Source organism: Malus domestica, chromosome 15 (assembly GCF_042453785.1).
Source record: "Malus domestica chromosome 15, GDT2T_hap1".
NCBI lineage: Eukaryota > Viridiplantae > Streptophyta > Magnoliopsida > Rosales > Rosaceae > Malus > Malus domestica.
The window spans coordinates 49,464,082-49,536,170 of record NC_091675.1 but is presented as its reverse complement, the minus strand read 5'-3'; the positions used below and the strand labels follow the sequence as shown (position 1 = coordinate 49,536,170).

Below are 72,089 nucleotides of genomic sequence, written 5' to 3'. Positions count from 1 at the left end.
AACCTTAATAACTTCTTCCTTCTAATTCCGTTTCACGAACGGTTTGCGCCTACGCGTTCGTGAGGTCAAGCTCTATTCAAAAATATAAATTTTGACCTCTAAAGGTCTACATATTTTAAATAATTAAGGTCCAAACTTTAAACCTTGTAACTAGTTTAATTTAAAACTAAACTTGCACAATTTATTTTAAATTCTTGAAAAACCATATAAAAGCTCAATAATACAAATACGTTGATTATTATAATTTCTGGAAACAAAACTTTAAAATTTCTCGATTAAATTCTTCATAATCATAAATCGATTTATTTTCGATTTTCTCCACATATTCATAATTATGAATATATAATTCATATATTTAAATTTTCAGGGTATTACAAGTTGATTGCCCAATGACATACAATGTCATCTTCGGATGCACATGCATCAATGATGTCAAGGCCATGGTATCCATACATATGTTGTTGATGAAATTTCCAACCCCTTATGGCAATGGTCACATCAGAGGAGATCAACTTAGTGCACGATCATGTTACAACACTTCAGTCAAGCAACAACACCTGCCTGTGCCCAAGAAAACCTTTTCTATACATGACCAAGTCATAAAGACCAGCCCAGACGAAGTTAACTTGGATCTTCATGGTGGCAACAGTCAACCCGACGATCCTCAAGACGACTCTTTCACCCAGCAAGCACAACCTGCTAAAGAGTTGGAGAAGGTTTCTATCTCAAAAGATTATCTAGATTGCATGGTAAAGATTGACACCACCTTGTCACCACCCATTCAGTTGGCATTAATCTCTTTTTTGCAAGAGAACATTGAGGTCTTCGCCTGGTCTTACGAAGACATGCCAGACATCTCTCTCGATATCATATGTCATCGCTTGAGTATTGACCCCAAGACCAAGTTGGTGAGATAGAAACAAAGATCTTATGACGCTGAATGATACGAAGCAATGAAGGCAGAAGTTGAAAAACTCAAAGGCATAGGCTTCGTCTACAAAGTCAATTACCCAACATGGGTAGCAAATGTGGTCCTTGTTAAGAAAAATTCGACCAAAGAAAGTCTCATGCTCTAAAAGGTCTTGTGGAGAATGTGTGTCGACTACATCGACCTAAACAAAGGATGCTCGAAGGATAACTTTCCTTTTCCTCTCATTGACAGACTTATAAACTTTACGGCAGGGTGTGAACTCCTGAGCTTTATGGATGCTTACTCAGGATACAACCAAATCTTCATGAACCCTCCGAACCAAGAACACACAACCTTCATTACTGACAGGGGACTATATTGCTATAAAGTCATTCATTTCGGCCTAAAGAATGCAGGAATGACTTATCAGAAACTAGTCAATTCAATTTTGCTGAACAGATTAGGAAGAGCATGGAAGTTTACGTTGATGATATGTTAGTCAAGAGCAAACATGCTGACTAACACATCACCAACCTATCTGAAACTTTCACAATTCTGAAAAGGTATCGAATGAGGTTGAACCCAAACAAATGTGTCTTCGACGTAGGCTTTGGAAAATTCTTAGGCTTCATGATAAGCCAACGAGGCATTAAGGCTAATCCTGAAAAGATCAAAGAAATCCTCGACATGAAGGAACCGGTAACTTCAAAAGACATTAAGAGCCTTACTGGCAAGGTGGCAGCCTTAACTAGGTTTATCTTTAAGGTCATAGACAAATGTGCTCATTTCTTCAAAGCACTTAAGGGAAGTAAGAAGTACATTACATGGACTGATGAATGTGCCGAGGCATTTAAGAACCTCAAGGACTACATGAGTAAAGCCCCTCTGCTCTCCAAACCTGAGGTTGGTGACACTATCATTATCTATCTATCGGTATCAACTTCAGCAGTAAATTCCGTTCTTATTCGATATGATGGTAATGTCGAACGACCTATCTACTACGCTAGCAATGCCTTACAAGATGCATAGACAAGATACTCAAACATTGAGAAATTGGCTCTAGAATTGGTCATGTCTGCTCGAAAACTTCACCCTTACTTCCAAGCACACTCCATCATCGTGCTTACCAATCATCCTCTTCGAAAGATACTCCAAAGTCCTGACACTTCTTGGAGAATGATTAAATGGGCGATAACATTGGGTGAGTTTGACATCTCCTACCAACCAAAGCTAGTTGAGAAGGGCCAAGCTGTGGCAGACTTCATCGCCGACTTCACATATCCTGTTGACATTGTTTCTACGCCTAAAGAAGTGGTTTCATTACCCTCGGAAGCTCAGAAAATAGAACCAACAGCCCCAGCATGAAGTCTATATGTTGATGGTTTGTCCAACTAATAGGGTTGTGGAGCAGGACTAGTCCTTATAACCCTTGACAAAGTGGCAATGGAGTATGCTCTTCGTTTCAAATTCAAGGATAGCTCCATGGCAGCATATTTGGCATAAACACAATTGTTGCTCAAGCACTTTCACTACCAGATCACCCAAATTCCTCGAGCGGCAAACAGTCATGCAGACGCTTGGGCTCACCTCGCCTCAGCAGTGGAAGATAAAATTGGGAGAAAAATTCAGGTCGAATTATTGGCAACACCAAGCATCATGGCCACAAAAGTGTGCAACTTACAACAAAGGGATAGTTGGATTACCCCGATTTATAAATTCCTTGCGCATGGTACCCTCCCAACTGATAAAGTCCAAGCTAAGCATATTAGATACAAAGCTACCCGTTACTTGATCATTAATGACCAACTCTACAAACGGGGTTTTAACCTACCATACTTAAGATGCCTTACGCCCACAGAGGCGGAAACTGTCCTTCGAAAAAAACATGAAAGAGTCTGCGGAGATCATGCTGGATCTCGATCCTTAGCACACAAGGCTTTTCGCCAAGGCTTTTACTGGCTAACATTCCACCAAGATGCCATCAGAATATCCCGCTCATGTGATAAGTGTCAACGCTACGTAACTATTCCTCACTCCCTTTCCGAGTCACTCACTCTTATGATCAGCCCTTGGCCCTTGGCCCAATGGGGACTTGATTTGATCGGCCCAATGCCTGCAGGGAAGGGCAAGGTCCGCTATGCAATCTTGCAGTTGACTACTTCACAAAGTGGGTTGTAGTATAACCCTTGGCAACCATTAATGAGGTAAAAATAGAAGACTTCGTTTGGAAGAACATCCTTTGTAGATTCGGCATTCCCAATACGATAGTCACTGACAATGGGCGACAGTTCGACTACAATAAGTTCATGATGTTCTGCTCTAAGTTCAACATCAACTTATGTTTTACCTCCCCAGCTCATCCCCAGTCTAATAGACAAGTTAAAGCTATCAACAAAATAATCAAACGAACTTTGAAAACCAGCTTAGACAAGGCTAAAGGTTGTTAGCCAGAATTGGTACCCTAATTTTTTTGGTCATACTGCACTTCGTATCGGACATTAACAGGAGAAACCTCATTCTTACTTGCCTTTGGTACAGAGACAGTTGTCCCAGTTAAGCTTGAGCAAGCAATGTTTCGAGTCCAGAACTATATGTAAAGTGAAAATGACAAACAACTTACCCTCAACTTAGATCAAGTCGAGGATTACAGAAACCAGGCTCACTTAAGGAATGTCGCCTACAAGTAGCGCATCTCCAACTACTATGACTCAAGGGTCAAACCTCGTTCTTTCAAAGTGGGGGACTGGGTATTGAAGAAAATATTACTTTGCGATAGAGTCCCGAGTGAAGGAACACTTAGTCCAAACTGGGATGGACCGTTGGAAGTTGTTGGCATCAGTAGCCCTAGCTCCTACAAGCTTAGAAGCTCCGATGGAAAAACCCTTGGCCATCCATGGAACGCTGATCACTTGAAGTACTATTATAAGTAAACTCACATTGTACAAGTGTTAAGCTTCAACCGTTCAATTCCTATGTAACGAAGACTATTTGGCATGAATTCAATAAAGAGGTGATTTAGACAACTCGGTCCTAATCCTCTTACATTCCTAGCAATGAAACACTTGGGTTCAAAGCTTTAACATGAATGCTTCCAACATGAAACAAAGTCTAAGTATATGTCAATAAGACTATACAAATAAACGAACAGCTTCACAATATATTCGTTCAATCATACATTCTAACACATTCATACATAAGTAAACTGTGCTTCGAAAGGGTTCAATATACTTTGTGTCATTCAACACTTGCTACAATGTGCCTGGACACCTTGCCCTTATTCTCACCAACCAAGTGATGAAATGCACAACCCGTACTCTCCTTCATGCCACCAACTAGGTGATGAAATGTACAAACCATACTCTAATATCATTTGGCAACTTGCCACTCATGCCACCAACCAGGTGATGAAATGTACAACCCATACTCTCCTTTATGCCACCAACCAAGAGATGAAATGTACAACCCGTACTCTATTATCATTTGGCAACTTGCCATTCATGCCACTAACCAAGTGAATAAGGAACTCATCTTCGTGCCACCAACCTGGTGATGAAATGTGATGAAAGGTGATGAAGGAACTCACCTTCGTACCACCAACCAAGTGATGAAAGCAACTCACCATTCATTCCACCTACCAGAAGACAAGTGGCACAACTTGTACATGTGAACTCCTAGCATTCACAAATAATCAAAAACCCTCAAGCTTGACAACTTAACTAGGGGAGCACTTATGCCCAACAAGAGTTATAATCACCAACAAAGTCTTATTGCAAGCTAACAACAACGTCAGTGCATGGCATACGAAGATCAAGTTATTCAGCCCTTTTGCATCTGCTTCAGACATTTCTCCTTTGTAACAATGCAAACACTACAACTTGTAGAAAGCTTCACACACTCTTAATCAAGACAGTGTGAAGCAAACCCAATTTATGGTGCCAATAAGAGCTTCATCAAAGGAGTTCAACCATAATTCTCAAAAGCTTCACACACTTTTGATCAATACAGTGTGAAGCAAAACCAATTTATGGTGCCAACAAGAGCTTCATCAATGGAGGGCAACCATAATTCTCAAAAGCTTCACACACTCTTGATCAAGACAGTGTGAAGCAAAGCTAATTTATGGTGCCAACTAGAGCTTCATCAAAGGAGTTCAACCACAATTCTCAAAAGCTTCACATTCTTGATCAAGACAGTGTGAAGCAAAACCAATTTATGGTGCCAACAAAAGCTTCATCAATGGAGGGCAACCACAATTCTCAAAAGCTTCACACACTCTTGATCAAGACAGTGTGAAGCAAAATCAATTTATGGTGCTAACAAGAGCTTCATCAAAGGAGTTTAACCACAATTCTCAAAAGCTTCACACACTCTTGATCAAGACAGTGTGAAGCAAAACCAATTTATGGTGCCAACAAAAGTTTCATCAATGAAGGGCAACTACAACTCGTGGAAAGCTTCACAGACTTTTGATCAAGACTGTTCGAAGCAAATTCAATTTATATGGTTCATCCAAACCTTCAACTACTACAAGGTGTGGCTTGCATCACAATCTCTTGCTCAACAGTGTGGAAGCAAAATTTGTATATGTTGTCTCTCCCACATTTCAAATTTCTAGTTTCCCAAAAAAAAAAAAAAAAAACAAAGGAAATTGGGAAATTCAACAAAGCTTCATCAATGGAAGACAATTACAAATTCTCAAAAGCTTCACACTATCTTGATCAAGATAGTGTGAAGCAAAATCAATTCATAATACCCGACAAAGCTTCACCTACAAAGCTTCACCACAAAAGCTTGACCAACAAAAGTTTTAACAAATGGAAGGCAACTACAAATTCTCAAAAGCGTCACACTATCTTGATCAAGATAGTGTGAAGCAAAATCAATTCATGTTACCCAACAAAAGCTTCAACTCTAAAGCTTCACCTACAAAAGAAGCTTCAACTCCAAAGCTTTACCTACAAAGCTTCAACTCAAAAGCTTCACCACAAAAGCCTCACCAACAAAAGCTTTAACAAATGGAGGGCAACTACAAATTCTCAAAAGCTTCACACTATCTTGATCAAGATAGTGTGAAGCAAAATCAATTCATGGTACCCAACAAAAGCTTCAACTCTGAAGCTTCACCTACAAAAGCTTCAACTCCAAAGCTTCACACACAAAAGCTTCACCCACAAAAGCTTTACCTACAAAGCTTCAACACAAAAGCTTCACCTACAAAAGCTCACACACTCTTGATCAAGATAGTGTGAAGCAAAATCAATTCATGGTACCTAACAAAGCTTCAACCTCAAAGCTTCAATTACAAAGCTTCAACACCAAAGCTTCACCTACAAAGTTTATAATATATATATATATATATTTTCGAAAATTCCAAAGTTCCAAAATGCGGAAATTCGAAAATTCCAGAATGTGGAAATTCGAAAATTCAGAAATTCAAAAATTCAAAAATTCAAAAAAAAAAAATCGAAAAAAAAAAATTTACCTAGGCCTCCTCTTCTTTGAGCCTAACAACTTTCATAACAAGTATATATGAAGGAGGAGTTTTGGGCTACCACTTAGAAAGGAAATGCCTTCTTTGTCAACTCCCTCGACCGGAGACTTAGGGGGCTCTTACCATATGCTATTGCACCGTGATACTCGGAAGTCTCATGACCACTCAGTGACTTGGATTTTTCAAGTCTCCAATCGAAAAGTTTTCCTCACTCGGGAAATTAAGGGAGCACTACCTCAACATACATGCTTCACTCACAAAGCTTCAACATACAAGCTTCAATAAAATAAAAAATTCAAAGAACTTAGTGAAGAAGGCTTTGGTGTATTTAACACAATACGTTGAAATGAAACAAAGCTTATTTATTGATATCTCCGATAGGTTACAAATATGTGCATATACATGAGTTAAAATAAACAAACAAAAGGCAGCCTTCACAAAGGTTGCTCTGGAGAAGTCTCAGCAGTCGGCAGAGCCCCAGAAAGAGAAGGCACCGGAGAGTGATCATTCAGAGCCTCAGTACTGGACAGAACCCCAGAAGGATGAGGCAACAGAGGTTGATCATTTGGAGCTTCATTACGTGGTACATCCCTAGAAGACGAAGGCAATAAATGCCTTTGGAACAAACCCACAAACCTCTGATAATCAGTAAAATCTGACCATCAGATTCTTGCATTTGGTCAAGCTTCCTCTTTATGTTTGTAATATAGTCATGTGTGAGCCTGTGCAACTGTTTATTCTCATGCTTGAGCCCTATAATCTCCTGTTTGAGACTTATCACTTCAGCCGCCAATGATTCAAGTTGGTGGGTTCGAGCAAATAGGTGTTGGGCTATATTAGACACAGAACCTGCACACTGAACACTAAGAGCCAAATAATCCTTAACAGCCAACTCATCAGACCGTTTGGAAAGCAGTCTGTTATCTTTGGGAGTGAGAATGTTCCTGGCCACCATCGCAGCGGTCATATCATTCTTCATCATAGAGTCCCCAATAGTAAGGAGACCAGTAGGGGATAAGAAGGATAGACGCCATATGTTGTCTTGAGAAGGCATGGCTGCCTCTTCACCAAAGTTCAAGTCAAAACGACGATTAAATGGGCTAGACATTTTCAGAAATGATGAAGAGAAATAAGGTCCAATAAATCTCTGAAGTACGAAAATAAGGGGAAAATTCCTACAAGCAATAACTCTCTAAATGTACTTCTTGCACACAATGGGTGCCCCTATAAAAGAAAGGACAATAGGGCCGTTTGTTCAAAAATCGAAGAGGCACCACTCTCTGGATTTCAAGAAGCAGATTTTCTTGAGTAAAATATGTCAACAATCCTCACACACAACATTAGCTCATCGGGTACCACAGATAACTTTTCCACTCTGATAAAAGTTAGACACATAAATTTTGAAGGTCCAGCTAGTATACTATTACCCACAAGGGTAAAGGAACAGCACCACTATTTGATAACTGGAAAGTTCCTATATGTGTCAACCTTCGTGCTCCGTGGCTAGGCAGACTGGCAAAATGCCCAACCTTCGTACTCACATTCGAGAAAACACTCTCAACAAGATTACTTGCTCAAAAATCAAAGATGCACCGCCCTCCGAATCTCGAGAGCCAGACTCCCAATAGGATTACTTTCTTAAAAATCGAAGAGGCGATGCTCTCCGAATCTCAAGAGCTAGACTCCCAACATGATTGCTTTCTCAAAAATCGAAGAGACACCGTTCTCCGAATCTCGAGACCTAGATCATTTACATGATTGCTTATTCGAAAATTGAAGAAGCACCGCTTTCTGAACTTCGAGAGCAAGATTTCCTTGGATAAAGCTTGCCTGTAATCTTTACATGCAACATCAGCTTTCCAGATACCACAGACCACTTTTTCAAAGTGCTCTGACAAAGTTAAAACACGTGAATCTTACAGCTCTCACTACATTGCTATGACCGAGAAGGGTAAAGGAACAATGTTACCACTCGCTGTTAGGACAATTCCGATATATGTCGACCATCATCCTCCACAACTAGGCAGACCTGTAAATAATAAAAAAATGCTCAACTTTTCTTCACATCCGAGAGGGCACTCTCAGTAGAGTCTCTCGAAATACTCAGCTTATTTTCCCCCCTCTGCAAACAAGCCACACTAGAACAAGAGTATCTCATATCATCAGGGTTAAAAGCAAGAGTATCCCATATCATGCTTTTTCCCTGTCTTTTCTTTTAGCCTTGTTATTACCTGCAAGACAAGGAGAAAGAGAGCAATCAGTCAGCACTTGGAATCAAGCTTCCAGTCAGGAACTGACTACCTGGAACTCTTTACCTGATTACTTACCTGGCATTACTCTCGAGTACTCATCTTCAACATCTTATGCTTCCAAAAAAGATATCACATCTGCCTGAGGAACAGATAAGGCAAGTGAGAAGGATACAAGGAAGCATGTGGAGACAAGCGCAATAGAACACGTGCCGATTCATCTATTACTTTGTCAACAACAAAAGTATCCCATATCATTAAGGTCGAACGCACTCTTGATTTGATGGACTTGTTTTAACCCTCAAATTCTTGAGTCAACCTTGTACTCTGGAGGAAACCAGAAAACCCTCCAGCCCAGTTCAAGAATAAGCATGTGGAAAGTTACTTCTTCAAAAGGAAAAGTATCTTATATCATCTCTTCTCCTTTTTCTTCTCTTTATCCTTCCTGCTGCTTGCAAGATAGGGAGAATGAGAACAATCAGCCGGAACTTGAAATCAAACTTCTGATTTGGGACTGATTGCTGGGAGCTCTGATGGCTTACCTTGTCTGTCACCCCTTTCGACATATCCCCTAGCTCGGCGACTTGGGGGACTCCTACTACATGGTTTGTATCTCGCTTGACCAAGCCTGAAACTACAAGTAAGCTTCAAGTGAAATTGATACATTACCTTGTGCATCTCTACCGGTTAAAGATAACACCCTTGGATGGAGGAAAAATACTTCCGGAGAAAATGCCACATCTACCTATGAGACAGATAAGACAAGTGAAAACGATACCACACTTTGGTACTTAGAAGTTTCGTGATTAGTCAACGTTATACCGTCAAGGACCCAAAAGAGTTTCCCTCAAACTAGGAGGCCAATCACAGCGTGACACGTGTCGACATTAGAAGCCAATCATAGCGCAACATGTGTCAACATCAGAAGCTAATCACAACACGATACTTGTCAATGTCAGAACAAAGCTAGAAACTCTCTTTTATAAAATGAAATCATTCTCCCACAATATTTCCGAATGTCATTTGTACTAAATCATTCACTAGTACTCACTAAAGGAGAGCTTGACCCTATGTACTTGTGTAAACAATTCACAATTAATGAGAACTCCTCTACTCCGTGGACGTAGCCAATCTGGGTGAACCACGTACATCTTGTGTTGCTTCCCTGTCCCTATCCATTTACATACTTATCCACACTAGTGACCATAACAATCTAGCGAAGGTCACAAACTTAACACTTTCTGTTGTACCAAAGTTCACACTGATTTTGTGCATCAACAGGTCTTTGTTGGAAAATATTAGTATTTTGGTTTATTTGAATGTTTGGTTTTATGGACTTAACCCGTTAGAATTTGGTTTTGTTAGAGATTAGGGTTAGTTTATTATAAATAGGGTGCTTTGTTGTTTATTAGAAAATAAGTTAGCCACAATGTAGTCTCTTAGGGTTTTGTAGCTGTTTCGGCATTCTCAGTTTGTTTAATAATATTCTTATTATTTATTAGTTTTGTTCGTTGCGCACTCTGATATTCAACTCTTTTATGGTGGAACCTTAACTTTCTCCATAGTATTAGAGCATGTTGTCCTATGTGTGAAGCTCAACAGCCACATGTGCTACACGTCACCCGATTTGTATTGTTCACGTATTAAGCTTGAAAATTCGCCACAAGTGAGAAAGGGTGTTGCGAGTATCAATCTCACATCAGAAAAAAATGAGATCATGCATGTGCTTATTAGTAGTTGAATACTACCCATATTATCTATTAGTTTTATGGTAAAACTTCAACTTTCTTCAAATATGCTAATGTGGACATGACAAATTTTTAATGAATCGCTTGACATGCTCAACCACATAATGCCCCTGCCCAAGTTTCTTTCACTGGGTGGAAATAAGGCATCTGTGTAATTAGCAATGTTATTGATCACACTGTGGACACAATAGTGGGGGAGTGAACAAGAAATCGTGAACCATGCTTCTCTTACGTGCGAGTAATGTTGAAACACAAGCATGGTTTTGTATAACAAGTAATGGCAATAATGCAAATTTAGGATAACATCTTTTCATACATTTGCTGCAATGTGATGGGTTCTAAATTTCTAATCGAGAAATGATAACCATATTTTTTTCCCTCCTTATGCACTCTAGTTTTTATTTTTATTTATTTATTGAATATATCAAATAAAATAAGTATAATTTAACAAGAGTGTATGAGAGGAGAAAAAATGTGTGTAGTTACTGTTTTCCTTTAACAATAATAGGTCAAACTTTTATGATTAAAGAAGATTCAAGACGTCCCCATTTAAGAAATTAACAATGCGAACATGATTATATTTTCAGTTTTAGGTCTAATGACAATTTTTTTTTTTTTAAATTCCTATCATTTCTATAGATCATCAACTAACAACGGAAAAAAATTGTTTGGCTATTTTATTAGCACCGTTATCATTTCAATTTTATTACCATCGTTATCATTTCAATTTTCTTAGATGGGCGACGTTTACCTACACTGTCACATTCCGTTCTAGGCCCCATCACATCTCGGCCTCGACTCCAGTGTAGCACGATATTATCCGCTTTGGGCCCCGACCACTACCTCACGGTTTTGTTTCTGGAAACTCACACGAGAACTTCCTAGTGGGTCACCTATCATGAGATTGCTCTCGTACGAACTCGCTTAACTTTGGAGTTCCGACGAAACCCGAAGTCAGTGAGCTCCCAAAAGACCTTGTGCTAGATAAAGATGGGAATATACATATAAGGCTTATAGGATCCACTCCCCTAGGCGATGTGGGATGTTACAATCCACCCCCCTTAGGGGCCTGACGTCCTCGTCGCCACACTTCCGGTCAGGGATTGGCTCTAATACTAAATTGTCGCATTCCGGCCCAGGGCCCCACCACATCCTGGGCTCGACTCCACCGAAGCACAATATTGTCCGCTTTGGGCCCTGACCACGCCTTTACGGTTTTGTTTCTAGGACCTCACACAAGAATTTCCCAGTGGGTCACCCATCATGGGATTGCTCTTGTGCGAATTCGCTTAACTTCGGAGTTCAGACAAAACCCGAAGCCAGTGAGCTCCTAAAAGGCCTCGTGCTAGGTAGAGATGGGAATATACATATAAGGCTTATATGATCCACTCCCCTGGGCGATGTGGGATGTTACATACACAGTTTATGTACATAGTATTTATTTTGACTGATTCTCAGAAGCATTGCAGATGTAAACTACATTTTAGATTAGATGAGAAGAGGAAATTTATTTTTTCGGTTGAAATTCTTTTCACTAGTAGAAAAATAGCTTGCGCGACGATATTTTGCATGAGAACAATATTTCATCATAGAAGACGTAGTTGTGCAACGGAAAAAATATTTCGTAGTGCAAAATAGACAGGATAGGGAAAAAAAATTGTGCGACGAGAATGTTCGTCACACAAGTATACTTAGCACGACAAATAATTGTTGTCGTTGCGCAAAGTCAACAAAAAAACGTAAGGTAACTTTTTTTGGTGCAAAAAACTTGCGTGATGAAAAGGGGACATTTGCGCAACCAAGGATTTGTCGTGCAAGTTCCTGTCAGTTTTCATTATTTACTATAGGTGAACCAGAGGAATCAATACCGCATTTAATACAGATGTTTGCGCGACAAAGCCTTCGTCACGCAAAAGCCCTAACCTTTTTATAAATATGCGCTTCTGCTATCCTTATTCTTTACAATTATGTTCGTGTTGGGATGGCGGATAAAAACAAGGATGAAAGTGTGCACGACGCTAACCCGCATGATTTGAGGCAACATTTTGAGTTCGTGCATGCGATTGTTATAGCCATGGGGAATAATTGTCCCACTGCTGAGTGGCGTTCTTGGAAAGATGTGCCCGGGAATGTGAAGAAGGTTGTGATGGATGAACTATTAGTAAGTATATTGTTGATGGATCAATAATTAAGTTTGTGAAATTTTTAGTTATATGTTGGAATTAATTATTTTCATATATGTGTAACAGTGTAAGTATACTCTTGATGATGATACAAACAAACAATTGATGAAGTTGATGGATGATACGTTGGAGGGAGGTTACAATTGGTGTCGTTATGAAGTCTTGCGAAATAGACCAGAATCATTGAAATAATAGTTTTAAATTTATGTTTTGTATGACAATATTTAAATTTAAGGTTTTTTTTATAACTTATGTATTTTCACTTAATTAGGTTTTAATTCCTGTTGGGTTTTTTTTATTGAGGCCTAATGTAAGCACCCTATTCTCGGTTTATATGTGTTTTCAATCTTCAATGAATATCGTACTTATGCTCAAAATAATTGTATGGATTAAGGCATTAATTATTTATAGAATAAATATTTAAGGTATTAATTATTTATAGAAAAATATTTTAGGTATTAATTATTTATGGAATAAATAGGCTTTTTATATTAGCACCCCACAAAATGTTGAATGCACCCTACATTAAAATTTAATATTAAATAACTTATTTATCCTACTATGCAATGACAATTTTGACCTTGTTAGGTTAAAAAAAATAAAAAATTCTATATACCCCCAAAATCACTTTTAACGTATTATTTATCTTCTATAACTATCAAAACCCCTCCGACCCTCCATTGTTGAACAAAACCCTAACCAATGAAACTACAAGCATGTTGATTGAGAAAAATTATTTTTGACGAATGAAACACGAAATTGATGTTTCGGAAGCTTCACATTTAGTAGACTTCATATTATTTATTGTTTTAGTGATTTTGACAACATTGATAATTATTTAATCTTGCTTTTGATGCGTTATTCAAGCTTCTATGTTCATATTCATCTTTTAGGGATCACTGGAATTACATGAAGAATTAAACACCTAAAATTACCACCAAATATTAAAAACAGATGACATGGGTTTTAATGGTGGAATTGAAAACAACCCATGTATGCTTTAAATCCCAGACAACATCTTTTGTCAAACTTTTAGTCGGCCTTATTTGTCCAAATTAAAAGCTTTATAAGATTTGAGAAATGTGGAGTGTATAGAAAATATGAGGTGCATATAGAAAATGTAAGGTATATATTAAGAATGTGGGGTGTGAGGGTATTATGGGGAAGTATGTGGCAGTGTATTAAGATAATTTTTAATTAAAATAAATAAATGTGGGATGTATTAAGTATGTGTGGTTTATTCAACAATTTGTGGGGTGTTAATATAATAAGCCAATAAATATTTAAAATATTAATTATTTTTAGAATAAATATTTAAGGTATTAAATATTTTCTGAATATTTGTTTGCAATTATAAAGTTTACGTAAACATATATCTATGTTTACGTAAACTTTATAATTACAATCATTCCATTCGTTGCTAAATATATTGCGCGACACTAGGTTCGTCGCGTAAGATCACTTTGCGCGACGAACATTAGATGTTTGTTGTGCAAAGAACAGTTAGATTGCGTTCAAACCTTCCAATTTATTGTGCATTTATGATGCGTTTTGTGCGGCTAACATGGAGATTTGTGTGACGAATGGTTTCGTCACGCAAAGGTATCCTAGTGCTATATAAACACAGTTTCAGAACCCTAGTTTTCAAAAAAAAAATTGTTTAAAAAAGAATGGCCGATTTTGGAGAAGGTTCTGGCAAAAAGAAACTTGTAGTGCGAATAGAGAGGTGTCGACGGAAGCAAGTCCCGTACTTTGAAGGCAAAAATATGGCTGAGGCGTACGCAGAATTTAGTTGTGACATTGGAAATTTGGTGCAGAGGGATTGTTCTACCAAGTTTGAGTCTTGGAAAAAGGTCCCTAAAGAGTTGAAGAGTCCATGTTGAAGGAGTTATCTGTAAGTTTGTAGTAAATAATGAACAATTATTTTTGTTAAAACGTAATATTTTTTAAATTACTAATTTATTGTTATTGGCATTAATGTAGGTTCATTGGGATGTTGATGAAAGCGATGAGAAGCAACGAATTTATGTGGATGGGCTTTTCAAGCAGATTTTCCGGCAGTGGAAGTTTGATGTGTTGCGGGAGAAGGACGATTGAAGTTGAGGAGGGTTATTCGTTTAAAAAAAAAAAAGATTTTGTGGAATTTATATTTAATTTAATTAATAAATTTATGTTATGTAGATGAGTATTAATATTTACATTAATTATAATTTCTATTTAGGATAGTAAATTAGTTTTGTTAATTAATTTAATGTTTAAATAGGTTTGAGTTTTTGATTTATAATAAAATAAAAATTTGCCATACATACAAATAAAACAGAAAAACATAAAAATAAAATAAAATAAAAAATATGCATTGTGTGACGATACATGTTTTCGTCCCACAATTTGTTGAAAAGAATAAATTATAAAATAAAATAAATAAAATAAAGAAAGGTAAACTTGCGCGATGAATGACTATTTTTTGTCGTGCAAATTGTATTTGCGCGACGAAGACTATGTTAGTCGCGCAAATTGCATTTGTGTGACGAAGTCATTGTTCGTCTCGCAAAATCATTCTTCCAAAAGTGAGCTTTTTATTCTGGATTCAGTCATGTACAGAGGCAAACTGCAAAAAAAATTGTAGATTGTGCCTCTGCACTCATCCCTTCGATTTTGCTCAATCCAGCATCCGTCATTTCCATTTTCTCTCAATTTCATCATCTAATACTCCCTCCATCTTCTTCTCGGTGTGTTTGGTAAGCGTTTTTTTTGTTAGGGTAAAAGTATTAATGTAAATTCATACAAACGCCATTAATTTCGTTGTCTATAGGGATATTGTGTGTGATTAGCGATTGGTGGAGAACGATTGAGAAGGTATTTTCTTCGATTTATTTTTTTTAAAATATCAAATTAATTAAATTATGTTGAACATAGTTTGTTATGTTTATATTGTGTTGTGAAATTATATTTATATTATGTTGTTAAATTTGTACATGACGTACAAATATATGTTGTGATGTACGGAGTTAATTGAAATTAACTTTGTACTTGTTTTCTATTTTTAGTAAAACTTAGTTTCCCGTTCGAGGATTAGTTGGATTTCGCGCATGGATGCGAAAGCATGACTGCGGTCCAATTAATTCTTGAATTGTACCATTATTTGGACAGTTTGGGAATGCAAAGTTATGGCACGTAGTTTATGGTTGAAGGATTAGATTTCGATGTCATCTCTGTACGTTCTTTGGGTGGCACTTAGGTATTTTATATCTACGTCGTACACATGAATAACTGTACAGAGATGCTGCCGAAATTCATCCACGTCGAAATCTAATCTGATGTAGCCGTAAATTACGTGACATGACTATGCATTCCAAATGGGATAGGGCCCTTATCGGAGGCATAAGGTGACACTATTGATAGGAGCATATTTATGCGACTAAGTTAGTTTGTTCTCATGCATTTATGTTGTTATTCCTTAGTTGTTTTAGTGTTTAAAGTCATTTTCGTACAATTTCAAGTTCTAAGGACAAAGTATGCAATAAGGTGCATTTTGGAGTAGTTTTGGGCTTGGAATGGATAGCACATGCATGGAGCAAAGTGGTTGGACGAAATAAAAGATCTAAAGAAGCTAGGAATGTGCCAAGGAGAGGAAGAAAATAAATAGAGGACCAAGGAAGACAAGGAAACCATCAAGAAAAAGGAAATACTAGTTAAACTTCCCTTATCTTGTCTTTACCTTAATCTAAATTACCAAAGATTCAGTCACACGAAGGGTTTCTAAATACTTTGGGACATTTCATTACATATTCTACAAGTCCTAAACCTACCTTAAAAGTCCAAGCCATATCATCCTTCACCATTTCTCTTCCTTGTCGTGCAAGGGAGCCATCCATTTCTTATTTTCTGCCATAAATCACTCCAATTTCCACCCATGCTGTGCATCATCACCCTTGTCCCCTTCACTATTTCAGATTTCATACATCATTACATTGAATCAATGCACTCAATTGCTACACCATTCCTTGTTCCCTTGTTCCCTCCATCATTTTAGATTTCATGCATCATTACATTGAATTATTGCACTCAATTGCTACACCACTCCATGTTCCCCTCCATTGCCATGCACTTCCTTTATAAAAGGAAGTGTGGGTAACATAAATTGAGTTCATACTTGGTGAGATCATTCGCTCCCATTTCAACACAACCTTCATCCAAACACATCCATTCATCTTCACATCCATTCCTCCATACAAATAAACCTTCAAACACTCACCAAGACCTTGTGCCGTACCAAAGGAAGGGAAGGAAAGTGCTTGGACGAGCTTGTTGTCCAACTTGGATCGTTGGAGTGTTTAGGTGTTTTCTTTCTTTTGTTTCTAATGTTTAAATTCATTTCCTTTCGTTTTGTTGTAAATATGAGTGGCTAAACCCCTCTTGGCTAGGGGTGATTTCAAAGCCATGATTATGTGTGCAATATAATTCGATAAATTCTAGTTATGAACTCTTGAATCGTGAATGCAATTGGCTTAACTATTTGATTGATAACTTATTTGTATTTGTTAATTAAGGGTCGACACTTGATTGGCATGCATAAATCCATTGCTAGAATATAAGGAAGTTTCACATAATCGTTACAAACTTATATTCACATGTAGTGAAGGTCGCTTATAAACGATTGTGTTAAGTTCAATTCCTAGCATGAGTGACATGATGTCATAGTTGCAACTGATTTGTCAATGCTTATGATTTTCATTAAATGTAATGATCTTTGATTGTATCTCTATTATGATGTCATGTAGGGAACTTTAGAAGAATGTTTTGGGTTGTCGAATGATGTCATCCAATCTAATAAAACAAGGAAAATCTGACAGTTAACTAGTGATGTCATGGTTAAGTTGGAGCATTGTCGTTCATAATTCAATGAAGTAGTAACTCGAAATCAAGTTGTTTGCATACATATCATATGTGGAGAAAAAGCCTTTAGCTATCCCATCCATCATCTTATTTCTCAAATTTGTTTTACAATCTGTCTAGCTTTTCATACTTGTTTGTTTGTTTCAACTTCGTCCAAAACTTAATCCCCCTTTACTTTGGTGTGTCTAATTAGTTAGAATCTGTTTTAATTTGTGTTTTTAAATGTTTTGATTCAAGTAAAAGTCAATTTTTGTCCAAAGTCATTCCTAGTGTCTAGTTTAAGTTTATTTAGTTGTTTTAAGTTGTTTTGAGTATTTTAAGTTTGCTTTGAGTCTTGTGAGTCTTGTTAAGTATTTTAAAGTTTATATTTATACTACAGTTGTCAAAAGAGGGTTAAATTTGTGTGTTAAGTTAATTTTCGCATTAACTATCATTTGTATGAAGTTGTAGTGATTGTTGTATTGTTATTGTGGTTCTAGGAATTATGGACAGGACGTGGATACATAACCCGAATAGATGCACGGACGAATACTTGGATGGAATCGAGGATTTTATTGACTTTGCACGTACACACAACCTATGAGCAACTAGAATCCGGTGTCCTTGTAGGAGGTGTAACAACACGTTAAGGAAGACAATTGAAAATATTTGATTTCATTTCGTAAGGAATGGAATGTTTGAGACATATAATACTTGGAACCATCATGGGGAACAATTAGACAATGCTTCATCTTCAAATGTCACTAGAGTGGACAATGTTGAACCTATTGTGAATCCTAATGAACAAGTCATGGATATTATAAATTATGCTTTTCCATTTGCATCAACAAACACCAATCAGGAAGGGGAAGATGATATGCCTACACAAATGGACAGTGCAGAGTTTGAACAATATGAAAAACTATTAAAAAATGCGCAAAAGGTGTTGAATGGTCTTGGATTGGGTTATGAAAAAATTCACACTTGCAAAAACAATTGTGTTTTATTCTACAAAGAGATTAAAGCATTGGATAAATGCCCTGTATGCAATGAGTCGTGGTTCAAAATGACATCTCAGAATAGAACGACTAAGATCCCACAAAATGTCAAGCATTATCTGCCCTTGAAACCTAGGTTGCAGCGATTGTATATGTCGACGTATACTACCACAGACATGAGATGGCATAAGGAAAAACAGGTAAGCAATGATGCGATGAGGCATTTTGCAGATAGGGAGGTATGGAAAGAGTTCGATCGAACTTTCCCCGAGTTTGTTGCTGATCCCCAGAATGTTAGATTGTGACTTACCACTGACATATTCAATCCGTTCAGGGTTCTAAACCAACACCATAACGCTTGGCTGATTTTCGTATTCCTATATAATTTGCCGTCTTGGAAATGCATGAAAAAAAAACATGATAATGACTCTTTTGATAACTGAGGATCTTGGGAGGTCAATCGATGTTTACTTAAGGCTTTGGTTGATGAGCTAAAGGATTTATGGACAAACGGTGTGCGCACGTACGGTAAGTCCACTAGAAAGATGTTCACTTTGTGGGCAGCAATTATGTGGACTGTGAACGATTTTCATGCATATGCAATGGTTTCTAGGTGGAGCACTAAGGGTTATATGGCATGCCCTGTATGCAAGGATAATGTAACATATGGTTGGCATGCTAGAGAAGTTTGTTACCTTGGTCATCGTAGATGGTTGCTATGGGATCACGAGTGGCGGGAAAATGATAAAGAATTCGACGAGAACACAGAGCATCGCCTCAGACCTACATAATAGTTCGGTGATTAGATTTTGGAACAACTTAACCGTTTGGATTTTGCTTCGTTCAGAAAAATAGGGAGTCGGACCAAACCTTCTACACATATGAACTAGACACACAAGCCTATGTTTTTTGAGCTCCCGTATTGGTCAAAACTAAAATTGAGTAAAATGTCTTTGACACATTGGTCACGATCAAAGCTCGTCTTGATTTGGAAAAAATGGGCATAGGGAGCGGTTTATAGATGAATAGGGACAATGATAAAGCCAGAAGGGATCTTGCATTTTTTCCATGAAACCGAATGACAGAAAAGAGTTTTTAAAGTTTGTATCATCTGTAAAGTTTCCCATGCTTTTAATATCGCACGTTGCGTGAATGTTGACGGGGTAAATTTGCTGGACTAAAGAGCCATGACTGCCATGTGTTTATGTAACGCCTACTTCTTGTGGGTATTCAACACCTATTGCCGAAAAATGTAGTGAAGCCAATCATGTTGTTGTCCAGATTGTTTTGCCAACTGACGATAAGAACATTGCGAAAGACAGACGTTATTCAGTTGCGACATGACATTGTCCCAGTCCTATGCAAGTTTGAGATGATATTCCCTCCAACTTTCTTCACAAGTATGATCCATGTGATGGTTCACTTGCTCGAATAGGCATTGCTTATTGGTTCTGTCAACTATCGATGGATGTATCCAATAGAAAGGTATATAATCCTTATCATTTTTTTATGCATCATTAGCCCATGCTTACTAATTTGTATCATATCATTTTATTTTGGCAGGCTTCTTGGGGAGCTGAAAAAAAATGTACGTAACAGCGTAAAGCCCGAATGATCAATTATAGAGGCTTGGGTTCATTATGAGTCGCTTTCTTTATGTGGAATGTATTTAAAAGATGTGGAGATGAATTTCAATCATCCTCAGCACAATAATGACAGGGGTGTGAGAAAGGAGAAATTTTCTATTTTTTCCCAAAGTGCACGACCCTATGGAGATCTTGTACGAGGTGAGTTGTTTTCCAAAAATGACATGGAGGTAGCGCATTGGTTTGTACTGAACAATTGTGACAAGATAATGACATACTTAGATGAGCATGAAGAGATGATGAAGCGAGAACATCCATCACATTTGTAAGCCAAGAAACACCGAGAATTGTTTCCATAGTGGTTTCTCGAATATGTAAGTTATAAGTGTTTTGTATTTGACATATATATTATAGTATTTGATTTTCTCAAACTAACTTGTATATGTTTTTGCATAATATTAGGTGAATAAATTGCAAGCATCGAATTCCCCCACTTACAGTGATGAGTTATATAACTTGGTGTTTGGCCCGATTCGCGTTGAATTGTTCCCGGGTTGCCATGTTAACGGCATCAAGTTTTTGGGGACTACACGAGATAACAAGCTGTGTACCTAAAACAGCGGTGTCCATGTCCCTAGTGGAGGCGAAAGTCGTTAACCAACGTTTAGAATCTTCAATGGAAAATGATACGGAAACACTTTGAGATACAAATCTTATCCAATAACCGTTTCAGATACAAGGAATGTCTTCAATCGAAATACCAATCTAGTCAATTACAATTGACCTCGATCATCTTCCGCAATATGATGTTGCAGTGGGCCAGAACTACGACGGTAACATAGTAATCGAGGAGGAGGATTGGGAGACCGAAAATGATGATAGCGACGGTAGCAAAGTTATTATAGTTCGGATGATGAATAATGCAATTTATTTGCGACTTGCCATGTAAAACATAGTAGATGAATGTTTTTGTAATTTAATTATCTTATGTTATAAATAAATTGGTTTTATTTGAATAGATATAAATTTTAAAAAATTTACCCAGGTAAATTAAATTTTCAGCTCATTATGTGACGAACAAAATATTATTCGTCGCGTGGCATTTGCGCGACAATTAATTATTCTTCATCTCGCAATGAGCTGAAAATTGGGAGCGCACGAAAATAATTTCGGGATTAAACTAAAATCACAATCACTTTCCCACTTTCTCTTCACCTCTCCTCTCTATAAACTCTCCCTCCAACGGCCATCTCTCGTTTTAAATTCTTGGGTCGACTCGCTAGGCGTTATGGGCTGCATGTGCCGATTCACCACCCTTGAATCAAATCCTTAAAGATCAAGTCACCAACTGGAAGAAGAGCTCATCAATCTTGAAGATTATACCGTTGACCAAACTGCTCAGGTGTGAATTAGAAAGATTGAACAAAGCAACATGTCATCACCTTCACCTCGTGCCTGCTTGCCATGTGTTCGAGTCAACTTTCAAGAATCAAGCCTCAACGGCCCTTTAAGAAGCTTCCAACCAAATTCAAGATCAAGCCTCGATGGTCCTTGAGGAAATCACAAGTCCGATTCAAGATCAAGCGTCCACCACCCTTGAATCAAATCCAGTTCAAGAATAAGCTGAGGAAAGTCAACAATTGGAGGAATCCAGAAAATCCTCTAACCCAATTCAAGATCAAAGCTGTGGAAAGTTAACAAGCGCAAAAAAACAAATACGTGCCAAATCATCCACTACCAAAGCCAAAGATCATCTACCACATGAAGCTTCTTGTAGTCCAATTTCATCCTTCAAGATCAAGCCTTGACGACATTTGAAGAAATTTTCAACCCAATTTAAGATCAAGCCTCAACGACCCTTGAAGAAATCTCAAGCCCAATTCAAGATCAAGCCTCAACGGCCCTTGAAGAAATCTCCAGCCCAATTCAAGATCAAGCCTCGATGGCCCTTGGATCGACATCTACACTAAGGGACTTCAAAACGCATCTCCTCCACATGATAAGCACATGTATACGATGCGCCTTGAAGTGGGGGCATTTGTAGACATCGAAATTTCGGTGAAATAAATGATGACCAATAGTTACAATTTCAACGCTCACGTGTCACATAAATTTTACACGTAGCATGTGACTAAACGAAAAGTCAAAATAAATCGAAAAAGTCATCAAATAGGACACATGTCAACACCTGGCAGAAACGATTTATTTCATCTACATATTATATTCAAAATTAGGCCTTGGAAAATTCTATAAATAGAAGCCATTTCGTTCATTTTGGGAAGGAAGAAAAGAACCAATTCATTACCAATTCACCTCACACCAAAACCTTGAAACTTTGAAACTCTAAAGCTCCCAAGCAAATCCCGAAGGATCAAGAAAGCTCTCTTCGTTCTTCGTCAACCCAACCTTCAAGATCAAGCCCCAACGGCCCTTTGAAGAACTTCCACCAATTCAAGATCAAGCCCCGACGGCCCTTGAAGAAAGTGTTCATCGTTTATTATCCGTTCATCCTAAGATCAAGCCCCAACCGCCCTTTGGATCAACAACTTCGACAAATCCACACATCCAACCGTCCTTCAAGATCAAAACCCAAAAACCCTTGAAGGTCTGTTCATCACTGTTATTCAAGATCAAGCCCAAAAGCCCTTGAAGATCCGTTCATCACCGTTATTCAAGATCAAGCCTCAACGGCCCTTGAAGAAATGCTTATCCTCAAGATCAAGCCCTAACGGCTACTTGAAGATCCGCTCAAATCCACCTTCAAGATCAAGCCCACAGCCCTTGAAGAACGTTCATCCTTAGATCAAGCCCAATGACCCTTTGGATCAATCGCACATCCACAAATCAACACCTTATGGAGATTGAATCAGAGGATTAAATTTGAGAGAGATTGTAACCCAAAATCATCAAATACAAATATTATTTTGTGCACGTTGTTCTTGTCTCTTTCGTTTCAGGAATTTTTCGTGTTTACAAGAAGAAGGCGAAAGCCAACAAGAGCAATCAAGAGAAGAAGACTCTTTTTCATCATTCTGGTTCGAGGCCCTTCTCATATAGGATGGAGGCTCGACAGCAGGTAATAATAAATTTTTTCATATTCAATTTTTAATATGTCAATAATAATATTAATTATTTTTTTTCGTACTAACAATTTTCGTATCTTGTTCGGGGGTTCAAAATTCCCGAAGATCGATGTCTTCAGCGACGTTTATGTTCAACGCATGGATGAGTTGGCTGAGTCACTTCATGTAAGTATTCTTCAATTGTAATTACTATCTTACACATTCAAGTATCATGGTTATTATTTGAATGTTATTATTAATATTTTCATGTTATATTACACTAGCGACGATGATGGAAATGAGGCAGTTGTCAGGAGTCCGCCTCCCAGCTTCCTCTTGAGACTCCACTTAAGTATGTGGATCCCCCCAGAGGATGTGGGGTTTCAGATCCTTACAGAGACCTTGGATCAGACTGTCGGGTGAAGGCCAAGAAGGTATTGTAAGAGGATGGGGAATGCCTGGCGGCAAGAACCTAGAGCCTCTTCATCATTGCAATCAAAGAAAAAGGTGACAGCTTTGACAGCAGAGGAGGCCGACCTTAGGACTGAGTTGGCCTCGTATAAGAGCCAGATGTCATAGATTGTTCAGGCCCTCAGTCAGTTCGACATTCGTCTCCCGAATTTCATTCGCCGTCGACATCTGAGCCCCTCCAACTCGAGCATGCCCACAACTTTGCCCCTTCGACCTCTAAGTCTGTCCCCAACCTTGAGACCTTCCAGCTGCCTCCGAATGATGACCCCGTTGATTATGCCGCATTATTTTCTTAGTTTTGTACTCCTTTACTTTTTAAACATTTTCCTTGTACACACATTTAAATAAATTATTTTTCTCTTCATTACATTTTTTAATTGCAATTTAATTTTATTACAAAATTAAAAAAACAAAACAAAAAATTAAATTAAAAAGAATATATTTTTATTTTTGTGCGACGAATACCTTCGTCTCGCAATATTATAGTGACTTTCGAGAGACGAATACTAGTCGTCTCACGTTTTTATCTTGATATTTTGTGCGACAAACACATTCGTTCTTATAAATTTTGTGCAATTAAGGCTAAACCGTCGCACTGTGTTTTTACGACCAATACTATTGTTCGTTGTGCAAATTCTTTCTTCACAATCTTTGCTCGACGGATTTTGCGCGACGAAGTTTCCGTTGCGCATACATTTGTGAGACGGAATGACACTTTGCACAACCAACTTTTGTTCATCGCGCAAATAGTTAAACATAGTAGTGTTCATACCCACATGAGTGCGTGAGTAGATCCATCGACACAAAGTAGAAGTAGCTATCATGCTAATGAGCACTAAAATTGAGCCATATGTGCATTGTGATAATATCGTTTTGATAGGGTTGTGTAAAATACAACCCCTTTAATTAGCCGCCACGCCACGACCACAGCTTGAAAAATTACCACCAGCGCAATGGGAATTATCCAGAGGGTCAGGTGGGTCTACCATCATAAGGGTTTGATTGGAATTGTAAAAAGAAGAATCATTATGTTGAAGAATTTCGAGACGAAGATTTTACTTTGAGGAATTGAGCTTAGAGTTTCTTTTCAGGCTTTTATTGGTCAAATGTGAGAATCCAGTAATCATGATCAATACCACAGAGTATGTTCAAAACTAACTCCTTGTCAAAGATATATGGTTGATTGAGCGGTGCTGATCATCGATGTACCGGATATGTTGGAGATACGCATGAACAAAGAGACTGCCACAAATTCTCTGTGACGAACTAAAATTCGTCATGTAAAAATAGAGTGCGAGGATTTTTGTAAGTTCGTCAAAATTATGTGCTCTTTGTCTATATGATTCTCTAACATTTGCTTGAAGAGTCATTCATTTTCATTTTTTATGTGATGACTAACTCGTCACATAAATATTTTCTTTTTAGTCTAAGTCACATAAATCTTTTTAGAAAACTTATAAGACCCAAAGCAGAAAATATTGACACGTTACTAAAATCTAAATGTGACAACATTGTTGGAAGAATAAAGGAAAGTATTTTAGAAATTTGATTTAATTAGGGATTTAATTCGATTGGTCTAGGTTTCTTTGTTTTGTGGACAAATGTTTGATTTAATTTATTTCCTATTATTGCTTCTTTGTAATCTTATAAAAAACCTCCTTATGAAGAAAAATAAAGTCAGTATTTGAGTATTGTGAGATTATTAGAAATTTTAAAATTTACAACATACTCTTAATTTCAACTTGGTAACAAAGAAGATTTCCATCCTAGGTGAGCTTTGTTGTGAGTGCTTTTCTCTGTTTGTGCACCCACTGACTATGATTGTCTACAATTGTTAGAAGAAAAAGCATTGCCTCTGTGTTTTCCGCTGCTGTGAAATAAGTAAAGAAAAATTGGATGAGAAACAGAATTTTTTTTTTTAAAAAAAAAGGTTTTTATTTATGGATCTTTGACAAAGATTGCATCGTTTCTTGTCGAAATTGGATGAGAAACAGAATTTTTTTTTTTTTAAAAAAGGTTTTTATTTAGGGAACTTTAACGAAAAGCACCTAGTACTGTTCACTTTAACAAAAAACCACATTTTTACACTAAAAAGTCAATCCTGGTACTATTCACTTTACCCTTTATTTTGTCATTTTCATTAAAACTCAAAGTTTTCAAGCCATTTTCATTAGTTTTCCTTTTTATTTATGGATCTTTGACAAAGATTGCATCGTTTCTTGTCGGGTTTTGGTTCTACACTCAGTTTGTGTACGTCCTCTTGGTGTTATTCCCTCCCTACTATGTGGCCCCGATTGATAAAAGTATTGCAAACCTAGCGATAGCAGAAGATAAGTCTTGGTAGGCGTGTTTTCTCCATCATGAAGTTTTATAATTCTATCTTAGTTTTCAATCTATTTTTATACTTTTTATCATGTTTTTTGGAATAAGAAAGGCAAATAAAAAAACAAAGAAAGAGAAAGCAAAAAGGGATTTGGTTGCTGCACTTTCGAAAAAGTTGGCGATAGTTGTAGCATGACAAAAAAAGATTTGATTGCTGGGCTTTCAGAAAGGTTAGTGTTAGTGCCAACATAACAAGAGTTTATTGATGGGGTTTTCAAAAAGGTTTGCCTTAGTCTCACCATGCTAAGAGATTTTGTTGGGGTATCGAAAAGCGTCGTTCGCTCTTGTTAGAAGATTGGCGTTAGTTCTAATTCAATGTTCGAAAAGAGACTTTAGTTCCAGCATATTATAATTTGTTGTTCTTTCAAAAATATTGACGTTAGTTTTAACATTTTGACAAAGGATTTCCTACATGAATGGCTCTCTAAAATGCGTGATCCCACTTGAGGGGTGGTTGAACTTACATAGATTTGATTTCCTTCAACTCATGATTCCAAATCAAGAGTTGGGAGTGTTGGAATATATAAAGAAGGAATTTGATTTGATTTGATCTAAGTTTTTGGTCGGATGGACAAAAGTTTGACTTGATTTATTATTGCTGCTTCATTGTAATTTCATAAAAACCATATTATGGAAAATAATAAAGTATTTGAGATTGTGATTTATTAGATAATTCTGAAGTTTACTAGAAACCTTTTTATTTTCAATTGAAATTTCACTCGTTGTCACATATAATATCTCAGGGTGACGAATCAAGTTGTCACTTTGGGCCAATATACAAACATAACTCAAATGAAATTCTGTATTCTTCTCTCAGCTTAGCACCCATTCACGGATTCACAGATTCTTAATCTCTTACTCTCGTCGCTAACTCTCGCAGTGCTCTCCATCTCTTAGACCTATTCCAATCATTGGAGTAAAACTCAAATTTGAGGTTCTAAACTTCTCCAAAGTTGCTCCAACCCTTGGGGTAAATATAAGTTAAAACTCAAAACTCATTTCTAGGGCAAATTTAGCCCAGATTCTCCCTTGGCTAGTGGGGCTGCTCCACCATATATGTGTAATTTTTTTTTAGTTTTATATTTGTAAATTCATTGAAACCAACAGCTAAGATCTAATATGATCAAATCCAAGGGTAAAAAAAAGATCTAACAGTCCAAATTTAAATCCAACGGCTAAAGCAATTAAAAAATTATTTTATGTGTTTCATTTTCTTTCATAGTATTCCACGAGTTTCATGGTGTTGATTTTGTGATTTTTAATACTTAGCCGAATCTAAATATTTTTAGGTTAAAATGTTCATAAAATTAAATTATGATAGACTACATAAATTTTTTGTTTTAAAAAAAAGTTACTTTAAGAAAAAAAATTATCCTAAATTCATTCTTTAATAATCTTGAGCTAAAAATTTAACCCAAAATGGTTGAAGGAGAAAAACTATTTTTATGTTAAAACCTAAATTTTTTAATTTTAAGTTTTAACCCAAAGTTGGAGGCGGTCTTAACAAACCTAGTGACTCAGTCAGGGCCCATCTCTCTCCCTCTCTGATTCCAAACATCCGAGGTGGTATCATACCCAATAGAAAGAGTAAGAAGGGGCTTAGAGATAACACTGGTGATATAAATAATAACCAATAGGTTTTGTTGAATCCAATGAAAATAGTCAGGATTGGGAATTTGGCGAAGAGGTTCGTTTTCTTTGGCTTATGTTTAGGGTCGGCAATTTGAGATGGTGGGAGACGTGAGAGCCATCCACAAATTTTCAGAGATGATGGCCGATAAGAAAGGGCTTCATACGAAGCCATGAGAGGTAATTGATTCAGTGAGTTTGAAAAAATGGGTGGCGTTGGAGCTTAAAAAGGGATAAGGAAGCCAAGAGAAGAGACAAGATACCCTAGAGAGCAAAGGGAGAGGGATGGTTTGAGGGTGGACAAAAAATTTCGAAAAGCCCTAGGACCTAAATAGGATGATACCATATAAATTATAAAAACGATCCTTATTGTGAAATCTTACACTAATTACAATTATTAATTACAAATGGCAACTACGAAAAAGATTTTGAAGTTCAGAAATATATTCCAACAATTAAAAGCTAGAGTAAAATATATATATATATATGTTATTAATACTTCTTCGTTCATTTTCTTATAGCTGGCTAGTTAGATAGCCATCAATTTCTATGATCTATTGTATCCATCTGTGAGTGCTTTCCTACTTAAGTTTATCTTGTATGCTTCATCAATCATCTAGACGATCTAGCCAGCAAACAAATGATTGATTTGGATTAAGTACTTCCCTTTGGTTACGCAATATCAATCATAAAGATAATATAAAAGATCATTTAATCATTTATATATATATATATATATAGATATATAGGGTGTGTGTGTGTATATATATATATATTTCTTTTAAAAGTGTAATGGTCATATCCCATCTTATATGTTGTTGCGGCCCATATTAATAAAGGAAACCTAATGAAAATGTCTTGAAAACTCTGAATTTTAATGATAAGGACAAAATAAAGGGTAAAGTGAATAGTATCGGGTTTGACTTTTTAGTGTAAAAATGTGATTTTTCATTAAAGTGAACAGTACTGTGGATTTTTCGTTAAAACTCCCTATTAATAAAGATGGTGTGATCTTTAAGGGAACCGCCCCCCTCAAGTTTAGAAGTCCTAATTATAATTGTATTTTTGTAGTGTATGCTATTATTTCTTGTATGACAAATACTACACGTATATATAAACGCACCTTGTGCTATCAATAATATTCATTTAGTTATACAATACTCTATATAATAGTCAACAACCTTTGATTATCCATGGATCACATCAATTCACCATAGGTATTATGTGACAATTAAATCAAAAGAATTTTAATGAAAAGTTTATGGTAATGTTCACTTTAATGAAAATTTATATCATTAAAATTTAAAGTTTTCAAGTTCTTTTTTTAAGTTTTTCTTTAAATCAATTGCATGTATGTCTATTCTTTCTACCCATCGTCACATAATGATAAACAAACTAACTGTGGACTTTAAACCACTAATCGAAAATACATATCTGTAATCTGTTGGTCATCCAATAACAACTTTGCAACAGTCTATCCAGTAAGACCCATGGTTTCTTCCCTAAAGAAACTTTTTCCTTTTACTTTTTTTAATCAATGATATTGCATGCTTTTTCAATTCAAAAACCGAAATTGCGTCCTTTTCCGTACTGTAACATATAAGCGTACGAGCACTACTGCCACTACCACATATATTATAGTTTTATACTGAAACCCAACCAACCCACAGACACACGCCCCCACAGACACGCATCTAATCTAATCTCATCTCATCCCCAAGCAGCACTGCAGCGCCACTTACGCATACATTGCACGTAAATGATTAGGCTTCGGTTTGACAAGTATTTTTGTAGAACTCATTTTGCAATGCAATTTAAAAATGTGACTGTTTATATTTTGTCTTTCTTCAAAGATTATATTTTTTAAAAATCACACACATTCAAAACCCTATAAGTGTTGGATTAAATTTAGTGTTTTCTTGTAAAATCATATTTGTTAATATTTTTACTACAAATAAATGTCTTAATAATTTTAGATTTATCTAAATTTTTGCAAAGATAATTTATGAATGATGTTTAAAAATGTCAACAATTTGAAGTTGAAATACATTTGAGCTACACAAAATTAAGGTTCTAAAAAACGCTAGGCGCTAGTTGGACGGCGAGATAGGGCCTAACGCCTAGGAGGCTAGGCGAGGGCCTAGGCTGACTACGCGGATTTAAGTAAATCTATTATATTTCGTGTAAATAAGTGTCTGTTTATACTTAAAATATATATAACTTCATTATAAATTACAAAATAGAATGACATATATATTAAAAAGTATTGGAACATAATGAAAACATTGTGAACATGCATATAATGTGTATTAATTTAAGTATTCAACAAGTCTCTCACAATTTATTGAAAAAAATAAAATGCAAAATGAAAGTTATCTATTTTTTGTCTAAGTGAGTTACAACCTGGGTGGGTTTGGGCAGACTAAGCGGACGCATTAGCAAGTCAAGGTGTCTTTTCTTAATTTTCAAGCTCCTAAGCATTAATCGGACAGTGGCCAATCCTCTAGCCCTAGGTGGGGATTTTTTAAACGGTGCACAAAATATGTGTCAAATGTAAAAGTACGTGTTTCCGGATCTAACCATATCTATATAAAGCAAACCCACTTCATCAATCTTTAATGTTTTCTAGGTCATAAAAAACAGGTGAGAAAGTAAGCAGAAGGCAGCAAGTATGGAGCAAAACGATGAAGTTTCAACTCGGCCATCGCTAGCTTTTCCTGTTAGCTTGGCGCTGCTTGTGTTGCTGTTATTGAGCACCAGCATCTTCTTCTTGTGTTGCCTCCATTTGGACAGGCTTCGGTCTCTATTTCTGTCCTCTGTGGAAGAAGGCAACCCTGACGATCATATCCTACCAGATTTAGATCAGAAATCTACTCGTCCAAACATGGTACGTACGCAAATAAGTAAATCTGTTTCTATTTTTTTTTTATAAAAATTAAAATTAAGTGTTGTGTTTTGATTGGTTTTAATTGTTCATGTGATAGATGGAAAAGCAAAATCAGCAGAAGAGCCTGACAGTGCTGATGCCAGGAGATCAGGTGCCAAAGTTTATAGCAATTGCTTGTCCATGTCAGGCTCCAGTAATGGAGAAGCTCACTGTGATTGTGCAGAAGCCTACCCTTTTTCTGTAATGATGCTACTGTATATAGCTAGTAACTGACTAGTTTCAAATGCTTTATTCAAGTTGAATTTTCTTTATTCTTAACTTTTTGGTGTATCCAAAAGTTGAAAATTGAAAAGGAAGTATATATTCTTGTACAATATTATTTGTAATGAAGAAAATATGGTCCGTTGTTGTTAGATTTGGAGCTCATTCAACACAAACCATAATAATGCAAATCAGTTACATATATATTGATCCTAATCCTTAACTCCCCTTTTTGTTCTTAATTCTGTTTTTTTCAGATTTTTTTTCCTTGAATACATGACAACCACCCAGTAACCTTTCGTAAGATGTTAAAGATTTTAATTTAATTTGTAGAAGTATCACTCGAGTGCTAATTAGTTAGGAAGTTAATACACCACTAATTAATAACTACTTCTCACCTCATAATTGAATCTTATGGTCTGAAAGGTTCATTTATAAAAAAAATCAATTAAATCAGAAATCTTTTCACTATTTACTCGTTACCCGTTCTTCATCTATCGACATTATCACCGACGCGATTGTGTCCCTCTACTTTTTTATTTGTCATAGTCATAGATTTTTCAAATTGAGTGAGTTTATATATGAATGATTTTTCATTGACGATCTGAAACAAGGTATATTTGAACAAATGATATTATCTACACTATGAGGGTAGACGAGTGCGCTAAGTCTCACAATGGACTAGCAATAATGTAGTTTAAATTCGTCTTTGACAAGAATCGAGCCTAAGAACTCTCACTTACAAATGAAGAGCAATAACACTAGACCGTAGTATATTACTATATTTAGATCAAGAAAAATATCATGTAGTGGTTTAGCCACCAATCAACTTACAAACTTATTGCCACTTACTACTACACTTTAGTGGTATTCCTTTTCACTTGTAAGCATGGTCTAAAATATTCATAATATCCCGATATTTCCATCGAAATTTTCTTGTTTTTGGACTATCGATATTTCCGATATCATCGATATTTTAGACCTTGCTAAGTCACTTATGTATCTTACCATGCAATGTATAAAGTTTAAAATATTGTACTAATTCATTATATATAAATGATTATGGTGTGTTTAAGCTTCTTTCATTAATTACTACATATTTTCTACACTCACAATGTCTGCCAGCTTGCTATATAATCAACTTAAATCAGTTATATCTATCATGCAATGCGTTTCCTTCCAATTTTTTGTGATAAACTAATAAATAATTGACTAAATAAACATCCTGCAAAGTTTTTCAATAAAAATTTCCAAAGTTTTTTTTACAATTTCCGTGGTTTTTATTCAATTTTTATCGATATCGATAATATCCTGATATTTCCATTGAAATTTCCTTGTTTTTTGACTACCGATATTTTCGATATCATCGATATTTTATACCTTGCTTGTAAGTAAGGTATTATGTTCGATTCTCACTAAAGAAAAAGTTGAACCACATTTTTGCGGGTTTTCATCATAAATAACCAAAATTTAACCCCTAATTTCATATAGGTCAGTTTTTGCAATTTCTTTCAGATATAGCCGAATTATCATTTAAATAGACCTAATTACCCTTAAAATTAAAGCTCAATTACGTATAATAAGCCTCATCAAGATGACTCCCGATTTTATTTCTTCCTTCTTTTATTATCACCACAAGACAAACAAACAAGCTCAAAAGATCCCAAGGCCATAAAGATATCAGATTGTTTTTTCCTTCTTGTAAAAATCAAAATCTCATTATTTTATTTTGGGAGAACTAATAAGGGTTTAGCTAAAGTTTATGTCTTTACTCAAATAATGTGTGAATGCCTTCAGCCAAATTTTGGAATTAGAACCCTTTGAGAGAAAAGCAGCATGGTCTCAACAATGTATATTAGTCTCTTGCTGGTTGTTCTATCGCAACTGGATACGAATACAGTTTCTTTTTATTTTTAATTACAGTTTCTTTTTATTTTTAATTTGAGATAATAGCAAAAATTGTATTAATTCAGTTTAAAAGGAAAATGAAAAGAGCAGTCTAAGTCAACAAGTCTTCTCCAACACGCAGTTACAAAGAAGTTCGAACCAAATTAGTTAAGGGATCGAAAATAAAAATTGTTTCTTTGAGTTTTAGAGAGAAGAAATAAAAGCGAGTGGGTGAGAGAAAAAAGAAAAAGGATGAATTCCTCATGGCCATAGGCTGAAAACGAGTTGGGTTTTGAATTTATAATTTTAAGCCTTAGGGTTTGTCATCTTCATATTGCTTATTGGTTTGTGGTTTCATTCACTTTCAGTTTTTTAATTTAAGGGCAATTGAGTCTGTTTAAGTGTGTTTGTAGCTAAATACGAAAGTTGTTATAAGAGTTAATATTTTTGAAATTAGGGTATAAATTTTGACTATATTTGATTAAAAAAAATACATTATTGTTAGTCCATTATAAGTCTAAATACATCCCCTCCCCCTTAGTGTAGATAATATAGTTGGTTAAAAATAAAAATAAAAAATAAAAAACTTACAAACTTGTTTGTGCGTCTAAGCACCTTTGAATTTGTAACCAGATCATCAATAGTTTTCTACGCTGAGGATTCGAAATTGGCGTACCAGATTGTTGGAACCCAAATCATAAGCGAATCAACATAGTGTAGAATTTTTGAGGATGTCAATGTTCACATAAAGCTTCTTTTTTTTTTCTTTTTTTTTTCCGTCAAAATGTTCACATAAAGCTTATAATCTTGTATGGTTGTATTTAGTTGTTAATTTTCCTCATGTAACAGTTCTAAGCTACCATTGCTAAGTCTGAAATAAGATTTGTGAGTACTCTATAAGTTTGTCTTTAGGGGTGATTCTAAATTTGGTCTTCAATCTTTTATAACATTACAAAGAACTACCTAACGTTTTGAAAATTAAACATATGTTGTTGAGTTGCTAGCGAGAAGTGTTGACGTGGATAAATGTTGAAGGAGTTCTTGACTCTCATGTCATCAATGAAATTTTGAATATGCAAATTGAACCCTTATAGCAACGCAAAATTAGGGTTTAGTTTGGCTAAAAGGGGCGATTTGAGAATTTAGAGTTCCGAAGACAACGATTAGTGAAAGCCAGTTTTAATATTTGTGCACGTCATCACTTAACGCTATTAATTTCATTATTTAATGTTGGTAAAGTCACCACTTAAGGTTGGTGACTGAACGCTATCAACTTCATCATTTATTACGTGGAGCTTCGCTAAGCAAAAATGTCTTAGCCAAGTCAATTAAGTGTAGTCCGATAAAAAACGCTCAGGTTCAATATATATATGGTCTAAACAAATGATTCTCCTTAACTAATTTTTGTTAAAGATTCCCTAGGGACAAACATGCAATTCGGACTGAGAAAGAAACCCCTTCTTGGCGACCTGTTGTGACTATTAAAATCCTCAGACACAAAATGGGGCAAGGTGAAAGAACAAATGAAATCTGTTGATGCACAAAACCAGAGGTCTTGGAACAACGTAAATCCGACCGTGAATCTTCATGAAATGTAAATAACATAAGATGTATTATGGTTCACCCCAATGTTTGGGCTACGTCCACACTGATTGTATTTCTCTGGGAGTATTTGTGAGGGAGAGAATGTGAGAGCTTTGCTCTAAATAGGAGAGACTTAGGGTTTGTGAGGGTGAGAAGGCCCTTTTATAGAATAAGGGCTCCTCCCCTTTTTACATATTTATCCCTTCCTTTATTACATAATTACATTTGAGTCCCCCAAGTGTTTATATGAGGTCTAAATACGGAGGCCCTAAATATGGTATAAAAAAAATCAGAATCAACTATTCCTACTCAACGAACAAGGCATCTCAAACATGTCGAACATACATTAAGATCTGGAGACCATTCCGGACGCAATTGGTCATTTTCTCATCCTTAATCTGATCAAGGCATTAGAACAAGTTCCAAGCACAAGTTTTTTCATGGGTCTTAGACCCAGTGTCAAAGTAGGGTGATACTTCAACTATCATAGTGGAAATCTTTATAAACGTTGAGTTTGAGAGAAGACATTCCAGACTTCAATGTTTTCGAGGGGGCCTAGAGCTCTGTTGTGGGTCTACAAGCTTATTTGCGTTTGACTCTCTTACTTATTACCCCTAAGTTAGTTAAATTAGGAAAGATTGTAGTTTACTTAGGAAAAATTGTCGAATTAAGCTATATCCTGCGATAAGGAAGTAAAGGATGAAAGTTTCAAGTGTTTTACTCTAATAGGCTTAATGACTTGAGTAAAATGAACTTAAGAAAATATTTTCTAAGTCATCTAAGTCCTTCCAGGAATACATAGGTGCATTCCGCATTACATCCAACTTTTCAGCTATGCATTGGAACTCCGACCAGGGGTCAATAATATGATTTGAAACTCCGAAGGATCAAATATTTAATAGATAAGCAAGAAGGACTAGCTGAACTTGGCTAGCTCTAAATCAAACAAGTTAAGCACACTCTTAGAAGCATAGTTAGGGGAAATTGTGGGACCAACATGTGGAACCTTGGGTGGCAAGAATGATCAGAACGCTATAGCCCATGAAATTCAGACGATTGGACTAGTTAGACAACCATTCCACAACTTGTATTACTTGTCTCCCAAGTAAGGAACCCCTAATTCATGTCAAATTAGGATATCTTAGGAATTAGGCAACGTAATCACAATCCTGGGAGGATTGGATATCTTATCCTAGATTCCTTTCTGATTTAATTAGGATTACTTTCCCCACAAGGACTCTCAAGATCTCTATAAATACCCTAACTTGGACACTTATCTCTCTAATCAACCACAACTAAAGATACATATCTCTTAGGCTTGATATATTTTACAAGACGATTCATCATCTTCTCTACATGACTACCATACAAGATGATTCGTCATCTTCTCTACATGACTACCATACACATATTATTTCATATACGTGATCGTCTATGCGTAGACATGTCCATAGAGAATTCATCTTCTTAAAGCCCCGTCATAGGCTATTTGTCAACGACGGTTCACAATGCACTGCACATCGCATTAGTTCTTCTTTAGAACTGTACGCGTAATTTGATTCTCCATCCCTGAAGATATGTAGGTAGTAAGATCTAATTTAATCACACCCCTCCAATCAACCCTATTCTCCCCTTGCGGATATCATTGGCAATTCCAACTGGATTTTGCCTCCATTTGTAGATATGCACAAATTTGGTTTCAACTCAATTCTTAGTAAGAATGCAAGTTAATCCTGGAAAAGCAATTGAAGTGCTTTTGCAACCCAAATTTTTTTTCACTAAAGGCGTGTTCAGTTATTTAAATGTACTCTTCAACTGAGCCCTAAAGTGCATTAATTTAAAGTTGGAAACCTATAAATGTTCAAATAAATGAAGAATTTGAGCACATTGACCCTCTCCAAAAGAGATGTCAAAAGTGCCAAATAGTATAAAAACAGCAGTTTCTTCCGTTTCTTCCAACAAATGAGTTTTATCTGAAGTGGAATTGAGGCCTAATATCCCAGGCTTTTTCCACAACATAGTCCAATAATGTCAAATCCATTAATTTGATTTATTTAATAAATGTCTCGAACTATCCATAGATCACATACCGTACCCCAACCAATTTACACAACTTTTTATTTTTTGTACCACTAGTATATAATAAAATGTTAGAAATAAAGTATGGAATATGAGAGAATAGAGAGACGAGATAGAAAATGGAGGATGAAACAAAGTCCATTTCTTTCTTATTACATTGCATATTTATAGGCTTCAGATTTACATAGAAAATGTCTCAACTATTTACATATTAGATATTGACCCAGAATGTGAACATTCACATAATAAATGTTATTTATAAAACTTCCCCTTAGATATTCACCAATCAATGGTACTTGCCTCAATAAAACCTTACTTGAAAAATCAGTGGGAAAAAACCTAAGCAAAGGAAAATAATTGGGCACCACGGTTATGAAATATTGATGTTGCCTTCGACTTGCATAATGTTGCCTCACTGAAATCTTGACAGGAAAAATCCAGTGGGATAAAAACTTGGTCGAAGAGAAAATGGCACAACATGCTTATATGTTCATTATAGCATATTGTCAAAGACTCCCTTTGATGAATAACTCTGCTAAATAAGTGACTCGATTTGATGATAGTGACCCTTGATTTAACTGGTCATCACCGTCAAGTTTTAAGTAATGTGACTTTTGTCTTCAAGAAATTAAGCCTGCGTAAATCTTGACATGGGGAAGCGTGGAAGTTTATCAAGAATTGATAACGGCTATTTGTGTTCCTGCAAAGGACAAATAAAAATATAGAATATAAAATAAACTGAAAATATGACTTTAGCCCCTAAAATTTAATTTTCTCCACATAAAACCCGTCATAAGTTTTTTCCCCAAATAAAACCCATTAACTAGATTCCACATCAGCAAATTCATTAATTATATTTGACTTTACATATTTAAAAAATTTCAATGCCCAAAACACCCATATTTGAATGTTTGATGTACACCAATTAGTTCCATATAGATTGTAAGGGAGAATTAATGATTTTACGAAAATAATAAATAATAAATTTATTGCCTAATATATAATAACAACAAAACATGCCTAATACATGTAATAATACATGCTTAGTTAAGTGAACTAATTATATTTTACATATAAATGTAGGTAAATTATTTCACACACATATATATAACAAAAATAAAAAATAAAAAAAAATGCCTGGTATACGTAAAAATTCATGCAAAATAATTTACCTACAAAAAAATGTTATTTGATTCAGTGCACCTACTATTCGAATTTTAAAATGTTAGATTGCTTAAAAAAAGCAAAATAATTTCCCCACTGGATATAAAATACATGCACAATAATTTACCTACATAATAAAGCAAACCCAATGTATGCAAAATAATGTACCTACATAAAAAAATATTATTATTTTATACAATACTATTTTACCTATTATTTTGTACATATAATAATAAAATGTGCCCAATATATATGATGATACATACAAAATAATATACCTACAAAATATATGTTATTTGCTCATCATAAATTTACATATAGATAGATTAATTAGTATAATATGTTTGATCATATATGTAGTAATGTGCATACATAAGTACGTACATACATATATATATATATATATATATATATATATATTGAGCTTGTGGTAGTTCTATATACATTTGTACGTATATATGTGTGTGTGTGTGTGTGTGTGTGTGTGTTAGGGGTAATAATATGCAATAAATTATTTGTTCATTGTAATTAAGGTGAGTAATAATATTTATTGATTTATTTTGAATGTTGTGGTACAAGTTGTAAATATTTTATATTAATAGGTCAATTACTTTCCTACATGGCATTCACTTTTAAATTTGGGTTTTATTTGAATGTTTATAATTATGTGGGTTTTTATATAGGAAATAAAAGTTACAAGGGTCTATATCTAAAGAACCCTAAAATAAACTATGAGTTGTATAAAACTTCATGGTAAATATAAACCATATATGCAAATAGCCTTGTGGGCTCTTCAAGAGTTTGATCATAGACTTGAATTTTTTAAGCTAAGTTGCAACAAAATAATTCAGTTCAAACTAACAAAAGTACTCGTTGAGGCAATTTATATCAATTTTATCTAGAAAAGGAAAGTAGAAGTGGACAAGAGATCTTAAAGAAATGCATTATCTACTAGCTTCATGGAGAGCGATTATCTCTGCATAGTTGAATGAAGTAACTACCATATATTGTTTGGTAGGTTTCCATGAGATTGTCGTATTACAAAAGTAAATACATACTCAGTCCGGTAGCGTCATTGGTGTGGATCAGATAGGTATCTAGAGAGTCTGCATATCCCACAGATTTGGTCCATGTGCAGAGGCGGTTGAGTAGAATAGAGAAAACGTCTACATATTACATATTAACCCAGTATGGGAACAGTCACATAGTAGATATTATTTATAACATAAAAAAATAATTTGACTCATCCTTTGAAAAAGATAAAAAAAAAAAAAAAAAGAAATTTAACGTTTAACTTCAAATTGCCTTATCAACCATCCAATGAAATTTGACAATCAAAATTTAACATCTCCATTGAAGATGCTTTTAAATTTAATTTTTATTGCCACTTAGTACTACAATCTAGTAGTATTCTTTTTTACTTGTACATGAGAGTTTTTAGGTTCGGTTCGGTTCTGCCAAAGGCGAATTCTAACCAAATTAATAGGGTTAGCTCATTGTGAGGTTTAGCTCAATTCCTCAACAGATACATATAATATCAAAAGTATTTGCATAAAATTCATGGTGCCATGGCAATTGCAGCTATGCTGGATCCAAGGTTCAAGATGAAATTGATCGAGTATTATTTTTCTCTTATTTATAAAGAGAATGCTCCATAGGAAATTTAGAAAGTCTTTGACTTAACTGTTAAGTTGGTCAAAGAGTATGAATCGAAGCATAGACTTGGGCTTCGGTCTTCTAAATCTTCTTCTTCGACTGAATTTCCATCACAATCATGTGATTTCAGAGTTGGTGATCCTTTAACATCTTATGGCCAATTTGTTATGGATTCTACCATCAGTAATGAACAATCTGACTTAGACCAATATTTGGGGGAGAAAGTCTTGCCTAGGACTCAAGATTTTGATATATTGTCGTGGTGGAAGACAAATGGGATTAATTATCCTATTTTGCATCAGATAGCTCAAGATATTTTGGCTATTCCTATATCTACAGTAGCTTCAAAGTCTTCAATTAGTACTGGTGATAGGATTATCAGTCCACACCGTAGCCGACTTCATTCAAGCACAATGGAAGCACTCGTGTTTTCGAGACTGGTTGTGGAGTCAGATGCGAGGTACTTCCTGTAAAATTTCATATAAATTATGTAGATGTTAAAAAATGTACTATTTTAGCCTAATTTTAATTTTTACTATTGAACAAGATTCAAACTCTACTCCTCGTGTTGAAGATTCCTCATTCGGTGATGATACTAATGTGAATGTGGTAAAACTAATCTTTATTTTGATTTTTACTTTGGAGTTATTGGTGATACTAATTCAATTTATGCATATGGGTGTGTGAAAAACCATGGAATATAAACCTTCTGTTTATGCATATTGATGAATGGTGATACTAACTCAATTGATTTATTACTTTGCTTTTGTTTTTTGTTTTTCTCTGAAAACTAAGTGTACAATGTAAACCTTATGTGATCACTTACCTCTATTGGATTCATGCTAATTGGTGTCGGTGTTCCTAAATGGGATACTAATTCAATTTATACATTTCTTTTGTAGGCCTCTTTTGGTGACAACAAGTCTATGAGACTTTGTGATTGAACGTGCTAAAGCATTAGTGTTCGAAAGTGTTTAGTGTCGGAATATTTTGGAGCTTTGAATCATCTAGTATTCAGGATAATGACTACTTTTTGTTTTTAGAAGCTTTACTCTGTAATCACATGGATTATAATTAAAGACTTGCTTGGGTGTAGTAGAAAAATGTCGTTCGTAAACTATTATTTCAATTATTGGAATTGTATGAGGACTTAAATGATTAAAATAGGGAAATGCATGCTAAAATGTACCTATAACGGTGTTTAATTATGACAAAATTTTCTTTTGTAATTTTCAAGTTATTAAAATAAATAAAAAAACATGTAGACGGGTGAAAAAGGGTAAATGGGTAAAAAAAATGACAAACGGGTAAATGGTTATGGTTCAATGGGTAAATGGTTATGGTTCAATGGGTAAATGGTTATGGTTCAATGGTTACACGGTTATGGATATGGTTAACCTTTTATAAACGGTTATGGGTATGAGTATAACCGTTTATGCAATTACCCAACGGGGTAAACGGTTATGCAGGTATGAATAAAAACAGTTATGGGTAAATAACCACAGTTACCCGCCCGCCATAATCGTTGTCCATCCTTAGTTGGGCCTCTGGTTGTAGATTAGGCTTGTGTAACTATACCTAATGTTAATTAATATTAATTAATCAACACAAGTGGGCATTGGAATTTTAAATTAATTAGGGTTAATTAATTTTTAATTTTGGATTAATTTTTTTAATTAATATTAAGAACGTTTTGATTAAGAGACAAAACTGGGTTGAAAGAGTTGGTTACTTTCAGATACATTCAAGGGGTATTTGAAAGGGTATGAAACAATTTATATATTTATAGTTTCATTTTCAACATTGAATCATCTTCTTTTTTTTTTCTTTTTTTTCTCCTCCGTACAAAACATTTCAGAGAGTAAACACACAAAACAAATTCACCAGAATTCTATAATTCAGTGTAGATTGTAGGATTAAATAGTTGTATCTTGGTAGAGCAAAGGTTATCAAAGCACAAGCACAAGTGTGGGACAGAAATAATGTTCGAAGGACATAGCTTCTATATGTCAATCAAGTTGGTATCATTTTATTTTCTGTAATTATTTTTGTTATTGCTTCATTCTGTATTGCAAGTATATTTCATTAATAAAGAATCATTATTTCAAATTATGTTATTATTATAATTTCTTAATTGTTCTCCAACAATTATCTCCACCGTTGTTGCCACCAGGACTAGCACCCCCACCACCACAACCACAACATTGCCACATCCATTGTTGTCGCCGTAGCTGTGGAGCCAAAAATATTCACAAGGCGACACGTGGATTTTTGGATAAAAGAAGACAAAAATATCCTTGAGGCATACCGGGATTCCTATGCACGAGCAACGGGCAATCATCCGTTAACCAAGTCAAAAATACCCAAAGAAGGTAACAAATAAAAGTTATTTCATCCATATACTCCACAAGGTAACCATTCCAAACATTCCATTTAAATTAGATTAATTGGTGAGTTAATGGATTTATTTCCTAATTAATCCACTAAATCACCAATTAAATGACCCATTATGCCAATTAATCCCCCATTACATAACCCATTACCCAAAAAATCCCAAATGGCCGGCCACCCTAGTTGATCTCATCATATTCACCTATTTTATCACATTAGTTAGCTAGTTAATTTGGCAATAATTTTATTTGCTAAATTAATTAGTCAATTATTCCCATAACTCCTAAATTTAACCTAAATCAAGAACCCTATCCCTATAAATAGGCTCTCATTCTCACCAAAAACCTAATTCCAACACTTTGGCAAAAATCCCAAAATTCTCTAAACACTCTTTCTCTCTAAATTCTAACTTTGGCATCGGAGGTTCTTCGGCCAAAGCCCCCCCCCCCATTCATCGTGGGCGCGTGAGGCTCTTGACCTTAACCTAAGGTGTTAATTGTTTTGTAAGTGCAAAATTGTCCAAGATCAAGGAGGAAGAAATTTGCATCCACAGCAGCCACCACCACCACCACCACCATCATAACCACAACCACAATCACCATCACCACAACCATAGCCACCACCTTTACCAACATCATTACCTCTGCACCCCAACCACTGTGGATGCAAATTTCTTCCTCCTTGATCTTGGACAAAATTGCACCTACAAAACAATTAACACCTTAGGGTCAAGGCCAGGAGCCTCACGCGCCCACGATGAATGGGGGGGGGCTTTGGCCGAAGAACCTCCGATGCGAAAGTTAGAATTTAGAGAGATAAGTGTTTGGAGAGTATTGAGAATTTTGCAAGTGTCTTGGAATTGCTTTTTGGTGGAAATGGGAGCCTATACATAGGGATAGGAGGTGGCCGGCCTAGCTAGGGTTTTTGGGTTGAATTTAGGTTTAATTAGGGTAATTAAAAAGGGAAAATATGGTAGAAAAGGTAGAAAACATGGAGGATGGCCGGCCATGTGGTGGTTTATGGGTCAAAGGGATCACTTAATTGACAATTTAAGGGATTAAATAGGCAATCAACCCCTTAATTGGCCATTTATCATGATTTTTAGAAGGAAGGTTTTAGAAGTTATGGAAAGAATAAAATAAATAGCTAATTGATTAGCTAAAAGAGGTAAGAAATATATGGAATGAAATAGGGCTGGGCAAACGGGTACAGGAACCGCGGGTCGGGGCGGGTAATGATGTTTCGGGAAGGGTACGGGTCGGTTCCTACTTTTAAAAAAGAGAAACGGGGCGGGCCATGGCGGGCCTTTGTGATTTTCGGTTCGGGCCGGTTCCTGGAGTATAGGAACTGCGGGTACCTGGACCGGCCCGTTTGTAATTAAAATGAATAGACCAGATTGATGAATAATCTACCATATCTAATTTGAACCGTTGTTTTAGTTTTACCCTAAGTTTTGTAGTCTATCTCTCTGTCTCTTCTCTATCACTCTATCTTTCTCATCCCGATTCCCCGACTCTAACTCTCACTCTCAAACTCTCAGACCTCAATCCCTCGACAGTTTCTCCCTTCCCTCGACTCCAATCGTCCTTCCCTCGACTCCAATCCCCTCACCAACCGTCGATTCTCCTCGGCGAATACAAGTTTACAACGGCACCACCCATCATCCTCATCGACAACATCCCAGAGAACCCAGACCATCACCCTTGCCGTCAATTCTCTCCTCTTCAACAGCAACCCTCGCCGTCGTGACCGCCATCACCCCATCACCGTCGTCGAGGACACTGGTACCAGCCATCATTCCTCTAAAATTTAGGTAATTTTGAATTAGGGTTTTGTTATTAATTTGAATTTTGGGTGTAGGGATTTTAGGGTTTTTAAATTGGAATTTGGGATTAGAGATATGCGTATTAGAGAGGTAGTGAATGGTTGGTTAGACGTTGGATTATTTGAAGTTAGAGGGTTTGTGAATGTACTGGTACATGCACAACTTTTTGGGTGTTGAATAGTCGGTTCATCATACGGTTTTTGGCAGTTAGTTTGGTTTTGGCAGTGTTCATCATACGGTTTTTTATTAATCATTCTTCTATTCTTTTATGTATGAAGATGATCTGTTTATTGTATGTTCACTTGCTGCCGCATTAAATTCTTTAAATTCTTAATTTTAATGTTTTGTAATTAGTAAGAGAAAACGGGCTGCTTGAATCTATTAAGGTGGCCAGTAGAGAAATGGATGTCTGTAATTATATGCTATTAAACTAAATTTTGTCACAGTAAGGCTTAATTCATTACTGTTTACTGCTTTTTTGTGTTTTAAGAAATATCTAGATTAGTCGTTTTGTATGACAAGTTAGCGCAAAGTTTACTGGTAAATGATGTAAGGAAATCCGAGTGAGACTATTTGGATATCCAAGTGAGTCTATTTGGATGATATAGTGCCATTATCAGTTGAGAAATCCCATTCCTACATTGTCAATAGAAATTAAAACATGAGCACTCCTATCGCGGAAGGTTTTCCTCATTGTGCTACCCTTTTTTTTACAGGCATGATAAACACATGCATATTGTGTATTGAGTTTACCCATAATTCAGAATTTATGTTCTTTTTGGCGGAAGTTTTATTAAAACTAATCCAAATATATAGTACAAGATGTCCTCTCTTAACTGATTTTGTTTTTCCTTTTTTGTCTTGTAGGCACTCCATGGACTGAAGAGGAACATACTAACTACATAGCTTGGTAAAGGTGATTGGCTGACGTTTTCTCGAAGGTTAAATATTACTCCTACCTTCTTGCTTCAGAGTTCTTATACATTTGTAGTGTTCATTCCCTCTGCAGTTAGGGATTGGAAAAGTGTAAGCTTTAAGCATAACCTCTGCACTCTGCAGTGCAAAAATATGGAAAAAAATTAGACCCTAAATGCTCACAGATTGAGGTAAAAAGTTATTAAGTTATAGTAAATAATGATTGTTGAAAGCTCAACATTAACTTGTTGACCAATAAAAACGGTTTGGTACTAGAGTGAGACATAGAGAAAGAAGTGAATGCCAAAAATGGGAGGAAGTTAATTAGTTAGGGATCAGGGTTTGTCTTCTTTTTTCGTTTTAGATACTCAAAATCGAATAGTTTCCAAAATTACTTGTGCAATCTTTCATATGTAATCGAAAATGGATTAAAATATCTTGTACTCAATAAATGTTGTTCAATGTGTATGAAATTAAAGAGCTAGAACGGATTTATTTCACCCAAAAAAATATAATCTAAGTTCAATCCTAAGTTTAGAACACATCTTAAGCAAGCTCTATATATTCTTCTCTCAAAAATAAAAAAGAAAATTTTCTTATATTATCTCTTTAATTATCTTCCAGGCACTAGTTTCATTAGGACTAAAGACGGGTGGTACTGTTCAACAGCGTGCAGAGAGGCTTTTCCTTACAAAGGTGATTGTTCTGTAACTTTTTCTTTTTGAGAAAAGTGGCATATTTGATATGTGCTTGTACATTCTTTGTTCTCTAGTTTCTTAATCAGTATTGTAGGGAGTATTTTCAATTGGAGCTACTTGAAATGTCCTAAAATTGCTTTCTTGTTTTGATGTGTATAACGCTAAGTCATATTACATAATATGTATAACGCTAAGTCTAAACAAGTGGTTTTTAATATGATTTAAACCTCATTTGCTTGTAATTATTTGTGGAATATGTTTTTTATTTGTACATTTTTGAGCAAATATTTGATAATGCGTTGGTTTGTTCTTCAATTTGAAGTTTTAATCTTTTGAATTAGTCAAGGTTTTGGATTATTGCATTTTACATGAGTATACATTGCAGATGAACGTAAAATAATTAGATTTCTTGTACCTTGATTAGTAGTAGTTGAAGTTAGAAACTTGATAATTTGCTATTTTATTTACATGGAGATTATGCTTTTTTGGGTTTAAATTATGTATAATGTGTAGAGATTATGCTTACATGGAGATTGTGCTATTTTATTTGATTAATGAATATAGTTCCATTATTTAATTTTTACAGATTTTTACATAATGTCTCAATCTCAAAGTCAAAGTACCCCTAGTAGTACTAATGTAGCATCATCTACGGCTACATCACCATGTCCTCCACAACCAACACAAGCACAACCCACACAGTCAAAACCATCAATGCCCCCCCCAAACCCCTCATCCTCCAGAAAAAGAAAAGCACCACTTATTCCAAAGACAAAACAACCAACTATAATAGCTTCACTAGAGAGATCTTCTTCTGAGAGATCTTGGGTTTGGGATCATGTCACTAAGTGTACCGTCTCGGAAACATAAGAAGTAGAAAAGGATGGAAAGAAAGAGAAGGTGGAGGTACAAGTATTGAAGGCTAAGTGTAACCATTGTAACGCCCTTTTTGCATGTGATACTAGTGGGGGTGGAACTAGTACTTACATTAAAAGTATCAATAAACATTGCAAGTCATATAAACCAACTAATGAGTTGCAAAAGGTTCTAGGCAGTTCTGGACCTTCTGGGGATGTCAAAAACATGCTTGTTGCTAAAGGGTGGAGCCAAGAAGAAAGTGTGGAAGGTATTATTGAGTTTATTGTGATCGAGAAGGTACCTTTTAGTATTGTGGAAAGTGAAGGGTTTAGGCGGATGATGTGCAAAGTCCAGCCTAGATTGCATGTTCCATCTCGAAGAACTATCGTGAGGGAGTTATTCAATATGTATGATAGCATGAAAGATCAATTAAAAAAGGAGATACACAATCATAGAGTGAGCTTGACTACTGATACATAGACAAGTGTGCAAAATTTGAACTACATGGTGCTAACTGCTCATTTTATGGATGATGATTGGAATATGCACAAAAGGATTCTAAACTTTTGTTTGATTTCAAGTCATGAGGGCAAAGAAATAGGGAAGATGATTGAACAATGTTTGGTTGAGTGGGGGATTGAAAAGGTAATGTGTATCTCAGTTGACAATGCATCGGCTAATAAGGTGGCAATTGAGTATGTTGTTCGTAAAATGCAGAAATGACCTAATAGTAAAATGATTATGAATGGCAAGTTTATGCATGTGAGGTGCTTAGCTCATATTATCAACTTGGTAGTGAAACATGGGTTGAAAAGCTTAGATACAAGAGTGGATGCTCTTAGAAATGTCGTGCGGTTTGTGAGATCAATTCCTCGAAGGTTAAGTTATTTCAAGAAATGTGTGGAGAATGAGAAGTTGGATAGTAGGGGTCTAGTTGTTATGGATATGCCTACTAGGTGGAATAGCACATACATGATGCTAGAATCTTGCTTGAAGTTTAAAAAAGCATTTGAAAGGATGATCAAAGATGATGAAGCCAATATATACACCACATATTTCAGAGAAAAAGTGTTTAATGATGAAGGAGAAGAAGTGGCGGGTAAAGGGAAGGTTGGACCACCTAAGGAGGAAGATTGGGATAGTGCAGAAGTGTTTGTGGAATTTTTGAAGGTCTTCTATCTTATAACTTTGAAGGTTAGTGCAAGTAAGTATCCCACATCTAATACAGCTGTTCATGATGTCATTGCTGTGGAAAACGAGATTGAAAAACTTTTTTTGCCTGGATATATGCAAACTAGAAGACCTGTAGAGTTGGTGCTACGTGATATGGCATTCAACATGAGAGCCAAATATCGAAAGTATTTTGGTTCAATTGAGTCCCTTAATCAAATATTTGTAGTTGCCCTTGTCTTAGACCCAATGTTCAAATTGAGGCACTACATGCACTTGTGTAGAAAGCAATTACAACTTCCTGAAGAAGATATTGAACAGAAAAGTAATCAAGTGAAGACATTGTTGAAGGCGATGTGTGATGAATATGCTTACCAAGCTTTCGATTCACAAACAAAACAAAAGGGTAGAGAAGATTTAGTTCTTGACACTTCTTCTTCAAGGGTAAAACAATCATCTTCTAGTGTGCCAACAGAAAATCCAATGATATTTAGTCAAATCATGGATGATTGGGAGAAGGAACTAGAAGACACCGAGGATATTACACTTGCACATGAGGTGGATAGGTATCTCCTTGACACTGTAGAGAAAGTACAACATGGTTCACAATTTGACGTTTTGAAATGGTGGAAATTGAAAGGGAGGAGCACATATCCCACACTTGCTTTAATAGCGAAAGTTGTTTTGCCAATTCAAGTGTCAACAGTTGCCAGTGAGAGTGCATTTAGTGGAGGAAAGAGAGTAATTGACCCTTGTAGATCATGTATCCTTCCTCAAACAGTGGAGTCATTGATGTGCCTCCAAAATTGAATAAGAAGTGAACCAATTGGCAACATTGAGTATGAAGCAAGTCCCGCGGAGCTTGAATTTTATCAAGAGTGTGAAGAAGGTAATTATTTTTTTTTTTATAATTTGGTTTATAACTTTATATTAATTGGTTTACAATTAACGTTTGTTATTTATTGTAGAATATAAAAGAAAAAGAGCAAATACTATATCTACAAGTTCAACCATACCAAGTGTTCCTGAAATTGAAGCAACTCGAACGAATAAAGGAAAAGGAATTGCGGTAATATTTTAAACTCAAATGAATAAACTTTAAATTTCAATGATTCAATTTCAATGAGGATAATATGATATTGGACTTTAAAAATGTCATGTTTATATTCTATTTTTGCTTACAGATTCAATGAGGATTGTTATTGGAACTTGGGTGTTGGATGTTAATTTGAAATTTTTTGTGGATGTGGTCTTGGACTCTCGATTTCAGATGTTTTTTATGTTGATTTAATCTTTAGATGTTTGGACGATGCAATGTTATTTTGGATGTATTGAATTTGTGCAATTGCAATCTGTGCAATACTGCAGTCTGCTTTTTTTTTTCAATTTGTGCAATCTGTGCACTGCAAACTGCAATCTGTGCAATCTGTTTTGTGCAAACTAGAATCTGTGTAAACTGGAATCTTTGCAATCTGAGCAAACTGTGCAAACTGCAATCTGTGCAGTTTTTTCAAACTGGAATCTGTGTAAACTGCAGTTTTTTCTGTATTGTAGTTTAAAAACTGCAATCTATGTAAACTGCAATCTGTGCAGTTTAAAAACTGCAATCTGTAAACTGCAATTTGTGCAGTTTAAAAACTGCAATCTGTCTGTGTAGTTTATGCAATTTGTGCAGTTTTTTCAAACTGAAATCTATGCAATTTTTTCAAACTGCAATTTGTGCAATATGTGCAATATGTGCAACAAATATTTTTAAACAGCAAAAAAAAAAAAGGACCCATGTACCCGGACCGAACCGGCCCGTTTCAATCGGGCCGGGTAAGATCTGATTCCTATTTTTAGAATTGTAATGCCCGGCCCGGCCCACCTTGTCTCCTTTAATTTAGGGTCTGGTCCGATCCCTTCAAAAATGGGCTCGGCCCGGCCCGTGCCCAGCCCTAGAATGAAATAGGTTTTAAGTTGATACCTATTTTGGGCACTTTTGACTTGGTTTAGGGATAATTGCCCTCTGCTCGCGCGTAGGAATCTCAGTATGCCTCAAGGGTATTTTTGTCCTCTTTTACCCAAGAATTCACGTGTCGCCTTGTGATTATTTTTGGCTCCATAACCACCACACCCCACTATTGACACTATCACCATACCTCCACCAACACCACCACCACCACTGCTCTTGCTGCTGCTATCAACGCCACCATCCCCCACCACCATGTCCATATTTGTTATTATATACAATTGCACCACTTTTACATTAAAATTTTACCAAACGTTTTTACACTGTTTTTCATACTTACAACACTTTTAAAAATACAGTTTATAAAACGTTCATCTTCTTTATTTTACAGGTACTTATTCTTTAAACATAATATAAACAGTTTTTTTTATAAACGCAACAATTCCAAATTTGCCTTAGCCTTAGATACTATTCTATCTTGCAAACATGACTAAATTTATCAAGACGGGCTCTTAGATCCTTCTTTTTTTTTATGGCCCAATTTGCAATCCTGGCCTACACAGGACAAATTAATGAACAAAATTTGGTTAGAAATTTGATTTTTTTAAGGAAAAAAAGTAAAATTAAGTAGATTACATTTTGTACTATATTGGTGTGACCAGCTATATATAAATGTCGTATCAGTTAAGGAATTTGCCTAATTGAATAATGATTGTATGAATTATTTAATGCATCGTGTGATACATCAATATAATACAAATATATGGTTTACCTATAATTCTAGAGAAAATTATCGTATGCAAATGAGAAATTGCTCCCTTTTATATACAAAAAATATATACGTTATACAAGTAGCGGCATACAGTCTTAATTTGGGAAAATTTTGGATTCTCCCTCCAACATATTATATTTTTTAATAATGGGGCATTTTGATATAGATGCCTCAAATTTGAATTTTTTTAATCAAACATCTATAACTTTTAAACTTTTGATCAAACATTCTTCTACTAATTTTTAATTAAAAATTATGATTTTTATTGTATTTAATTAACCAACTAGCTCAGAAAATAATATCACAAATATTCTAAAATCACCACAAACTTCCTATCTTATCTTATCATAATTCGTTCAAAATGAATTTTTCTTATTCAAATAATTTGTTGTTTTAAATTCTAAAAACACATAAACATCCTATTAACATACAATTATGAAATATAACATGCACATATATTAAATATAACATACCAAACAGATATATTAAATATAACGCACCAATCATTTCGTACGTTATTGGTACCAAAGACGGATCTACAGAGGGACCTGGGAGGTCCCAGGACCCATCGGCGATCCTAAAATGCTGCTAGAAATTTTCCGGAGGACCCCTCGTACTTGAACACGATGTCTGTGCTGTAGGTTGTAGCTTGCAACGAAGAAGAAGATAGCGGGGGAGAACTGAGAAGAAAGAAAACAGGCCTTTTAAAAAATTGGTCCAAAACGCAGTGTTTTGGCCAATTTGTTTTTTTTTTTTTTAAGCATAAGACAAATGGTGCCGTTTGTCCATGATTCCATACTCCCACATGGGCCATCTTTCCAGAGAGTCTTTTCCCCATTACTCTATTTTTCCCCCCTAATCCCCCCATCTTATATTCACCCAATTCCAAAACCCTAAATTTCTAATCCCACCCAATCCCATATTATAATTACATTACTCCAATATCATACCTCCACTTGTTTTAGTTCTCCAAGCCACCACTATTTTTATTTGGTTCAAAATTCAAGTAAGTTTTTTGGTATTCTAATCTAATCTCAATTAAATTATATTAGACATTGGTGGAGATTTTTAGTCTATTATTGATATGATTGTTGATATGTTTTATGTTTGTATACTCATTTTATCATTGAAATTTAGATGGAATTTTTGTTTATTGGTTGATTGGTATATGTTTTGTGTTTTTGGTTAAATGTGTAGTTTAGAAATAAGAAATATGGAAAGATTTTTCAAGCCAAAGCCAATAGCACCATCTACTTGTTCGGTAGTTCGAGCTCAAGACAAAATGAGTGTGACATTGATTTTAATAATCTTGAGAGAGACCTGGGAAAAAGAATTCAAATAAAGGACTATCCTTCTAATATTCAAGATGAGGTCTGAAGAGCATATTTGCAAATGGGACCTAAAGTATGAGTTCCCATACACTTTGCATGCAAAGAAAAAGCGACGATTTATTGTTTCGTAGTTTGAAGAATATGATTGGTTGGAGTATAGTATATCTAAAGATGAGGCATTTTGTCTTCATTGCTATCTCTTTAAAATCAACTTTTCACAATTAGGAAGTAATGCCTTCATTGAGGTAGGCTTTAAGAAATGGAAGAATGCAAAAGAATGTTTTGACAAACATGTTGGTCCTATTGGTAGTTTCCACAATAAAGCTAGAGAAGCGGCTAGTTATCTAATGAACCAAAAGACACATATTGAAGCAATTGTGATCAAACAGTCAGAAGAAGAGTGTATGAAATATCTTCTTTGCTTGAATGCATCAATAGATTGCACTAAGTTCTTGTTGCGACAATGCCTTCCTTTTCATGGCCGCGATGAAAGTGACACTTCGAATAATAAGGGGAATTATTTAGAGCTCTTGCAATTCCTTGCAGATCATGATGAGAAAATAAAGAAAGTTGTGTTGGAAAATGCTCCGGGAAATCTCAAGCTAACAGCTCCTTCAATTTAAAAAAATATTGTAAATTTATGTGTCTTCAAAACCATTAAGGCTATTACGAAAGAAGTGAAAGAGAGTAAATTCTTTTCTATAATGGTAGATGAATCACATGATATTTCAACAAATGAGCAAATGGCGGTGATTTTGCGTTATGTGGACAACAAAGGTCAAGTAATTGAAAGGTTCGTGGGAGTCCAATATGTTACCAAAACAACTTCAAATAATCTAAAGGAGTCCATTGATGAGTTCTTGAAACTACATGATTTGAGCTACTCCAACCTACGAGGTTAAGGTTATGATGGTGTGAGTAATATGAGAGGTGAGTTCAATGGCCTTAATTAGTTTGATTACACGGTGGAATTCACATTATGGTGCTTTGATTAGTTTGATTACAATGTTCTCATCTGTGGTGGATGTGCTTGACATGATTGTTGAAGATTGCTACAATGATAGTGCTAGTGAAGCAAAAAGGTTATTAAAAGATTTACAATCTTTTGAGTTTGTATTCCTCCTCTTTTTGATGAAATCCATATTAGGAGTTACAAACGATTTGTCACAAGCATTGCAAAAAAAAGATCAAGAGATTGTGAATGCAATGGCTTTAGTCAAGACATGTAAAGAACAACTACGTTGCATGAGGAATGATGAAAATTTTGATCTTTTGGTTGATAAAGTATCATCTTTTTGTGTTGAACATGAAATTGAGGTGCCTAATATGGATGATTTATATGTCATTCAAGGGAAATCATTGCATAAGGCTCCAAGAAAGACCAATCATCATCATTACAAAGTGGAGCTCTTTTCTGAGGTCATTGATTTCCAACTTACAGAATTAGATGATCATTTCACTAAAGGTAATATTGAATTGCATATTTGCTTGGCATGTTTGAGTCCGAATGATTCATTTGTAGCTTTTGATAAAGAGAAGCTTGTTCGCCCTGCTCATATGTATCCTAAAGATTTCACGGATCGAGATAGATCGGCACTTCAAGATCAACTTGATATTTACATTCATTTTGTGCGTTCTAATAATGATTTTTCTCAATTGCAGGGGATTAATGAGCTTGCTAAGAAAATGGTGAAGAAAGGGTTGTATCGAACATTTGCATATGTATATTTGCTTGTTCAGTTGGCTTTGGTTTTACCAGTTGCAACTGCTTCAGTGGAGAGGGCATTTTCTGCTATGAATATCATTAAGAGTCAACTTCGCAACAAAATGGGAGATCAATGGTTGAGTGACATCTTAGTTGTTTACATTGAGAAAGATGTTTTTTCATGTATTGGTAATGAAGCTACCATGGAACATTTTCAGACTATGAAACCTCTTCGTGGACGCTTGAATTAGGATTTTATAGCTTGTAATGTTGTTTTGCACATGATTTTTTAATGAAATGTATTATATTTAACTTTTCGATGTTATTTTTATCTATAAATTTTTTGACCTTTATTATTGGGACCCCCAAGTTTAAAATCCTGGATCCGTCACTTATTGGTACGTTATATAAATTTAATCTGGGTACGTATTAATATTTTGGTACGTTATAAAATATTGCTTTTGGTACGTTATGCAATTCTTTATTTAGTACGTACCAAGTTATTAGTACGTTGTATTATCCTTATTTTGGTACGTACAAAACTTATGGTACGTTATGTGTAAGTTGTGTAACCCAAAAAAAAGATAACTTTTCACATTAAAACATTGCACTAAAAAATATTTTGTCAACTCTTAATAATTAATTATTGGAATAAGGACTCATTTTAAATAAAAATAAAAATGTGAAAACTCTTAGTTCACGTTTCTACTATAAGTAGTTGTTAAAAAATTCAAATTTATTTTCAATTGCATGAAATTAGGCAGTCTAGTCTACATCTCAATTTTAATTATAAACGAACTCTTGTTTTTTTATAATCTGTATAAAATGTTGTGTTGGAAATTGGAAAAACTATATTTCATCCAATTAATCTTGAACCCCAGTAGATATAATTAAATCCTTAAATTGAGGAAGAGATGAGATTCCCTAAAAATAGCAATAAATTAATGAATATTATTGAGTGCATTTTTTTTACATAGAAATTGATTTAAAAGAATTTATAAAATACTTAAATTAAGAATATACCTGGAATATAAAGTTTAATTAAAAGTAAAAGCACTTTAATCAAAAGTTGAAAAGTAAAAGATGTTTAATTTAGAAAAATCTAAAATGAGGCATCTAATTCTAATTAAATGTTGAATAATTTGTGTAAGTTTGTTAATGTCAATTGTCCCACTACTATTATCCTGTTTCACTATTTGGCAATTAAAGAGAATAGGAGGCCTCATATGCAAAGACGTATAAATACTTTTAATCACTTGAAATATAGACCTTATGTTTTTCATCATTTGACAATTTGGGTTACCAAACTTTCTCCAAGCTATAAATTGGTAACTCGTTTGCCAAGACAGGCGAAAAAGTTAAGGTGAGTGTAGTACATCTAAGAACCTTTTATTTATTTATTTATTTAGAAGAAACGATAGAATTTCATAACCAAACACTTACAAGGATGCCAGATGGGTACATATACTCCAGTGATCAATTTCTTGATCTGAAGGTAATAAGCACAAATCTAAATGATTTAAAAAACCCCTATACGGTCATCACACAAAACACACCACTAAGACGAGAAATCTCGAGATTGATAAGTCTCGTAAAACGTGACATACCAAGCACCGAAACCCTCATCAAAGCTTACGTGAGACAACAAGGCTACAAAACCACATACGCGATACAAAAACCTACGCAAGACAGCGAGGCTACAAACAAATTCGCATAAGCGATACAAAGGCCGAAACAACATATCAGTAATAGACAACTAAACTAAAAAAACAAAAAAGACAGGTGGTGCATGTGCAAGTTAGTACTAGGCGTGGGGAGCAAAGCTAAAGGTACATGCAGAAATGTCGGGAGGAGAGCGACGCCAGCTGTAGAGAGAGGTGGGGAGGAAAGAGTTCTGGCCAAAGCCACTTTAGTCGTCGAAACGCCACCACAAACCAGACCAACAAAATAGTACCAGGAGCTACTATAGATTCCTCCAACCGGAGTTAGTCATAGTAATGGCAAGAAAAAACAGTAACGACCGCCTATCCCGCCACCACCACGAAACCAAAAAGGACATAATGATAGTTCCAAGGGCATAGCCCTCAGATGTCCAAACAACCGAAAGAAAAAATGCTGGAAAATATGCACAGGCCTATGACACCTGCAGATTCTTCCAATCCGCATCGATACGAAGCAGACAGATCCAATTGGGTCGCAATAGCCGAGTTGCTAGATCTAGGTACACAACAATGCATCCACCAAAACCAAGCAAGGAAGGTTACTCCACCAAGGGAATGAGTTAACGAAGGTGGATCTAACCCACCCGCAACACAAATCCAAACTCCACACTAAGAAAACGAGCGCCAGAAACAAGAAAATCTTGAGATGGCATGGCCTGGGTCAGGATGTGGGACATAAATTTGTAGAAGCCGCCCCTAAAATGGTGGGAGATAGGCATAGGAGGGGGGAAGGAGGTAGGTAAGGCTGGGAATGAGTGGGCAACATAAGGTGGTGGGAGAAGGTCATGTATGGTGAAGGGGGAAAGAGGGTTGGGATGAGGAAGAAGGGAAGGAGGAAGGGAGGATGAGCTAGGAGAAAAGAGGTGGGTGGAAGGCTGAGATAGGCTAGGGTGGGAGAAATGGCGAAAGAAAAAGCAAATGGGGGTGTATGGTGAGGCAAGAGAAAAGTGGGGTGGAAGGGGAAGGGAATGGAGAGGATAGAGGGGAAGGGGAAAGGGGGAGAAGGGAGGGAGGCTAGAGAGAAGAGAAGCTGCAACCGACCCCCAGCCTTAGCCAAAGGCCGACGGCCATGGATGAAGGCTAGGGTTTGCTCAGAAATGAGGTCTTAGTTGATGTGACTTTGTTAGTTTCTGCCAAGACAAGTTTAATTTGTACTCTTGTGATCATTTTCTGGCAAAGTGAAAATTTTGAAAGACAACATATCTAATTTGTACTCCTTTGATTCATGCATGGTGTTTATAAGAAAATATAAGTAACTGAAAAAAGTTCCAAGCTATAAATTGGTAACTCTTTTGCCATTTGATAGAATATATTCTCACTACTGATTTCTCTAAATGTTAGCATATAAAACTACTGCAACTATAATTTAACTTTCAAAATTATTTTGTTTAAGTCTTTGTTCTCGAAGGTTATTCCTTTTTTTCCCGAGCATTTATGCATTTAAAGAGAGAACACATGAAGTTTGTTGAAAGAATAAGTAACAAAAGAAAAACTTGAAGGTGGTGAGATGGTGCTTCCTCAATTTCGTGGAGTCAATGATAATTGTAAATTATTGTGGCGATGGCCAGCATTTTATCTTTAGAAGTAGCTTTCAGAATTCCTAATGTAGTAACCTTTTGCCGTACGCGATTTTGTATTGTTTTAATTTTATTTATTATAGATATATAGTTTATTTATTAAAATATATTTTAGAAAATAATGAACTTACTAATCGGAGAAGAGCAATTTGGGTATTATGAAAGCTTCATCCTTTTTGCCTTCTCTGTTTATCTATCTAGATTACAAGGTGATGTAGCTCTTTTTTCTATGATGGGCATGAAAATTGAAGTTATACTATAAAATCAATTGACAATATAGGGAATAATCAAACTCCTTACAAGCACTTGTAGTGCCCCTTTTTTATCCGATAGAGGGGTCAAACTCTCAACACACCCCTTCACATATGGCAATTTTAAAGATTAACATGTAGACAACACAAATTGATTGGTATGGAGCACGTCTAGCCATTGGGCTTAACATGTGAGTCAACTTGCTTCGTTAGCATGAAAGAAGTTCATTATAAAATCAATTGACAATATGGAGACTTTTAGATAATTATTAGAAGTTTGAGCCTTTTAGTTCAATTTTGAGATTATGTATCTTAAAGTTATGAGAATTTAAATTTAAGTTTCGAAGTTGATAGTGTGGATGCAAATTTCTTCCTTCTTGTTCTTAGACGAAAATGCACCTGCAAAAACAATTAACACCTTAGGTCAAGGCCAAGAGCCTCACGCTCCCACGATGAATGGGGGGCTTTGGCCTAAGAACCTCCGATGCCAAAGTTAGAATTTTGAGGGAAAAGTGTTGGGAGAATTTAGAGAATTTTGCAAGAGCATTCAACTTAGGTTTTTGGAGAAATGAAGTGGTATTTGTAGGGGTGTGGCCGGCTCCCTTTGGAGAGGTGGGAACCGGCCACATTTGGTGGTTTTTGGGTGTAATTCAATATATTATGTCACCATAATATCTTGCAATCAATTAGGAAATTAATTAGAAAATTAATTAATTAATTAAGGTAATTAATCCTATTTTGAATGAATATTTGGAGGTTACCTTGTGGGGAGGATGTGATGAAATAGGTTTTGAATAAATACCTATTTTGATCACTTTTGACCTTGATTGAGTGACTCGAGGGTAATCTTATCTTTTTAATCCAAAAATCCACGTGTCGCCTCCATATTTTTCTTCATTATTTTTGCCTTTACTTTTGAGGCTTCCATTGGTGAAGTAGTCGAAAAAGTTGGTGCCCAGATTGGGGCAGTCGGGGATGTTGCGCTGGATAGTGCCACTATTGAGGGTGCCGCGACTGCTGAAGGTATGGCGACCGAGTAGTCGTGGAACGTCTAAGCTGCTGAGGAGTAGTTTTCTATGTAGTCTTTAGGATTTTCTTTGTTTTCCTTGTTGCTTTTGCTTTGCTTGAACTCCTTCGGTCTTTGCTAGTTATTTATCAATTTTGCTAGAAAATTTAATAAACTTGCTTCTTTCACTTTTCTCCATCTTCGCTTTTTTTGTCCATGCCCTAACCTTTAGACTTTATAGACCATTGGCAGGCGTGCTACTTTTCTATAAGCAAACAGGCCGTGTAGCCTATGCAGCCGTAGGTGTTGGTGTAGAACTTTGCAAAGTTGTTAGCCCTAGGGTCGGCAGCCGGACACCTTACTTACAGAAGTAGACAAGTCCTCGTGACCACTAGGCTGTTAACCTTGGCTTTTTCCAATTTCGTAAGTTATGTTGCAAGTATCACAACACTTTAGGACTTGGTGTAGGTCGTTTCGTGCTTAGGAAAGGTGAAGCTTATTAACTATGTAGCATGTCGGCAGTGGATAAAGCTTCGTATATACATGCTAGCTTATTTAACCTTTCACAAGAATGTGCAGTTGTATAAGTCAAGCACGACTTTACTGCTCGAAGGGCAAGTTGTAGGCAGTCTTCCGGAAATCGTAGGCTACCTTAGTGCACTTGGTAGCAACTTTAGGATTCTAGGGCAATCGTCTATAAGGCCTACTATGTAATGTGCCTCATCCGTCTTTGAGGCCCAGTTCCCCATGGATTAGACCAAGAGACCGAAAATCTTTCAGTTAGCTAAGCCTTGAAAAATACCATTATGGCTACTTCTAGGAATCTTGGCGTAAGCCATCATGCACCTAGTTATACCAAGGTAGCCCGATTCATCCACGTCTGGATATTCGAATTGTCAGTTTATCCTTCCGCCTTGAAGAGCAGACCTATGTGGGTGTCAAGGAATTGGTTAACCCTTTCTCACTGGAAAGTTGGTCCCTAAGGGGGTGCAATTCCTATGATAAGTCCCTAAGAAAGGTGCAGTTTTCTTTTGAAATGCAGGAGTGACCAGTTGTTGTAAGCATGCTACCGAGCCAAGTTGTAGATTACTTCTGAATTCCTCATTGAAAAACGAGTGAAACAAACGAGAACTTAGCTGTAAGGTTGGAACTACATAACAACTGGATAGTCCTTGGCTTGCGAGGTGGTGCTCATCAAGCTACTTGAGTCTTCGGGCTTTAATGTGGCGGTGGTTCTTCCTCAGATTGTAGGCGTTCCACTACTTTTCGATCTCTTTGTCGTTTATGATGGCAATGGTGTAATTACCCTTACCGCCTACTTTGCTGATCTTGTATGAACTTTCCCAGATGAGATCCATCTTTTTGAAGCCTTCTCTGGGGGTAGTGATGAAAGCTTTTCTTAGGACTAGATCTCCGGGTTGGAACTGCCAAATCTTGGCCCTTTTGTTGTAGCTGGAGAAGAGCTGCTGCTAGTAGGCTGTGATGCGAGTGATGGTCTGCTCACGTTTCTCATATATTAGATCTAAGCTTATGGCCATCTCCTTACTATTCTACTCAATGCTTGGCAGTAGAATGCTAATATTTGGCACGATGACATTTGGGAGGAATGATTGCTTTTGAACCAAATGCCAAATAGAAAAGAGTCTCATTGATGGCTCGTCATTTAGTCGTGCGATATGCCATAGACATCTGGGGAGTTCATTTGGCCACTTTCCCTTCTGTATGACGGTTAGATCGTTAAAACTAGTTTCGTAGAATGCGTATCTTATCAAAACAATAGATTCACTAACATTTAAGAGTTTATTCTTACTTTCATTAAGTATAACATAAGATTTTGTGGTATCCACTAGTGTAAATATTTTAAATTGAAGATCGAATTCATTCATTGTATTCATATAGGGTCAAGGACTGTAACTGTAAAAAAACCATCAAAATCGGAGTTAAAATAACCCTTAAATCGTGATTTTTTGTTTATAACCGTCGAAAAGTTTTGTCTCGTTACTTGATCTCTGAATGTTTGTTTTTTGCAATTTTTGGCATATGCAATCTCGAAGTATATACAAACATATTTGACGGTTGGATCGTTGAAACTAGTTTCGTAGAATGCGTATCTCATCAAAACAATAGATTCACTAACACTTAAAGATTTTATTCATACTTTCATCAAGTATAACATAAGATTTTGTGGTATCCACTGGTGTAAATATTTTAAATTGAAGATCGAATTCATTCACTGTATTTATATAGGGTCAAGGAGTGTAGCTGTAAAAAAATCATCAAAATCGGAGTTAAAATAACCGTTAAATCGTGATTTTTCGTTTATAACCGTCGAAAAGTTTTGTCCCGTTACTTGATCTCTGAATGTTTGTTTTTTTTTGCAATTTTTGGCATATGCGATCTCGACGCATATACAAACAAGTTTGACGGTTGGATCGTCGAAACTAGTTTCGCAATATCTCATCAAAATAATATATTCACTAACACTTAAGAGTTTATTAATATTTTCATTAAGTATAACATAAGATTTTGTGGTATCCACTAGTGTAAATATTTTCAATTGAAGATCGAATTCATTCATTGTATTCATATAGGGTCAAGGAATGTAGTTGTAAAAAATCATCAAAATCGGAGTTAAAATAACCGTTAAATTGTGATTTTTCGTTTATAACCGTCGAAAAGTTTTGTCCCGTTACTTAATCTTTAAATGTTTGTTTTTTACAATTTTTTGGCGTACAAACAAGTATGACGGTTAGATCGTTGAAACTAGTTTTGTAGAATGCGTATCTCATCAAAACAATAGATTCACTAATACTTAAGAGTTTATTCTTACTTTCATTAAGTATAACATAAGATTTTATGGTATCCACTAGTGTAAATATTTTAAATTGAAGATCGAATTCATTCATTGTATTCATATAGGGTCAAGGAGTGTAGATGTAAAAAATCATCAAAATCGGAGTTAAAATAACCGTTAAATCGTGATTTTTCGTTTATAACTGTCGAAAAGTTTTGTCCTGTTATTTGATCTCTGAATGTTTGTTTTTTGCAATTTTTGGCATATGCGATCTCGAAGCATATACAATCAAGTTTGACGATTGGATCGTTGAAACTAGTTTCGTAGAATGCGTATCTCATCAAAACAATAGATTCACTAACATTTAAAGATTTTATTCATACTTTCTTCAAGTATAACATAAGATTTTGTGGTATCCACTAGTGTAAATATTTTAAATTGGAGATCGAATTCATTCATTGTATTTATATAGGGTCAAGGAGTGTAGCTGTAAAAAATCATCAAAATCGGAGTTAAAATAACCGTTAAATAGTGATTTTTCATTTATAACCGTAAAAAAGTTTTGTCCCGTTACTTGATCTCTGAATGTTTGTTTTTTGCAATTTTTGGCATATGCGATCTCGAAGCATATACAAACAAGTTTGATGGTTGGATCGTTGAAAATAGTTTCGCAAAATGCGTATCTCATCAAAACAATATATTCACTAACACTTAAGAGTTTATTAATATTTTCACTAAGTATAACATAAGATTTTGTGGTATCCACTAGTGTAAATATTTTAAATTGAAGATCGAATTCATTCATTGTATTCATATAGGGTCAAGGAGTGTAGCTGTAAAAAATCATCAAAATCGGAGTTAAAATAACCGTTAAATCGTGAATTTTCGTTTATAGCCGTCGAAATGTTTTGTCTCGTTACTTGATCTCTGAATGTTTGATTTTTGCAATTTTTGGCATATACAATCTCGAAGTATATACAAACATGTTTGACGGTTGGATCGTTGAAACTAGTTTCGTAGAATGCATATCCCATCAAAACAATAGATTCACTAACATTTAAAGATTTTATTCATACTTTCTTCAAGTATAACATAAGATTTTGTGGTATCCACTAGTGTAAATATTTTAAATTGAAGATCGAATTCATTCATTGTATTCATATAGGGTCAAGGTGTGTAGCTGTAAAAAATTATCAAAATCGGAGTTAAAATAACCGTTAAATCGTGATTTTTAATTTATAACCGTAAAAAAGTTTTGTCCTGTTACTCTATCTCTGAATGTTTGTTTTTTGAAATTTTTGGCGTATGCGATCTCGAAGTATATACAAACATGTTTGACGGTTGGATCATTGAAACTAGTTTCGTAGAATGCGTATCCCATCAAAACAATAGATTCACTAACACTTAAGAGTTTATTCATAATTTCATCAAGTATAACATAAGATTTTGTGGTATCCACCAGTGTAAATATTTTAAATTGAAGATCGAATTCATTCATTGTATTCATATAGGGTCAAGGAGTGTAGATGTAAAAAATCATCAAAATCGGAGTTAAAATAACCGTTAAATCGTGATTTTTCGTTTATAACCGTCGAAAAGTTTTGTCTCGTTACTTGATTTCTGAATGTTTGTTTTTTGCAATTTTTGGCGTATGCGATCTCGAAGCATATACAAACAAGTTTGATAATTGGATCGTTGAAACTAGTTTCATAAAATGCGTATCTCATCAAAACAATAAATTCACTAACACTTAGAGTTTATTCATATTTTCATTAAATATAATCCACTAATGTAAATATTTTAAATTGAAGATCGAATTCATTCATTGTATTCGTATAGGGTTTAGGAGTGTAGCTGTAAAAAATTATCAAAATTGGAGTTAAAATAACCGTTAAATCGTGATTTTTCGTTTATAACCGTCGAAAGGTTTTGTCTCGTTACTTGATCTCTGAATGTTTGTTGTTTGCAATTTTTGGCGTATGCTATCTTGAATTATATACAAACATGTTTGACGGTTGGATCATTGAAACTTGTATTCGTATCCCATCAAAACAATAGATTCACTAACACTTGCGAGTTTATTCATACTTTCATCAAGTATAACATAAGATTTTGTGGTATCCACTAGTGTAAATATTTTAAATTGAAGATCAAATTCATTCATTGTATTCATATAGGGTCAAGGAGTGTAGCTGTAAACAATCATCAAAATCGGAGTTAAAATAACCCTTAAATCGTGATTTTTCGTTTATAACCATCGAAAAGTTTTGTCTCGTTACTGGATCCGTGAATGTTTGTTTTTTGTAATTTTTTGCTGATGCGATCTCAAAGCATATACAAACAAGTTTGACGGTTGGATCGTTGAAATTAGTTTCGTATCATTCGTATCCCATGAAATTCAATGGTGTGTGTGTGTGTGTGTATATATATATTTATTTATTAAGTAGATTTAAATCTGTTTATTTTGTATGTATAATTATTATAGTTTTTAGGGGTATAAAATTTAATTTAAAATTTAATATATATATAACTATTATAGTTAATATTTTGGGAGTATAATTATTATAGTATATATAATTATTATTGTTAATTTAATATATATATATATAATTATTATAGTTTTTAGGGGTATAAAATTGTTAAATTAATATATATAATAATTATAGTTTTTTTTTTAGGGTTATAAAATTATTAAATTAATATTCTGCTTATCATGTATCGTGTTACCCACGTGTATACCCGAAACAACCCGTTATCTTAACATATGCTTATTAGGTTACCCGATAATGACCCGTTTCGTTATCGTGTCGACCCGAACATCTGTTAATTTCGTGTCGTGTCGTGTCGGGTTATCGGGTCGTGTCAGGAATTGCCAGGCCTACTTGGCTATACAACCGATTCTAATCCTATAATTTATACAGTTCGACGATTAAATGATTTTATACTTCTTTCAAGTTTTGCATCGATAATTTTATATAATGAATTATAATATCTGATCATATTCTTTAGTATTTGGATATTGGAGGGCGGTCTGATTACACAGTCATGCCCCTGATTCTCAATTAAAAAAATAAAAATAAACATATGAAACATTAATGTGATGTTCTACGAACCTTAGCTTAAACGTTGATTTATGCATGTTTCATTTTCTGAGTTCATTCTTGACAAACCATGTGACAAACTCATTTTACACTCGTTTCGTTTTTTGTATTTGTAAAACACGAATTATTTTACAAAATGTAGCAGACGTATCCTAAGTAATTTAGCCACATTTATTATATTTTAGAAACTAAAAATTAGATCGAAGAAAGATATCAAACAATCTTTTAGTTTCAACAAAAAAAATCACATTATTGAATCGTATTATGGGGCTCTCACATAAAAACCCTTAATAAGATTATTATTTCAAACCCTTAATTAGGATATCAAACAGCCACTTAATTAATTCGAAATTCTCAATTGTTGATCCCTGATACACCCTGATCCTAGAATTAAGGCGTGATGGCCGTCATGTGAGTGTGACGTAGCCAAAAGTGCCACACGGAAGCAAGATATAACAAAAATATGAAGGAATTTAAACCAACCACTAGCAGTAAAAACCTACTAGCATCAAAGAGAGAGTTATAAAGTAAACACACGAATTCAGAGCGTAGGTCTAAGTGCAGTCAAGTAGGACCATAAATAAAGTACAACACCCGCAGGTGAGTCCTACATGCAGAACGTCTGTCAGAATGCCGAAAAAGACCTCGTGAGCCACCAACTGCTAACTAGAACCTGGAGGGGCGCAAAACAAAGATGAGTGGGTTAGTAAAACCAAAACATTTCATTTAAAACATTTCTAACCCCTCACCGTAAAACCTGTATACTTTCCCAGAAAAATAGTATATAAACATATATATATACGCAAATCATCAAAACTCAGCTCACCATCTATCAACATAACATCTCAGAAAGAATATGCCATGCCATGCCAAAATATAATATGAATGCATCAATATAACTCAGGTGAAATAATAAATCAACCGGAGACCCTGCAGTGGTCCTGTACAGCTGATTCTATAGCTCAATATCCCATCCAGCCGGAGTCACCAATTGTGACCTGTACGGCCGTGCCGGAGTCACCAACTATGACCTGTACGGCACTACACTACACATAAGTCGGAACTACCTATAGTGGTCTGTACGACTAAGCTGATGAAATAATACGCTCTAGTGCTTCTCTCATCAATCATCTGTACACATAATCTAAAGTCACCCACCAGTCGGAACCCCTCTAATGGTCTGTACGACTGGCATGTCGGAACCACCTCTAGTGGTCTGTACGACATCCACCAACTTGGATCCAAGGCGAGCGTGCAGTGTGGTGAATACTATAAGCACTAATACCAAAGGTGCAGTTTATGAGCTCACAACGCAATCACATCATCATTCATTCATATAAACCATATAAACTCACCTGATACTCACCTGTGCGTCCACGACACTAATTCACACATATATATGCATCAATTATCAATTCGTAACTCAACAATTACATGCATGGCAATTTAAATCATATTTTCATATAAACGCATTTTCTGGGAAAAACAGTAGTATATAGGTAATACAAAAACAAAACTGCCCACTCACTGGTAAGTCGATGGGTCGTAACCCCCGTGACGTCCCTGGATGCGCTCGTCCTCGGGATAGGTGTCACCTATATGCGAAACAACTATAAAAACGTTAATTTAAACACATGACCAACAATTCGAAATAATTTCTCATACGATGCTCAATTTGGGTATATGAATATACCACATCGACCTACTCGACGTCACGGACGTCGAGAAATTTTTAGATAAATTTTTGGAGGCCGCAAGCGCCCCCACGTGTCGGGACAGGCACGGGGACACGCGCCCCCACGCGCATCATCCCTAACCTCGGCTCGCCGGACTGAACTTTCCGGCGGCCGGTTTCCGGCCAACTTTGAAACTCCTTGTTCTCCTTCGTTTCTCAACCATTTTCTTCGTATTTTATACCAAAATGAAGCCCCAAACATGTAGAATCACGATACACTACTTTTAAGCTCCAAAAACAACTAAATTGTACCAGAAAATTCCAAGCAAAACCGGCCAAATTCGAACCTAGTGATCCCGACGTCCAAAACCTTCAAACGAAGCACTCCGAGCTTCCTTGGGACCTCACTAAGCTCACTATAAGCTTAGAATTCCCTGAAACACAATATTTCACGTGTGCATGAACAGTGACAAAAAATGAGGGGTTCGGGTTCACGTGATATCGAAGGTTCCACGTCCTAAAACTAGCACTAATCAACTCAGAACATCACAAGGATGAAGAATCTTACCTTGTTTGCTTCGATCCACTGAGTTTTGGAGGGTTTTGGGTAAGGTCCGTACGATATGGGTGAGAGAGAGAGAGAGAGTGATACGAGGAAGAGGGAGAGAACAGGAAGTATGTGAGGTGTCCAACACCAATCCTCACCATCCATTTCATCTAATTCCCTAACCACAAAATTTTATAAAACTAAAATTTAAATCCAAAACTTATATAGAATTAATCCAAATAATGTCACACACACGTACCTTAGCCCCCGTTAAGGGCAAATCCGACATTTCACGTCCCCAATATAAAATCCCGGGACGGGCTGTGACAATCCCTTTCTCCAAATGTACTCTTCAAATTAAAGTACATATATATTTACATTAAGAACTAACTCAATTCCTTTTTCCTAACAAATGATAAGATTATTACATTAAATTTAGGGAGACTTTGGATGCGGTCCCTAGCTATGAATATTCTTTGACTGAAACCTTGTTGGTTTTCAATTTTTTATCTAAGTCCCTAAATTAATGTGATAATTTATTTCTATATATGTTACTATATTTTTTAATTAAAATTTTAAATTTATAGTTGTTTATATTAACGAGGTTTTAAATAAAAAAACCATAATTTGTGGGGTTAAAAATATTAAAATATAAATATACTATTGTGTGCGTGTACATATATATATAAACATGGGTACATTCATTAATATTAACCAAAAAAATTATTGTACCAAAACCTGGGTACATTCTTCAAAATCACCAAAAAAGAAAGAAAAGATATTAGGCTTAATAACATTAGTAAATTTCTTTGATTAAACTTGACATGGATACATTCTCAAATCAAAGAAAAAGGAATGTACCCATATAAGTTTAAAAATAGATTAGAAAAAAATTGAATAGATTTTATATAAAAAAAATGGTACATTTTACATATAACAAATTGGTATATTTAAGAATAAGTACATTTTAAGATTAAAATTTTGAAAAATTACATGAATTGGTACATATAATTAGCATGGGTACATTTAGCAAAATAAAAAATGAGTACAAATAAATAAAAAATATATGGGTACAAATACAAATAAAACTTTTTAAAATATGGGCACAAAAGGAAATTAATATATAGGTACAAATTAAAATTAAAAACAAAATTGGTATAAATTTAAAAATGGTTGCAAATTAAAAATGGGTATAAACTAAAAATAAGAATATATGATATAAATTTAGCCATAAATATAAATATACTAATTATAACATAACACTAAATGAATATATTTAGAAATAAAAAATATTTTATTATTAAAATAATTAATTATGTTATTAATATCCAAGGACCTTGATCAAAAATTGAAAAAAAAAAAAAAGGTTTTAATCAATGAAGTAGCAAAAAGAGGGATGAGAACCTAATTTCTCCTTAAGTTTATCCAAACAACAGAAGAATGAATTCAAACTCCACTAAACCTAGATCTGCAAAAACTAACTTAGTTCGAGTTTATACTCTTATAAAAAAATTCAACTCGTACCACTTCAACCAAAATAAAAAAATTTAAAACCAGCTCGTGTTGTTTATTGAGCTTTATGTCTTTGAAGTTTTGCCAAACTTTTTTATTTCATAAAATCGATTTGTATTTATAACATGTAGGAATTTTATGTAGTGAGGAATGTATTGGACTTATTTAGCGAGGAATGTCTTGAACTTAATCATTTTTCTATCCTTAAAACTAAATTAATAAATGAATAAAAAATGATTTAGTAATCTTTTAACTTAGGGTAATACTAGGGTGACTAAATTTTGTACACTAAATGACATGGAAGTGTTCCCTTAGATTATTGTTTAAGCATTGATAAACATACTCATTTCCTTTTGGTGACACATCATTTAGTTTGTAAATTTAGTCTCTCTAGCATTACCCTTTAACTTAACTTTTTCTTTCCGGGAAGTACTAGAAACCTTTACACTAACTTTTTCATTTAAATCTTTACACTTCTTCAAATGGCACGTGTTATTTTGCTTCACAAAAAACAAGACTTTTGTTTTAGACTAGGAATTAATGATGAAAAACATGAAATGTAAGGGGAATGCTAGCAAGACTCGCTCAAAAAGCAAGTCTATTGCGACTTGCTTACACGTGGATTTTTACTTCTCAATCAGACTCTTATTTGGGTTCCAGTTGAAGAAAATTAATTACAGAAAGAAAAAAAAATTATGCAGATCTACATAAAGAAATAAATTAATTGCAAAAAGAAATAAAAATAATGATTAGTTGAAGAAAATTAATTGTTGAAAGAAATAAAAAACTAACTAGTTGAAGAATATTAATTGCAGAAAGAAACAAATAATTCTTTTGTTTTTTATGCAAAAATTATTAATAGGACTATGAACACTAAGAACAAACAGAAAGAGAGCAAGGAAAAGAAGAGTTTCTCTGATTTCTTCATTAATTTTTCTTACCAAATATGAAGTATCAAATAGTTATATGTAATAACCGGTCACAATCCACAATTCCAATATTACCCTCTAACATTCTTACTCAATTACAATCTTATCCTCCTTAACAAACTTAATTCCTAACTACCTTTGTAACTAACTTGACTCACCATTACTTGCCATGAGTCATTGGTTAGTACCCCCCTTCAAACGTAGCTAGGGAAGCTTCAAGCTAGGTTTGTGAGTTTATTATGTAGGGTCAGGAAGATTACTAACTGAACTGTGATCACTTGATGCTTGTGCACTTAAAAACTTCAGCATTGCTTGATGACTTTCCTGCACCTTTGAATTAGAAGCTCCTAGAGTAAGATGAATGCAATTTTTTACAAAGATTTGACTGTGAAAACCCTTAGTAAAGACATATGCAACCTGATCTTCAGTTGGTGTATAGTGCACAGTAATATCACCTATATGTACTTTCTCTCGAACAAAATGAAAATCAGCGTCTAGATGTTTGATCCTAGAATGAAATACTGGATTGGATCACAGTGCTAAGGCAGTGAGATTATCACAATGAAGTTTAGGTGGTAGGGGTATAAATTGATTCACATATTTGAGTAACGATCTGATCCAATAGACATCAGTTGCACAATGAGCTAAAGCTTTGTACTCAGCTTCTGTTGAACTTCTGGAGATTGTAGCTTATTTCTTTGACTGCCATGACACTGGATTGGATCCAAGAAATACCACAAATCCAGTAATAGACCTCTTTGTATTTATATCAGCTGCCCAATCGGAATTGGAATAAGCAGCAATGCTAAAATCAAATGCTTTGGAATACTTCAAACCACAGTCTAAAGTGCCCTACAAATATCTCATGATCCTCTTCACCAGATGCATGTGTAAATCTGTTGGATAAGTCATATATTGACAAACGACATTAACTGAATGAGTAATGTCTGGGCGAGTGAAGGTTAGGTACTGAAGTGCTCCCACAAGACTTCTATAATGAGTATGATCAGCTAAAGGATTGCCTTCATTCACGAGTAAGTGGGAGTGAGGCTTTGATAGTGTTGATGTGAGTTTACAGTTTTCCATCCCTGCTTTCTTGAGTAACTCTTTGGCATATTTTGACTATTTGACCATCAATGAACCATCAGACTTGTATTGAATTTGTAAGCCCAAGAAATATGTTAACCTGCCCATATCCTTTAAATCAAACCCTTCAGCAAGACTAGTGATAACAGACTGAATCTTTTGTGAAGATGAACATGTGAGAATAATATCATCTACATATAGAAGATGTAGAACAACATCCCCATCATCAATCTTTACAAACAAGCTAGAATCTGATAATGCAGTTTTGAAACCAATTGTAGGTAGGAAGCTTGTAAATTTTGAATTCCAGGCCCATGGTGCCTGTTTAAGGCCATAGAGAGACTTAACTAATCTACAAACATGATTTGGATATGTAGGATCAACAAATCCCTATGGCTGCTTCATATATAGTTTTTCCTCAAGATCACCATAAAGAAAGGCATTCTTGATATCCAATTGTCTCAAGTTCCAACTAAATTGTGCTGCCAAAACAAGAATTATTCTTACTGTAGTGTGCCTGACCACTGGACTGAATGTCTCAGAATAGTCTAAGCCCTCATTTTGACTGAACTTTTGTGCCACTAATCGTGCTTTATACCTGGATATAGTGTCATTTGAATTCCTTTTGATCTTGTAAACCTATTTACTCCCGATGACTTCTCTATTTGATGGAAGAGAAACTAGCTTCCAAGTCCCTTGAGCCTTTAAGGCATCAAATTCCTCCTGCATAGCATGCTGCCACTGAGTCACTGTTGATGCAGTTCAAAAGTGTTTTGGTTCTTCAATTTCTCCAATATCAGCAAGGAAAGAGAAACCACAATGATCCATAGTATGTGAAACATCACCATTACTTGCCATGTCATTGGAAGAGACTAAAGAAGGTTCAAGTTGTAGAGATGGCAACTCATGAAAGCTTGCAAGGAAAGAAGAATAATCTTGTCCTGTTATAGCCCCTGTTTTAAGCCTTGTCTGTATTCCAGTATTCACATTTGAAACATCACAATTACTTTCCATGTCATTGGAAGAAGAGAGAGGAAGAATTACTTGTAGTTGTGCAAGATCTAAGACAGGAAGCAAATGAGCTGTACCAATTAGGGAGGAAAAGTAGTTGATGATGATGATTGTGTTTCAAATTCATGCACAACTGAGTCTTGATTTAGAGTACCAGATGCATGATGATGAATTGCAGAAGATGATGTATCATCAGATTGATGCATTGAAGACACAATATTCTCAACTAGACTTGGATGAGCCATAGTGTCATTAACTGAATTTCTCACTAACATAGGTACAGGAACAAGCACTGAGACTTGGCTAGAACCTGTAGTCATAGACTGCTTTTCTTTTGATAATCTTGGAACTTTTGTAGAAGGAAACATAATCTCATCAAAGATAATATGTCTTGAAATTATTGACTTTCCATTTATTGGATTATAACAAATCGCCCCTTTGTATCCCATTGAATGGCCTAAAAAAATGCACATTTCAGACCTTGACACCAATTGATTGACATTATATTGCCTTAACCAAGGATACACAACACAACCAAACACTTTTAATGACTTTATATCTGGTTGTTTGGTATATAGTCTGTAGTAAGGAGACTCCATAGAAATAGACTTGCATGACATTCTATTTATAAGAAATACAAAATGTGCACATGCATAATACCAGAATTCAATTGGTAATTTGACTGTGACCAGTAAAGTTATTGCAGTCTCTACTATATGCCTATGCTTCCTTTCAACCAAACCATTTTGTTGTGGGGTGTATGGACATGATATCATATGTTCTATTCCTATTGCACTAAGAAAGGTTTTAAATGAGTGACTATTATAATCTCCTCCTCCATCTGATTGTATACACTTTATAGGTATTCCAAACTGTGTAAGTATGAAATTATAAAATTTGACAAACATAGAAAAGAGATCTGATTTATTGCACAATGGGAAAATCCAAGTGTACCTTGTGTATTCATCAAGAAAAGTTACATAGTATCTAAATCCTTCTAATGACCTTACAGGAAATGGTCCCCAAATGTCTATATGAACCTTCTCAAAAGGTAAGTACATTTATCAATCCTAGAAGGAAAATGAAGTCTTAACATTTTACCCTTGATACACTGAGTACACATACTATGCTTATCATCTACATCAACTGATATACCAGAATTTTTCAACATCACAACTATTATTTCATTTGTAGGATGGCCCATTCTTTGATGCCAAAGATTGGATTTACCATTTGTTCAAGAAAACCAAAAGAATGTTGAACTGCAAACTACACTCCTTTTGAACACTTGATTACAGGAATTTGAAACAGTTGCCTTGGTTTACTCTTTCCTTGGTACAGAATCTCATTTGTCTTCTAGTCCTGCACAACAAATTCACTTTCATGACATATAAACCAACTGTGATTATCAGCACATAGTTGTTGTATAGATAATAAACTTCTGGAAATATCTGGGACATGCAACACATTACTAAGAACAAGATCACTAGATTTAGTTTTCAGAATTGTGGAACCAGTATTTGCAATTGACAACCATGTGCCATTGCCAACAATTATTGTTTTAAAACCTTGATATGGTGTAACTTGATTGAGAGAGTTAAAATCCGCAGTGATGTGATGTGAAGCTCTAGAGTCTACTATTTAAACATCATTTGGAATGAATTCTGTTGACTGTTGTGCAGCCATAGCATTGAAAGATGGTGGTGGTGATTGTGCTTGATAAGCATAGTTGCCTCTGTGATAACATTCCAGAGCAGAATGACCCATCTTTCCACATATTTGACACTCAACAACAAACCCTGGAGATGCCATATTTGTATTCCTTTGAAAGCAATTCACTACAGTATGACCCCTTTTATTACATATCTGACACTCAACAATCACATTGGACCTAGTATCAGTGTTCCTAAACCATGCATTAGACCCATTCTACCTTGTAGTATTAGCTTGAAATCCAGGAGAACTACCAGAGTTAAAAGATTTGCCTTTATAACCACCGTTAGACTTAAAATTGTTGTTGCCTTTGTAGCTTGTACCATTGAATGGTTTATTTCCAAATTGATTCCTTAGACCAATATTGTTACCCATAAAACCAAAGCCATTAGATGGTGGATAAAATGTTGAAGGATCAGGAGGAAATGGTTGTGAATATTGCTGAGGA

At 35.3% G+C, this 72,089-nt stretch overlaps 1 protein-coding gene and 3 long non-coding RNA genes across 4 annotated transcripts; all 4 read left to right on the top strand.

Annotated features, from left to right (window-relative positions):
* The first annotated feature begins 30,201 nt into the window (after window positions 1-30,201).
* Window positions 30,202-30,884, top strand: LOC103402029 (uncharacterized). Its single transcript, XR_011576144.1, has 2 exons — window positions 30,202-30,471; window positions 30,569-30,884. It is a non-coding gene; the product is annotated as an uncharacterized lncRNA (long non-coding RNA).
* A 13,298-nt stretch (window positions 30,885-44,182) lies between these two features.
* LOC139192231 (uncharacterized) lies at window positions 44,183-46,577 on the top strand. Its single transcript, XR_011576222.1, has 2 exons — window positions 44,183-44,234; window positions 45,518-46,577. It is a non-coding gene; the product is annotated as an uncharacterized lncRNA (long non-coding RNA).
* A 283-nt stretch (window positions 46,578-46,860) lies between these two features.
* On the top strand, window positions 46,861-48,319 carry LOC139192225 (uncharacterized). Its single transcript, XR_011576217.1, has 3 exons — window positions 46,861-47,848; window positions 47,938-48,028; window positions 48,144-48,319. It is a non-coding gene; the product is annotated as an uncharacterized lncRNA (long non-coding RNA).
* A 3,699-nt stretch (window positions 48,320-52,018) lies between these two features.
* LOC139191987 (uncharacterized) lies at window positions 52,019-52,969 on the top strand. The gene has a single exon (XM_070813028.1). It carries the CDS (start codon window positions 52,019-52,021, stop codon window positions 52,967-52,969), a length of 951 nt encoding a protein of 316 aa, XP_070669129.1.
* The last annotated feature ends 19,120 nt before the right edge of the window (window positions 52,970-72,089 follow it).

What these genes read in the sequence shown, in the direction of transcription:
- LOC139191987 (XM_070813028.1), top strand. Translation starts at nt 52,019, where the DNA reads ATGTTCTCATCTGTGGTGGATGTGCTTGACATGATTGTTGAAGATTGC.